We start from the raw sequence: 64,609 nt of genomic DNA on the forward strand, positions 1-64,609 counted from the left end.
TTGGACAGCTCTATAGGTGACAGAATACTGGGGAAAACTATGATGATGTAAAAAGAAAAGACTTTAAAACACTTGTTTTTTTTTTTTTAAAAAAGTCTATCTTCAACTGAGCTCAGGTTCTTCTCAGAATCCACATGGCCAATTCTCCATCCTTATCCTCTTGAGGAGCTCAACTATCTCCTCAATCAATGTGTTAATGCTCTCTCCCTCCTGACATTACTTTATATTTATTGTCACTGCATGTGCTGTATCTCCCTCCACTCTCCAATAGAAGCTCTTTGAGGACAAAGTCTATATCATTTTTTAATCACCAAGCCCAATTCCTGGCACATAGGAGGTACTTAACAAATGTTTATTATTAAAGTGAATTAGGGCTCCAAATGATCTTTCCAGTGTTATCTTATACTACTCTCCTTCATGTAGTCTATGCTCCAGCTAAATTAGACTACCTACTTTGCCCCTTTCCCATCCACCATCCCAGGGATAATGAGAGTCTTTGCTGTCACTGTCCCCTCAGATGCACTTCCTTTTTTCCCCATCACACCCATCCATTCAATCTTCCATGGCCCAAGGCCTCATATTGTTTTAAAATCATTTCTATTTTTCAAGGTCCATTAAACATTCCTCTTCTTCTAGGAAGCCCTCTTTAAAATCAATCCCCTTTCCTCTAGAGAGAATCTTTTCCTTTTTGAATCTTCCCTAATAATCTATTTTTTCTGTGCTATGCATGTATCACATTCTAACTTATACTAGTTATTTAATACCTTTCCTCTCTCCCAACTAGATCATGAGTTCCTTAAGAGCAAGTGCCATGTTTTATTCATCATTGTATATCCCAAGGGCCTCATACATAGTAGCTACTTAATGCATGTTTGTTGAATTGAATTATTTATTCATTGATATAGAACTTGAAAGTCAACAAATTTTGGCATCAATTTAGCAGGTAATCCTACTATATCACCAACAACATATGCATTATAGGGTTTGAAGTTGGAAGAAATTTGGGCCAATTCCCTCATTTTTAAAATAATGGAATTGAGGCCAAGAAAGTGTCTTGACCAAGATTGCAAGGGTAGAAAGAGATATAGGTCTCTTGACTCAAAATTCAATGCTTTTTTCCACCAAATCACAAAGTGACTAGAATGTATTCCTTCCTTACCTCTACTTTCTAGAATCCACTGCTTCATTTAAAGCACAACTGAGGTGCTTTCTCCAACATGAGGCCTTTCCAGATGCCCCAATTATGAGCATTCTCTCACTCTTACAATTATCTCATATATACAGTTATCCCTTCCACATTTCAACTTTCCCCATCCATTTCAATCTATCTCAGGTGGACATAAATTTTTTCACAGTTTTGCAGAAGCTGCAGATGACATGTGAAGGCCAGCAAACAACACAGAAAAAGTTTAGAAACTCAGAAATGCATAAAATATATGTATAGTATTATATGATATAAACATATTTTATCATTTAATACCATAATAATTCAGATTTTTTTCTCTGGTATGAAGGGAGGGCCAAAAAAGTTTACATAGCTTTTTCAAATTTTAGGGGTGCTATGCCCCTAATCCATCTGTCCTCAAGTAAAAGGGATAACCGTATTTACTTCTCTGCACACTAGCTCCTCAGAGCAGAATGTAAGCTCCCTGAAGGAAGACACTGTTTCATTTTATCTTTGTATACTCAGCACCCAACACAGTGCCTTGTACACAGAAGGTACTTAATAAATGATTGCTGGATTAAGTTAAATCACTTCTGCCCTACCTAAGTCGTAGAGTTGATATGAGGGTCAAGTGGAACAATGTGTGCAATTACTGAACAAAAGTAGGGTATTAGCCTGATTATCAAGGATTGCTATGCTACGGACTCCTTCTCCGTAATAATACCTGAACAAATTAAGACTTAAAGCTTATCTTTATTCACCATACACAACAACAACATGCCTGCTATTGCCAACCATTATGTTCTCCAATCTCAGAGGATCTCAATTCTCACGGAAGCTACATTTAACAAATTCCACACAAAAGAAAAAAAAGTGGCTGGAATAGCCACATGGTATGGCAGAAGGGACTGCTAGATTAGGACCTAGGTTCAAGTCTTGGTTCTGACGCTTGCTACCTGCGTACAAATCACTCAACCGCTCTGGGTGTTATTTTCTTCATCTGTAAAATTGGAAGGAGTGGTGAAAGGGGGGCAGGGAGAAACTAGGTAGTCGATCTCTAAAGTCCCTTCTGGTTCTAACTCTATGCTTTTATGATTTCTATGGCAGCTAGGTGGCACTGTAGACAGAGGAATGGCTTTGGAATCTAGAAGACGTGAGTTCAAATCCAGCCTCAGACATGTACTGGCTGTATAACTGAGGGCAAGTCACTTAATCTCTGGTTGCCTCAGTTTCCTCATCTGTAAAACAAGAATTACAATTGTATTTATTCCACAGGATTGTTGTGAAGATCAAATAACAGTAATGTTTATAAAATGCTTTGCAAATCTTAAGGTACTAATATAAATGCTAGCTACTATTATTACTGAGCACTTTTCACATAAAATCCCATTTGTTCTTCATAACAACCCTGTGAGGTAAAACATATAGGTATTATTATCCCCATTTTACAGACGAGGAAATAATAATAATAGCTAATGAGTCAAGAGCACTTTAAGAGTTGCAAATCTAGGATGATTGGTCTTCAGGACAACCTTATGAAGTAGGTGCTGTCTTTATCCCCATTTTGCAGATGAAGAAACTGAGGCAAGCAGGGATTAAGGGACTTGTCCAGGGTAACACAGCTAATGAGTGTCTGAGGCAAGATTGGAGTCATCCTGACTCCAAGTCCAGAAAAAGAAATTGGAGAGGTTAAGTAATTTGCACTGGGAGCTCATAATACTTAGAGTCAGGATTTGAACATGGGTATCTAGCGATTCAAGGTCAAGCATCAAGTTCCCTGAGGCCTGGGTCTATTTCATATTTTTCTTTCCCTCTTCACAACATCTAGCACAATGGAAGCAATTAATGAATATCTGTTAATTGGTCGATTAATACACCAGTCTGCCTCTTGCTCACATGCCAGCAAAAACAAAGCTGGTTGAATTAAATGGTGTAATTTGAAGGGTTTTTAAGTCTACACAGCACCCCAAAAAATCATCTGCACTGAATTTTTCTAGGTGCAAAACAATACTGTTCCCACCAGCCGAGAGCTAAGAGGAATGAGCTCATGAAAGTGAGTGCCAGACTAAATTACCATCCTGCATGAAGAACAGAAAGAGTGTTTATCTTTGCCTTGGACCGTACCCAAGATAAAACCCTGCTGCACCTCTACTCAGGCTTCTCTGGTTCCTTCTTCAGACTAGAGCAGCCCAGGAAAAAAATAAGAAAAGAAAGAAAGGAGAGAGAGAGAGAGAGAGAGAGAGAGAGAGAGAGAGAGAGAAAGAGAGAGAAAGAGAGAGAAAGAGAGAGAAAGAGAGAAAGAGAGAAAGAAAGAAAGAGAGAGAGAGAGAGAGAGAGAGAAAGAAAGAAAGAAAGAAAGAAAGAAAGAAAGAAAGAAAGAAAGAAAGAAAGAAAGAAAGAAAGGAGGAAGGAAGGAAAGAAAGAAGGAAGGAAGGAAAGAAAGAAGGAAAGAAAGAAAGAAGGAAAGAAAGATGCAAATTCCACTCCATGGTTACTCCTTCGGCAGCCGCCAGAGGTTCCCAAAGCATTAACAAGAGCAGAGAGACACGCCTTCTTCCCACAGATGAAATCGCCATCTCACACATTGGTATGATAGTCTCCCCCAGTTTCCAGCTTGCCAAATCGTCTGGACATGCAGGTGTGTAGCGCTCACTGACATTTTAAGGAGTCCTAACCCCATGAATAAACAGTCAGCATTTCAGTTGGGACTTGGGTTGTCCCCACCTTGTAGAATACATTCCTGTGGGTCAGAGTCCTAAGCTAAAGCATTCCAGCCTCATCCGTCAGGAGGGGAGGAAAGCTCTGTTGGGGACTGGCAAGAAATGACCCAACCTGCTCAGAAAGAGGCTAGTGTTGTCTGCCATGGAACTTTAAGGGAGAAGACAGATCTTTGGATAGGGACGACACCATATGAATCATAGACATATTTAGAGCTCGGAGACCACATCTTCCAACCTCCTCTTTTTACAGATGAAAAAACCCAAGCCAAGGGAAATTGAGTGACTTGCCCAAGGTCACCACCAATTCCAAAGCCCGTGCTCTTTCCATTAGACTTTGCCGGCACCTAGCACAGTGCCACCTACATAGTAGGTGCTTAATAAATGTTTATTGAATGAATGAATGCCAGCTTAATGGCCTTAGTCAATCACCAGTTTTCAAGAGAAAACAAAGGTTCACAGGAGCATAGACTTAGAATTGGAAGGACCTTTTAAAGTCATCCCATTAATGCTCTCCCATTTTACAGATGAAGAAACAGGCCCAGAAAGGTTAAATGATTTGCCTATGGCAACATAAGTAGTAAGTAGCAAAGCCAAGATTCCAATTCAGGTCCTTACCCTGACTCAGAATTCAATAGTCTTCCATTGTACCACCATGTTGACATGTTGGCTTGAGGGACACGAAAGGGAGCCGGAATCCACAGGTTCTTCCTGTCAATCACACAAACATCCAGTATAATCAGCCCTAGAAAAGAATAACTGGTTCTCAATCTTCTTTGTCTGTCTTCGGAGTGTTTACTTTGAGACTAGTCAACGTCAGAAGAGAATCCTACAGCAACCATCGTCCAGGAACCTGCAGAGGCCATTGTCTTACCTTGAAGCTATACTGTCCCTGACACCCGGGGTCATGGGACTTGGGGTCTTAGAGATTGTCTAGTCAAGGAGTTCTTAACTTAGGGTCCACGAACTTGTTTTTCAAATATTGTGTGAAAGGTATAGAACATCCTAAAAGTCTCAGTGCAGTTTTAAGCAGTCAATAAACATTTAGTAAGTACCTACTATGTGCCAGGCACAGTGCTAAGTATTGCATACACAAAGAAAGGCAAAAGACAACTGATTCCAAAATGACTCTTGATGAAAAATGCTATCCACCTCCAGATAGAGAACTGACAGACTCTGAATGCAGATTAAAGCATGTTTTTCTTTTAATAAATATTTCTTGCTTTTTTTTCTTTTCACAGCATGCCTAATGTGGAAATGTTTTGCATGACTTCATAAATATAATGGCTAGTGTATTTCTTGCCTTCTCAATGGGTAGGGGTAGGGCTGGAGGGGAGAGAGAATGTGGAACCGAAAAGTAAAATTAAAATAAAGAAAATTAAGATAATCAAATAGTTCATAATCTAATGGGGAGGAGATGACAAGCAAACAATTGTGTACAATCAAGCTATATATAGGTTAAATTGGAGATAATCAATAATTAAAGGGGAGGAGGAAAGGCTTTTTACAGAAGCTAGGATTTTGGCTGGGACTTGAGAGAAGCCAGGGAAGCCAGGAAGTGGTAATGAGGAAGAAGAGAATCCCAGGCACGGGGAAGAGCAAGAGGGAGTCAGGAGAGGGAGTGTCTTGTTTGAACAACAGCAAGGAAGTTGGTGTCACTGGATCAAGGAGTTTGTGGAGAAGGAGGGGAACATAAGGTATAAGAAGACTAAAAAAAGTGGAAGTATGCCAAAATGGGACTTTTTTAGATTTTTTAAATTCTGAACTTAACAGACAAAATAAAATGGGCATTTCTACAGACAGAGTATTACAGAGGAAGACGGTCATACATTAAATTGTAAGTCTCCATTATATACAGCTTATTTTTCTTTTAAGTGTATAATCAATTCAAAATGTAACTTTCATGATTGCCCTATTTGTCTATCATTCTTTCTAGCCTTCCTTCTATTCTTTTTCCTTTTTTTGTTAATTATCAATAATTGGTTAATTTTTAAAAATCAAATTATCATTTATTTTTCCCTATCACCTCCGAAAGAAAGGTAGAGGGGCAGCTAGGTGGTGCAGTGGATAGAGCACCGGCTCTAAAGTCAGGAGGACCTGAGTTCAAATCTGGCCTCAGACCAGATACTTGACACTTATTAGCTGTGTGACCTTGGGCAAGTCACTTAACCCCAGTTGCCTAAAAAAAGGGGGGGGGGAGGAAGGAAGAGAGAAAGAAGGAGAATTAGGTATCACATAAATATAATCAAGCAATACAAAGGCTATATACAAAAATGTGCTTTTTTCTAATTTTTTAATGTTTTTATTTAAAGTTTTAAGTTCCAAATTTTATCCCTTCCTCCTTTCTATCCCCTCCTGCCTGAGATGGTAAGCAATCAGGTAGAGGTTATACATGTGCAATTATGTAAAACATATCCTTATTAGTCATTTTTTATAAGACTCAAATAAAAGAAAAAATTAAAAGAAAGAAAGGGAAAAATAGCATGCTTCAGTCTGTATTCAGTCAATAGCAGTTCTTTCTCTGGATGCAGATAGTATACTTCATCATTAGTCCTTTGGGATTGTCTTGGATCATTGGATTGCAGAGAATGGCTAAGTCACTCACAGTCCTTCATTGAACAATAGTGTTACTACTGTGTACAATATTCTCCTGATTCTGTTCTCTTCACTATGCATCAGTTTATGTAAGCCTTTCCAGGTTTTTCTGAAATCATTCTGCTCGTCATTTCTTATACCACAATAATATTTCATTACAATTACATATGACAGCTTGTTTATCCATTCCCCAATTGATGAGCATCCCTTTGGTTTCCAATACTTAGCCAGCACAAAAAGAGTTGTTATAAATATCTTTGTACAAATAGGTTCTTTTCCATTTTTTGGATGTTTTTGGGATATAGACCTAGCAGTAGTATTTGTGGATCAAAGGATATGCCCAGTTTTATAGCCCTTTGGGCATAGATCCAAATTGCTCTCCAGAACAGTTGCATCAGTTCACAACTCCACCCACAGTGCATTAGTGTCCCAGTTTTCCCACATTCCCCTCCAATATCCAAAGTTTTCCTTTTTTTGTCATATTAGCCACTCTGATAGATGTGATGTGGTACCTCAGGGTTGTTTTAATTTGCATTTCTCTGATCAATAGTGATTTAGAGCATTTTTTTCACATGACAATAGATTGCTTTGATTTCTTTGTCTGAAAACTGCCTGTTCGTAGCCTTTGACCATTTAGCAACTGGGTAATAACTTGTATTTTTATAAATTTAACTCAGTTCTCTATATATTTGAGAAATGAGCCTTTATCAGATATGCTTGTTACAATTTTTCCCCAGTTTTTTGCTTTCCTTATAATTGTGGTTGCCTTGGTTTTGTTTGTGAAAAAATTTATTAATTTTATAAAATCAAAATTATGTATTTTACGTATTATATTGCTCTCTCTATATCTTCTTTGATCCTAAATTCTTTCCTTATCAATAAATCTGACAGATAAACTATTCCATGCTCTCTTAATTTGCTTATGGTATCATCCTTTATGTGTAAATCATGTATCCATTTTGACCTTATCTTGGTATACAGTGTGAGATGTTGGTCCATACCTAATTTCTGCCATACTGTTTTCCAGTTTTCCCAGCAGTTTTTGTCAAATATTGAGTTTTTGTTCCAAAAGCTTGGGTCTTTGGGTTTATCACATACTAAATTACTATGGTCATTTACTGTAATGTCATTTGTACCTAATCTATTCCACTAATCCACCACTTTATTTCTTAGCCAGAACCAGATTGCTTTGATAAGTACCACTTTATAATACATTTTGAGATCTGGTAAGGTAATGCCTCATTATTAGTCCCTTGAGATCTTTCTTTTGCATTTCTTTTTATGATTCCCTTGATATCCTCAAGCTTTTGTTCTTCCAGATGAATTTTGATATTACTTTTTCTAGCTCTATAAAATAATTTTTGATAGCTTGATTGGTATGGCACTGAATAAATAAATCAATTTGGGTAGAATTATCATTTTGTTATATTGGCTTGGCCTACCCATGAGCGATTAATATTTTTCCAATTGTTTAGATTGACTTTATTTATGTGAAAAGTGTTTTATAGTTATATTCACATAGTTCCTGGGTTTGTCTTGACAGGTAGACTCCCAAGTATCATATATGGAATTTCTCTTTCTACCTCTTGCTGCTGAATTTTGTTGGTAATATATAGGAATGCTGATGACTTATGCGAGTTTATTTTGTATCCTGAAATTTTGCTAAAGTTCTTAATAATTTCAATTTCTAGTTGGCTCTCCAGGATTCTCTAAGTATACCATCATATCATCTGCAAAAAGTGATAGCTTTGTTTCTTCTTTGCCTATTCTAATTCCTTCAATTTCTTTTTCTTCTCTCATTGCTAAAGCTCACATCTGTAGTACAATAGTACAATACACTAAATAATAGGGGTTATAATGGACATCCTTGTTTCACCCTGATTTTATTGGAAATGCGTCTAGCTTATCCCCATTACATATAATGCTTGCTGATGGTTTTAGATAGATGCTACCTATCTCTTTTTTTTTTTTTTTTGGTGAGGCAGTTGGGGTTAAATGACTTGCCCAGAGTCACACAGCTAGTGAGTGTTATGTGTCTGAGGCCGAATTTGAACTCAGGTACTCCTGACTTCAGGGCCAGTGCTCTATCCATTGTGCCACCTAGCTGCCCCTGCTACCTATCATTTTAAGGAAGACTCCATTTATTCCTATGCTCTCTAGTATTCTTAATAGGAATGGGTGCTGTATTCCGTCAAAGGCTTTTTCTGCATTTATTGAGATAATCATATGATTTCTGTTGGTTTTGTTATTGATGTGGTCAATTATGCTGATAGTTTTCCTATTATTGAATCAGCCCTGCATTATTGCTATAAATCCCACCTGGTCATAGTGTATGATCCACGTGATATATTTCTGCAATCCCTTTGCTAGTACTTTGCTTAAAATTTTTGCATCAATATTCCTAAGGGACGTTGGTCTATAATTTTCTTTCTCTGTTTCGGCTCTTCCTTGTTTGGGTATCAGCACCATATTTGTGCCATAAAAGGTATTTGGTAGGATTCCTTCTCCTATTGTCTTAAATAGTTTATATAGTATTGGGATTCATTGTTCTTTAAATGTTTATTAGAATTTACTTGTGAATCCATCTGATCCTGGAGATTTTTCTTAGGAAGTTCATTAATGGCTTGTTCAATTTCTTTTTCTGAGATTGGGTTATTTAAGTATTTTATTTCTTCTTCTGTTAATTTAGGTAATTTATATTTTTGTAGATATTCATCCATTTCATTTAGATTGTCAAATTTATTGGCATATACTTGGGCAAAATAGCTTCTAACAATTTTCTTAATTTCCTCTTCATTGGTGGTGAATTCACTCCTTTCATTTTTGATACTAATAATTTGGTTTTCTTTCCTTTTTTAATCAAATTAACCAATGGTTTGTCTATTTTATTGGTTTTTTCATAAAACTTGCTTTTAGTTTTATTTATTAGCTTTATTTTTGTTTATGCTTTGTCTGAGATCATGATTGCTATCCCTGCTTTCTTTGCTTCAGCTGAAGAATAATAGATTTCACTCCTGCCTCTTACTTCATCCTGTGTGTATCCCTCTGCTTCAAATGTGTTTCTTGTAAAAAAAACATATTGTAGGATTCTGGCTTTTAATCCATCCTGCTATCTGCTTCTGCTTTATGAATGAGTTTATCCCCCCCCCTTTCTTCCAGCACAATTTTCTTTCTCACCCCTTTGTTTTGTTTTTGGGGATATCATCCCATCAAAGTCATGTTACATCCACACCCTCTATCTACACATACTCTTTTTAATTGCTTTTATAGTAATAAAGTTAAGAGTTACAAATATTATCTTACCGTATAGAAATATAAGTAATTTAACCTTATTGAACTTCTTAATTTTTCTCTTTCTTGGTTTTTGTTTGTTTGTTTGTTTTTACCTTTTTATGTTTCCCTTGACTCTTGTATTTGGAGATCAAGCTTTTTATTCAGCTCTGGTCTTTTGATTAGAAATGCTTGAAAGTCCTCTATTTCATTAAATATCCATTTCCCCCCTGAAAGATTATATTCAATTTTGCTGGATAGATGATTCTTGGTTGTAATCCTAACTTCTTTGCCTTCCAGTTTATCACATTCTAAGCCCTCTGGTTCTTTAATGTAGAAGCTGCCAAATCCTGTGTAATCCTGACTGTACCTCCATGATATTTGTCTCTTTTTGGTGGCTTACAACACTTTCTCCTTGACCTGTGAGCTCTGAAATTTGACTATGATGTTCCTGGGAGTTTTCATTTGGGGATCTCTTTCAGGCAGTGATTGGTGGATTGTTTCCATTTCTATTTTGCCCTCTGGTTCTAATATATTGGGACAGTTTTCTTTGATAATTTCTTGAAAGATGTTTTCCAGGTGTATTTTGGTTTTTTTTTTCCCGTGGCTTTCAGGTAGTCCAATAATTCTTATATTATCTCTCCTGGATCTATTTTCTAGTTCAGTTGTTTTTCCAGTGAGAAATTTCACATTTTCTTCTACTTTTTACTTTTTGGTTTTGTTTTATCATATTTTTATGTCTCACAGAGTCACTAGTTTTCCCTTGCTCAATTTTAATTTTTAAGGAATTATTTTCTTCAGTGAGCTTTTATATTTCCTTTCCCATTTAGCCAATTCTATTTTTTAGGGATTTATCTTTTTTCATGATTCTCTTATATTACTCCTACTTATTTTCCCAGTTTTTCTTCTGCTTCTCTAATTTACTTTTTAAAAATCCTTTTTAAGTTCTCCCAGAAATTCTTTTTGGGCCTCAGATAAAATTACATTTTTCTTTGAGGCTTCACATGTAGCCATTTTGATGCCATTGTCCTCTCCTAAGTTTATGCCTTAATCCTCCCTATCACCATAGTAACTTTCTATAGTCAAGCTCTTTTTTGTTTCTTAGTTTTTTTATTCATTTTTTTCTGCCTTTTTTTTGTGTGTGTGTGACTTCATATTTTTATATGAGAGTTGGGCTCTGGTCCTGCACTGTCTCAAGCTTGTTGTGCTGGGGCTCTGGGTCTTACTGCTGGCTTTCACTGGGCTTCAGGACTTAGCTTCTTGCTTTCTCTGGAGGTAGGCTTCCCTTCTGGCTTGTACTAGGGGGTGGGGTATCCTGTTGGCCTCCCCTAGGTGTGGGGTTTACCTGCTGGCCTGCTCCAGAGGAAGGGCCTTGCTGGTGGGTTGCTATGATAATAGGTCTTTCTTGTGGCTGGCCTGGAGGAGGGATCTTGCTGCTGGTCTGCCCCAGGGATAGGACCCTGCTTCTAGGTTGCTATGAAAACAGGGTCTCTCTGCTGGTAGGCTCCAGGGGCTGGATCTCTGTTGATCAGTCCCAGGGCAGGGCTGGTCAGAAATGGGGCCAAAGCCTCGGTAGCTTGTGCTGGGGTTGAAATCACTGGGGTGGGGCCTTGCTTCACTGAACCAACTGCTCACTTGCCTAGAGGGCTGCTGCTTTGCAAGAGGGCAGGGCCTGGGGGATTGCCCCAGGCTTGGAGCCTAGCTGCAGGTCCCCTGCTGTGAACCTGGCTGCTTCTGCCCCTGCTCTTAGATCTTAGCTCCCCTCCCACCCCAGTGAGATGGACCTTTCCTGCTGGGATGGTAAACTGCTTCCCTGCTCCTAGATCAATTCTGAGGCAGGTTTCTAGTTGTTTGGACAAAAATTTGGGAGGGCTTCAGGTGGTTCCTTCCTCACTCCACCATCTTTGCACCAGCAGTTCTCAAAAATGTGTTTCTTATTTTGCATATCAGTCTGTCAACTGCCTGTCATGAAGTGGGCATCATTCTTCTTTCTCAGTCCATGGAAGAACTTTATCAGTCCTTTGAAGTCATTTAGTTGATCAAAGGTGTTAGGTCTTTCAGAATTGTTTGTTTTTACAATATTAATGTCATAGCATAAATTGTTCTTCTGGTTCTGGTCATTTACTTTTATATCAGTTCAAATAAGTCTTCCTCAATCACTTTGCAAATGTCTTTTTCTTCATTTCTTATAGTATTCTATCACATTCATACACTACAATTTGTTTGGCATTCCCCAACTGAGGGGCATCCCCTTAATTTCCTTTTTTTTTTGCCACCATAAAAAAGAGACACTAAAAAATATTTTTGTAAATATAAGACCTTTTGCTCTTTCTTTGATCTCTTTGGTAGATAGTCTTAACAATGGTAGAGCTGAGTCAAAGGGCATGCACTTCTTAGTAACTTTGAAGGCATAATTCCAAATTGCTTTCCAGAATGCTTCAACCCATTCAGTTTCTCTAATAAAGGTCTCATTTCCAAAAGATATAAGAAACTGATTCAAATTTGTAAGAATAAGATCCATTTCCCAGTAAACAAACGGTCTAAGGATATGAAGAGGCAGTTCTCAAGAGAAGAAATCTAAGCTATCAATAGTTATGTGAAAAAATTCTCCATTGTCACTAGTAATTAGAGAAATGCAAATTAAAATAGTTCCTATGTTTCACCTCATACTCATGAGAGTGGCAAAGCTGACCCCTCCCACACACACACACACACACAAATTACAAATATTAGAGAGGCTGTAGGGAAACTGCCCCATTGATGAGCTGTTTGGTGCAGTGGTCAGTCATCATCTTCATTAGCAATATCATTTTCATCTTTCTTAATAGAGTTCAGATAGAAAGAGTCCTAGGACCAGTTACTATTCTGCTCTTCTCTTATTTTTAATGCTCTGAGGACTTTTGTACAGGTGGACAAAATAATTTGTCATTGAACAAAAACTATTGGGAGATCAGCTCATCTTCTATTCATTCACTGAAAGCATCTTCTGAGCAGCTGAAGTAGCAGACAGGAAAATAATGTTGTTAGGTACCTCCCTGTGTCCATATGGCTTTTATTTTTTCTGCCTTTGAGGTAAAGGGAAGAAAGTGCCATTTCATTACATCAAGTCTCCTGCATGGTCTCCTGCCTTAGGGAAAGGGGAATAACATCATTCCTTCAGCTCACAGAATTTGTTTGGCTACAGCCCAAAGAAAACTTTGGCCTAAGGCCAAAACCCTGTGGAGACAATGAAAATCTACCTGAACTCAATCCCCAATCATTAACAAAGTCCCCTGTGGTCATATCTTCCCCATCCCAGGGATTTTGAACCCTCAGCTATTATCATTCAAACCACATTGCTTGTCCTTCACTTCCCAATTCTTTTTGCCCATTCCTGCAACCCAACCCCATCAATGTCCTGCTCTAAAGCTCCCCCCTGTGCCCTCTAGAATGCCTGCTCCATAGGTAACAAACCTGCTTTTAACTTAAATCTTTTCCTTTCCCACTACTTCCATCTTCTGGCTCTCACTATGACCTGGCTATCTCCTCCTGACACAATCTCCCTGGTTTCCCTTTCCAGAACTGGCAATTCTTTTGATTCACTGGTTGAGACTGGGGAGTTGGAATCCTCATTGCTCCCCATTACCACTTCCAGATTCTCCCTCTACCACCATTAGTCAGTAACTTCTCTTCCTTTAAGGTTCACTTTATCCATCTCTACCACACAAACAAAATCTGATAGCTGGGAGCTCCCGGACACTCCCCTTCTTTTTTCAATGAGTTCAGTACCCAGTTCAAAGGTTTTCTTTCCTTCGCAACTCCAGCCCTCATATAGGGGGTTTCAACATACTTATTGATACTCCCATAAACACCCTAATCTCCCATTTCTTCAGCTTACTCACTTTCCTCCACCTCACTTCAAGCACATAAAAAGATAATCAATCACACACCTTGGACTCTCAAATGCACCACTTACAAGTTCCTGATCTCTGAAATTCGATAATAGGATCACAATCTATTGTCATTCCACCTCACCCTCTGCCTTATTACCCTAAACCCTATTATTCATCCTTGCCATAACTTTCAATCCTTCTGTTCTTTCCCCTGCCCACCACCTCTGCACTAGCTACACTCTCCTTCATTTCCCTATCTTGACCCCTTAGTGAACTGGTAAAACTCTAAGTTGTCCTTATCTCTTGAGTCCTTTGTACCCATATCTTATAGCTAATCTTGCCTTGCTAAACCTAATCCTTGGGTCACATCTTTTATCCGCTGCCTTCACTCCACACACTTCTGAAAAAAGATAGAGAAAATCACAAAACTGTGCTGACTAGGTCCACTACAAATTTATGTTAGATAATCTCACCTGGTCCCTCACTACTGTAAGGCAATCCTTTTAAATCTCCCTTAGGGACTTTTCCAAACCTTTTCACACCTCCTCAAATTTCCCAAGACTCGTCCTTCCCCCACTCTCTCAGCTAAGAACCTTGGCTCATGTTTTACTGAAAAAAATTAGACCATTTGCTGAGAGCTACCTCTTCTCCCCTTCTCTTCATCTCAAATCACCCAGGTGCCTTAAACCACTCTCCTTTTTTTCATCCCTGTCTCACATGATGAGATGGTCCTTCCCCTTGCCAAGGCAAACCTCCCTATGTGCACAAGTGATTCTATTCCATTCTGTCCGCTCAAGCAGATTGTCCCTGCTGTCATCCCCACTGTCATTTATCTTCAATCTCTCCCTATCTACTGACTACTTCCCTGCTGCCTACAAACATGCCCATGATTTCCTCCTCCTCCAAAAAATGCTCACTTGATCCATCTATCCCTGCTAGCTACTAGCCCAAGTACTTGAGAAAGTCATCTACAACAGATGCCTCCACTTCCTTTAATCTCACTTTCTTCTTAACTCTCTACAATCCGTCTTTGAACCTCATCATTTAACTGAAATGGTTCTCTCCAAAGTTACTAACACTCTCTTAACTGCCAAATCAATCCTCATCATTCTTGACTCCACCAAAGCCTTTAACACTATTGACCATCCTCTTTTCCTTGATACTCTCTTCTCTCCATGTTTTTGTGACACTACTCTTTCCTGGTCCTCCTCCTACCTAAAGAGCCATTCATCCACCTCATTTGCAGAATCTCATCCATGTCATGCCTGCTAAGGGTGGGTATCCCATAGAGCTCTGTCTTGGCCTCTCTTCTCTTCTCTTTCTATACTATTTCATTTGGTGTCATATCTACATTCTCAAATCTGCTTATCTAGCCCTAACCCCTCCACTGACCTCCAGGTGTATATCCAACTATCTGTAGGACATCTTGAACTTGATATCCCATAGACACCTTAAATGCAACATGTCCAAAACAGAACTCATTACTTTTTTCCCCAAACCCTCCCCTCTTCCTAACTTTCCTATTACTATTTAAGTTACCACCATAATTCCAGTCATCCAGACTCCTAACCTAGGTGTCATCCTTGACTACCCTACTCTCTCTCGCCCCCCTCTCCATATCCAATATGTTGCAAAGATCTATTTTATCTCAGACACTGCTCCTACCCTTGTTGTTTCATTTCAGTTGTGTCCAACTTTACGTGACCCTATTTAGGGTTTTCTTGGCAAAGACACTGGAGTGGTTTGCCATTTCCTTCTCCAGCGCATTTGACAGATGAGGAGACTGAAACAGATAGGGTTGAGTGATTTGCCCAGATACCTAGCTTCAGATACCTACTAGCTGTGTGACTCTGGGCAAGTCACTTCACCCTGTTGCCCTCAGTTTCATCTGTATAGTGAACTAGAGAAGGAAATGGAAAACCACTTGAGTATCTTCGCCAAGAAAATTCCAAATGGGGTTGGGGCAACTAGGTGGTGCAGTGGATAGAGCACCGGCCCTGAAGTCAGGAGTACCTGAGTTCAAATCCAGCCTCAGATCAAACACTTGACACTTACTAGATGCATGACCCTGGGCAAGTCATTTAACCCCAACTGCCTAAAAAACAAAACAAAACTCTGAATGGGGACATGAAGAATCAGACGTGACTGAATAACAACAACTTCTCAAGGCTCCCTAAAAGCGTCTCACTTCCAGTAGCAGTCAGGATGATGTACTTTCTCCAGCTCCCAGATGATTTTGATTTCTTCTGCTAGTTTTCTATAGTTCAAAAAGCTTTTCATTCCACATAGCTTGGACATTATAAGTATCTGGTATGGCCACAACTATTAAAAACACTGTTTTTAAATTTTTATGAATTAGTATGTTTTGTTGTTGTTATTTCCAATGTACAACCTCTACGTAAAATTAAGTCTCTTTATAGCTCCTACTCAGTCCATAAGATTGATTGTAAGCCTGGGTTGTATGGCTGGCACAATTCAATTTGTCTCAATTCATTTATTAATCACCTACTATGGGCAGAGCTCTACTGGAGGCATTAAGATATAGAGAGTTTAGACAAGACCCAGCCTCTGCCCTGATGGAGCTTATGGTCTAGTAAGGGGATAAGACACCACCACAAATAACTATAAAACATGGTATTACAATATAAATACTGACTTCCATAGTCCTCCAGGCATAGGACCTCATTGAACATTTGCTGACAAAGACAGGAACACCTAGGCTAAGTATCTGAGAGTCACACCCTGACATGATGTGTGATATGGGTATTAGGAAGATTAGTCCCCTCCAAGGAATGGCAGGATGCCATTGAAAACTAGCTTCTTAGCCTCCTTTGCTTTCTGTTCTAACGTAAGACTGAACTTAGGGAAATATTTGAAGCAAAGGACAGACTCATAAACATCCAGTTTTCAAAGAGGAATCCTCATGAGTGAAGTCAGCATCACTGCTGCAGAGAGGGAATAGAAGGGAGTGCTGAAATCCAAGCAAGACTTTGCTGGCAACAGTCAAGATTAATCACGTGCTGCTACCTCTAGGATATTCCCTGAGTCTGTTCATTCCTTTCTGATCACTCATTTCTTCGGGATGTCCCTTAAGAGAGAAGTTATGTAGGAAAGAAAGCCCCAGGAATTAGGGCTGGGCCGTTTTCCACCAGTACTTACTTGCCTGCAATTTCTGAAGATTCCTGAAGCACAACTAAAATAAACATCTGCCCAAGTACCTTTATGCTGAGGATTATAAGGGCCAGACTGACCTTCCTAATGCACATTTCTGGCTGTATCACATCATGTCACTCCAATTCACTGCTCAGAGACCCGTGATGGCTCCCCGGAGCCCATAGAATCAAGTCCAAACTCAGTCTGGCATTCAAAGCCCTCCAGGATCTCATTTCTCCTACCTTGCGACCTTGAGGGAGGTCATACTGCTGCTCCGAGCCTCTGTTTCCTCACCTGTAAAATCAGGGGGTTGAACTAGATCAATGATCATATATTTAGGGCCAGATGAGATCTTAGAGATCATCTAGTCAAGCCAATCCCTTCTATGGCACCTACTATATACCAGGCTGTGCTAACCACTTTTTTTTTTACAAATATTATCTCAAATATTTTATAAATATTATTCGATTTTACAGGGGAAGAAACTGAGGCCCTAGAAAGCTAAATTCCTGGCCCAAGGTCACACAGATAGTAAGTGGATTAAACCCAGGTCTTCTGACTCCAGATCTAATTCTTTTCCCCCTACACCATGACCTCTGTAACCTGTGACTTCCAATCTACCTTACCAGTCTTGTCACATGACTCCCCTCTACTTACCCTATTGTCTAGGCAAACTCAGATGCTTGTTGTCCCTTCTATATGACCATATTCTCCTGTTTCTGCCTTTGCTTGTGTTGTCCCCTAGGTCTTCTCTCCTTACTATCCCCTTCCATCAGTGTTTATCTAATTGTGACTCATGCTTTAAAGTCAGTGGTATGATGGTAAATGTTTAACAACCTCTCCCCCAAAAGAAATTTGTGTGCAAGGGGCAGCTAGGTGGCATAGTGGATAGAGCACTGGCCCTGGAGTTAGGAGAACCTCAGTTCAAGTCTGGCCTCAGACACATAACACTCACTAGCTGTGTGATTCTGGGCAAGTCACTTAACCCCAATTGCCTCACCAAAACAAAAAAATTTGTGTGCAGGATACACTTTTAAGTTTAAACGTTTTCTCCAACACTTTCTTAAGTCTAGATAATCAGCAAAACAATAAATCAAGCCCTGATTGGTAGGGCTGCCTAGTTTCCAAGGTATAAAATGCTTATACTAAAAATTTAACAGTCGGCTCTTGCTAGTGTATTCAAACTGACTCCAGCATGCCCCTGTTTAAAACTTATTTGAAGTGCCTCCTTAATTATTAGAATTATGGGGATTCAGAACTAGAAGGGACTTCAAGATCAACTAATCCAACTTCATCATGTACAGGTGAAGAAATTGAGGCTAAATGACTTGCTTGAGGCATTTGGGTATTAAGTAGCAGGTTTAGAGAATGAGTAAGTAGCCAGATGACACAGTGGATAGAGTACTGGGCCTGAAATTAGGAAGACTCATCTTCTTGAATTCAAACCTGTCCTCAGACACTTAATAGCTGTGTGACCCTGGGCAAATCACTTAACCCTCTTCAGTTTCCACATCTATCAAAGGAGCAGGAGAAGAAAATGACAAACCACTCCAGTGTCTTGCCAAGAAAACCCCAAATGGAGTCACAACGCGTCAGATATGACTGAAAAACGACTGAACAATTGGAGAAAGGAAGTTTCACATTCATGCCAGCACTTTTTGTCTTAGCAAAGAATTGAAAACAAACATCAGTTGGGGAACGGCTAAACAAATTGTGATATGGGAATATGTTATAAGAAACACAAGACTGTACGCAGTGTTTTGCACAGTCTGCACTTAATGAATGTCTATCACATTGAATTGGATTCAGCAGGGAGTAGCAATGGACTTTCGAAGATGGTAGAGGAGATCAAATAATAGCCTATATTCATCAACTTGCCTTCAATCAACAAATATTTACTTACTTCAACATGCAAAACTATGTACTACGCGCTGTGAACAGCCCAATGCCAGGGTTAGAGGGAACCTCAGAGGTCATTTCATTCAACCCCTATCTGAACCATAAATGCCTATAATGTCTCAGGTAAGTGGTCACCCAACAAAGACATAGTTCCCGTTCTCAAGAAATGTCTAATCTAGGTTGCCCGAGCTCATGGTCCCAGTAAAAATCACCTTGGGGAAAGAAACCTGGGAATAAAGATTTTCTGCATCAGGGAAACAGGTCAGAAAATACTGCTGTGTCCAATTATCCTTCTTATCACCAGGAGGAGTGACTAGAATACCTCAGAAGAGGAGCAATTAGGTTTCCCAGCCAGCCTCTTCTCAGTCCCTCTTTCAAAGATTTCCAGTCTGATAGCTTATCAGCACTTTGAAGTGACTTTATCTGAAACCATTGGCACTAGGAGTCATGATGGTGACACCATATGTGGGTCCACGGACATTTCCCAGGAATAAATGGAGCTGCATTCTTTAGAAAGCCTCCATGCAACCTGTCAAGCCTTGAATACTGACAACAAAATCAGTGCACCTTGACCCGGTATGGTGTAACCATGACCAAGAACCTTTGCTGCTATAATCACCATCAGTGCTGTTACTCACAAGGACTGACACCAAAATTTCCTGAAGGTCAAGGCAGTGAGACTCTGGCATTTTCTGTAGAAAGTATTTGAGATGAGTATTTGAGATAAGAATGAGATTTGTTGACCTTGTTAGACAAGTCATGTTAACATTTCCCGGTTACAGTTTCATAAAATGAACATCATTAGTCTTCGTGATCTCTATGCTCTAAAACTATGAGGCTATAATCTGACTAGTGGCAGCTGGATGGCACAATGGATAGAGTGCTAAGCCTGGAGTCAGGATGACTCATCTTCCTGAGTTTAAATCCAGACATTTACTAGCTATGTGACCCTGGGCAAATCACTTAACCCCAGTTGCCTCAGTTTCCTCATCTGTAAAATGAGCTGGAGAAGGAAATGGCAAACTGTTCCAGGATCTTTGCCAAGAAAATCCCAAATGGGGTCACAAAGAGTTAGACATTACTGAAAAAGAACGTAACCAAAAACGATCTGACTATAAATCAAAAATAATTAAATTTACCAAAATTGATGTAGTGTCCTCTGTATGAGGCTATCTGGCAGAGTGGACTTGGAATTAGAAGACCTGGAAAGTGAAAATAGTGACATTTCCAAGAGTTAACATTGCATAGAGGATAAAGAGCTGGTCTCAGAGTCAGGAAGACTTGGGTTCAAATATTACCGCTGAGATCTAATGGCTACTGATTAAGTAGCCCCCAGACAAATCTTTAAGACTGAAAGTTGAAGAGAAGATATAAATATGCATCGGTAGCAGAAATTCCTCAACAGGACCTCCCTGTACTATAAGCAATGAAATCAGAGGTGTAGCCAAAAAATAAGAGGGCTGTTGTTGGGAAAGGGTCTGCTTAGTTAGACCTTCAAGCGCTATAAAAATGCTAGCTATTATTATTATTATTCTTTATTAAGGCACTGAAGATAGACTCTGTCCCCAGGGGACATGTAGCATCTACACAAATGAGCTTAATAGAAGGTACGACATGATAGGGAGAAAGAAGAAATCATAAGATCTTAGACCGGGAACTGGAAGAGGCCTTAGTAATTCCTCCAGCCTCCTTATTCTACAGCTGTAAGAACTGAAATCCATAAAGGTTAAGGAATCATCCAGAATCACACAAGCAGCAAGTGACAGAATGGATATTTGAACTCAGACCTTTGAACTCTAAGCTCATCACTCTTCAGAACATCATGCTCTATCATGAGAGAGGAGACTTAGCTGGGAGAATCAAGAAAGATTTAGTGCTTCCTTCAAGACTCAGCTCAAATCTCACCTTCTTCAATAAGTTTTTTGTACTCTCCCACACTCCCAGTACCTTCCCTCTGAGACATCCTCTGATTTACTCTGACTATATCTTATATAGGGGCAGCTGGGTAGCGAAGTAGACAGAATGGAAGATAGAGTAGATAGTCATCTTCCCGAGTTCAAATCTGGCCTCAGATACTTACTAGCTGTGTGTGACCCCGGGCAAGTCATTTCACTCTATTGGCCTCAGTTTCCTCATCTGTCAAATGACCTGGAGAAAGAAATGCCAAACTATTCCAGTGTCTTTGCCAAGAAAACCCCCAATGGGATCACAAAGAGTTGGACACAACTAATACAACTCAGCAACAACAAAAATATCTTCTACGTATGCAGCTGTATGTACATTCTAATTCTAAGCTCTTTGAGAACAGAGATTATGTTTCCCTTTCGTCGTTTGGCCAGAACTTAGCAAAGTGCCTGGCAACATAGTACGCCTTACTAAATCCATCTTGTTGTTTTTCATGGAGTAGGGGTTCCCAAGCTGAGACTTAGAAGAAGAGAAAGATTTCAAGGGGAAGAAAAGAAAAGGCCCTATACCGATTTCAATACTTCAACGGTGCTGGGAGGGCTCTTCCCAATGGTGCAAATTGAAACCCATCCACACCTTGTCCTTTGTAACTTTAATCCATGTGTTCACATAAATTCATCAAACATCCCAGGGGTCTTCCTCCCCACCTTTTCTTTTTTTTTTTCCTCCTCCCCATCTCTTCTTGACATCATGTGGCTACTGGGCGACATATGGGCTACTTGTGTGCTATCCTTCACTGCCTACATATGACTAGACTGATTGATTACTTTGTGTGAGTAATTTGTAGTACATGGCAGCCTCTGCTGTGCTTACTGCCACCATTTTTCTTTTCATTGCCTTTTGGGGAACCTGTAATTTTGATTCCTTGGAAATGTTGGTTACTGTGTGAGTTTCAGAATATTGGTATTGCAGTATGGAATTGTGCATCAGGGAGAAGTCTGAGATCGCTAAAAGCACTATGTGATTTCCCAAGTTCAATACCAGCCTCTCTCCCCACTCCCTAGTAAACCCACTGCTTAATGAATTGAATTCAATGCAATCACCTCTCTTTTTCCTATTCAGGTATGGGCTAGACTATTGTCCATTCACACTGTCTGTCCAGGATACAAGTACTAATGGAGCAGCTTTATGGGCTGTCTGTCCAACTACTCTATAGTCTGGACAACAGACATTCGAAGTCCACATAGTAGGCCCTTAACAAATACTTACTGAATTGTTTATTGAATCTAGCTTATTCCAGGCCAAAACCAGAACAAGATCAGGGAATATAGCTAGTGATCCTTTCTAAGGAGATTTTAAAACTCACATTTTTAAAGTATCTATTAAAACTCAAGTTAAGACATCAGCCAATGTAGAAAATTAAACCAACAGTAAAGAAATGGTAAGTCTCCCATTAGGCAAAACACATGTAATGTGTAAGTCAACCAGAGGAAGTAAAAGAAAAAAAAAACTTCAACGCAATCTAGCAATTATTTTATTTATTTTTTTAATACTTGTTTTTAGTTTTCAGCATTCACTTCTACAAGATTTTGAGTTTTTAAATTTTCTCCCCCTCTCTCTCTTCCCCCCTCCTCAAGACAGCCTGCAATCTGATATAGGCTCTACTTATATATTCACATTAAGCATATTTTCACATTAGTCATGATGTAAAGAAGAATTAGAACTAATGGGAGGAACCACGAGAAAGAAGAAATAAAACAAAACAAAAGGAGAGCAAAGAGTATGCCTCCATCTGCATTTCATCTTCCATGGAGCTGCACACAGACTCCGTGGTTCTTTTTCTGGATGTGGATAGCATTAGTAATTATTTTATTAAGTGCTTACACTGTGCTAGGCCCTGGGGATGCAAAGACAAGACAAAAGCAGTTCCTGCCTTCAGGGAGTTTACATTCTCCCTTAACAGCCTCGAGTCACTTTTGCCCCCTTCAGAATCTCTTCTCTGGCTCCCTCTTTAGCCTCTTAAAAGGTTAAGGAAGTAAAATAAGGTGGGCTGCATTCCTTCCTCTCCCTTAAGAGTAATGAGGAAAGCCTCCCCTACGCGGCGACACCCCAGCCAGGCAGGAGCCTCGATTGGCTTTACGATTGTCTTAGCGTACCTTCTTGGCAACCCAAATCTTAACGAGCTCCCAGCTCCCAGACGGTTCCACCTTCTCCCAGCGGAAGCAGCTTGGAAGACAAGTCTTGCAGAAAACAATTGCTAGATCAGGATAATACCAGGGTGCCTGTTAAAATTGGCTCTGCGCCAAATGGCCCAGCCCACAGACTGCTGGATGCTTTTGTTTCCACCATCATCTACACACTCGCAGAGCGCGAGAGTACACGCCCCTACCTCCCCCCACGTCCCTGCCTCCCCCCATTTCCACACACACCCTACACTCTAAAAGTAAATCAAGTGGGAAGTGCGCTGTTCTTGTTCAGGGATGTCCTGAAGCTTTCCAAGGGGAAGCACATTCCTGCCTAGAGAACACACGCGTGCACACTACTGGAGGAGGGAGGGGACTAGAAAAAGTTAAAACCTGGGCCCTAGAGGTGGGAGGACGGACAGAAAAAGGAGGGAGGGGGAAAGGGGTGGGGCAAGAGGAGGCACTGTGCAATCAAAGCCTACTCCAGTCTCCCCTGCCCAGCCCCCTGATCCTCCCTCTCCCCCACCCACCCCTAGAAACTCTAAGGCTAATAGTGCTTGCTGCAGTCTTCTTTCGTCCCGCTCAGCTGCTGCTTGCTTAGGCAAGGTGAGTTCCTCTCTCTGGGTCTCTATCTCTCTTGTGGTTATTTTGGCCGCTTTGTCGCTTCCTCCCACCAAGGTGCAGATGGAGGGAGGCACGAGCTAAATCCAGCAGCCTCTGGGGGGACCGGCAGAGCCGGCTGAGCTACTCCAGGACCCCCAGGGCTAAAGAGCGCTCACTCGCCGCTCCTCCTGTCTGGAGCTCCCACCCCCGCCTGCAGACAGGCTGCTCAGGACCAGTCCCGAGATCGGGCTGCGCTTCCCAGCGAGGTTAGGGTTTGAGGGTATCCTGACCAGGAGGCGCCCGAAGCCACTTGCGGGAAGCTGTGCACTCAGGAACCGCTGTTCCCGAATGACTGTGACCACACCCAGGGGCGAGCCGTGGCGCACCCCTTCCCGAGCCAGGGCTAAGTGGGTGCTAGGCAGGGCAGGAGGTGCGGCGCGGGAAGGGAGGGTGTCAGGGCACCTGGGACACCTGGGGGCTGGACTGCTGAGAATATGCCTGCAAGGATCCGGGCCGGAGCAGTGCCCCAAGATCTCTGGAGGAACAAAGGCTTCCGACTGACGTTAAGCTGCCTTCCTTCTCCTCTCTAACAGCACCCTGCTCCCCGCCTCCATCTCCCATTCTCTCTCTGCTTTTTGCTGTCCTGCTGTCTATTTACATTCTCCAGTCGCTCTACCCCTTACCCTGGCTGATCCTCTACACGCTGGGAGCCATCTTTCTGGCAGTCAGCCTTCAGCCAAGGGTGGCCAAACTCTGGCCTGGTGTTCCTCCAACATTTAGTCCCAGTAACGTGCCAGGTGAGGCTGCCTTAGGAAATCCTCCCAGGAATAGGCAGGCGTGACCTTTGCCTACCAATTCGGGCAGAGAAGGTAGGACATTGAGCTGAATTTAATGTGGGTCACTCCCTGGGGTACTAGAACGCAGCTAGCTGGGTCACCGCCTGGCTTCCCGCTCTGGATTTGCACTCCGGAGGCGTTTTCTCTTTCCTAGATGCTTTGGGCTGGGTTTCCTGTTGTTTGTACGCTTGACTAGAAGGTGGCTGGCTGACCCTTTCCCAGAGGGGAGGAAGGGAGACAAGAAAAAGGAAAATGAGAGAAGAGGAGAGGGAGGGGGGAAGATAAAAGAGATGGGACAGGAATCAAAAACAATCTTCAAACCACCTTCAGAGCTGTTTGTAGAGTAAGAGGAAGCTACAACTAAAAGCATTTCTTCTCCCCAGGGGAAACAAAAAATAAAGTTTCAATTTCACCCTGACCAGGTTAGAAAGTTAAATGTGAGAGAAGGGTAAAGAAAAATTACCTAAATTCCTAAATGTGAAGTTGATTTTGCCCAGTGGGAAGGAGACAAATAGACCCTAACACGCAACTTCACTGAGTCATATGGGTATCATTAACTATAATAACCTAAAGGAATAGGGAGGGGGTGATAACTCCAGACCTTATTTATTACTGCACTATCTAAATTTTAATTAGGCAGCTGGGGGAGTGAACAGCCACCTTGGGGGTATGGGAGTAGAAGGAACAGTTGGCCTATTTGGGGTTGTGAGAAGAAAAGTGGAGGAAAGAGATGGGAAGGGGGGCTAGATTCAGAGTGCTTTGGAATGAGTGGCCCTTATCACCTCACTCTTCACTCTGGGCCTAATGGCTTCCAGGGGCATATGTGAAGCACACGTTGTTACTGGATTCACCTAGTGGTGGAAGAAAGGCTGAGTGATTCAGCAGCCAGCATCGTGTGGGTGTGGCCCTGGATCCCCACAGGTCTCTCTGATAGTTAAGGCAGAACAGTCCCTAAAGGAAAAGGGAAATTGCAATTTTAGAGGGCATTCCCCAAGAGGAAGTCAGTGAATGCCAAATTTGAACAGTGATTTGAAAGAAGGTCGGTTTGCTTGAATGGGGGCTTTGTAGTTGAGGACAGTGACAAAACAGATAGAGATCATGGCAGGGCTGCTAGGTTATCTTTCATTCATTCATCTGGCATCTACTTAGTGAGTAGTTACTGTATTAGGGACTGTGCTGGATGGGGAAGAATATAGTTCCTGCCCTCACTTGTATCTAGTGTAGTGTTTCGTAACTGATTTTGCATCATGGACCCCTTTGGCAGTTTGGCAAAGCCTTTTGGACCTCCTTTTCAGAATAATGCTTTTAAATACATACAAAGGAAACAAATTCTATTATAATATAGTTTCAGTATTTTTTAAACATGCTTATGATACCCAGGTCTAGTGGGAGGTACACATACAAAAATGAATGTCAAGTCAGCAGCAGCATGGTATGATGGAAAGATTGTTGATTTGGTGTTTCATTCCAAGCCTTGCCCTGTGTCCCTTCAGACAAATCACTCAACTTCTCCGGAAAGCGTTGTTGGGCCAGATGACCCATAAGGTCCCCTCCATATAAGCTAGGATCCTATTAAAGAGTAGTATGTAATTGGCATGTAAGAGAGAAATAAAGACCCTTAGGGGTGCAGAGGAGGGAGAGATGACTTCTAATCTAGGAAAATAGGGGAAGGAAGACTTCCTGAAGGGGAGGAATTGGAGTTTGGCTTTGAAACATGGCTAAGATCTTAGCAGGCAATGATGAGGAGAGAGTATTCCAGGAGCAAAGGGCACATATGTGTGTGAAAACACTAGGTAAGTTTGGGGAACCAGAGGAGTCTGGCTTTATAACTACTTGTCGGAGAGATACACTGTCAGATACTTTTTCTGCTTAGAAAAGAGGCCAGTGGTGGCCGCGGATTTATTTTCCCTGCAGCTTGAATTTCAATCTTTAAATGCAAGACTCGGTATCCTGGGCTTGGGGGTGAGGCCACGCCCATGGAAACACTGGCAGTAATAACCTGATCTTTGCCTCCAACGTGTTTCAGCAAATTGCGAAAGATACATACTACTGTGGGTGGGGGAGAGGAATGAGTTCATAATTCATTTCAGATTTCTTCCTCAGCCCCACCCCTGCAAACTGCTATCCAATTTTTATCCTCTTCTAAGAAATAGATACTTTTCATTTGCAAGAAGCCAGTTTCTTACGGCATAAATCTGCAGTGTATAGATGTCTTCGGGGGAAGGTCTGAGATTAGCCCTGATAGCCGGCTGGAGTGAGCTAATATATATTTGGGCAAGAGAAATCCTATTAGATGATATTTTTTGCGGGATGTTTCAATTAATGAGGCAACCTCTTGCCAACTATCTTGTATGGTCTCTCAAACCCTGGGTTGGGTGGGGCTGAGATTGGGTGTGCCCTTGCTCAGCTAAAAAAAAAAAAAGGCAGCTCTCTTAGAGTACACTTGGATCCCGAGTGAACACAGTCCCATTGTTTCCATGGTATTCTGCATATGTTAGCATTTTGAGCTCAGTGAAATGCCAGGGTATTCAATGATATATACCATAGGCCATAGCCACCCCTCTAACAAAGGTTTCCCAGTACTTAACATCCCTTTGCTAAGTAGCTCCCACCTGTCAGCCCCTAAGTAGATTGAATATCAGAGGATGGTAGGAATCAGAATGCAGATACATAACATCTTTGGAGAAATACGTAGGCTGATGAATAACTGATATTTTTTATTTAGCTTAAAAAGCATCTGAATAAATTCCTCTTATTGAAATTTCCACTTAAGCATTTCCTCTGATTTCCTTTTCAGATGTTTCCTCTGCTGCTTAAGGTTTTGACAACCTGCTTTGTGCAGAGGGGCAGGAGGTAGATTGTACTCAGACTAACAAAAATCAACCCAATTTTTCTGAACCCCTAATAGGCCTCCCTGTTAAAGACCAAACTCTAGAATTCCTTCTAGTTTCAGCTCTGGAACCATTACTTTATGACTTCCCGATGGCAAAAGCAAGAAAACCTCAAACATGTTAAATGGCTCTTTGTTTTTGCTGAAAGTTTTCACTGAAATGTTGCCAACCTCAGGCTGGGCTGGGTGGGCTACAGGAAAAGAGGGACAGATGAGATGAAAAATGGTGATGTTCATATGACTTTGATTTAAAATTAGATCCTTAAGAAGGGCCCAAAGTTTTTTGGGTTGGTTTTGGTTTTGGGGGGGGGGTTGTATTTTCGTTTTGTTTTTGTTTTGAACTTTTCAGAAGTACCTTCCAAAAGAAGCCCCCAGTACCTTTTAATTCCCAATTTCCAAGAAGTAGGCGCTCATCCATTTCATTTGCATGAAAGGAATATATTAAATATAGTAATGATAACCTAAAAAGAAAAATACTCAGGACTGTGCCCCTCCTGGAGCTCACAGTCTAAGAGAGACAGGGTTGGCTACAACAAATGATATCCAAGGATCTGGGTTAGTATCCTGGTTATTAGCTGTGTGACCTTGGTCAAGTCACTTCTCTTTTCCATGGCCTCACTTTCCTCACCATTAAAAAGAGGAGGGTGAACAAGATCATCTCTGAGACTTCTTCCAGCTCCAGATATATAGAACAGACTGGCGACAGCAACCAAGGAACATTAAACAGATGCAGAATGGACAGTAGACATACAAAGGTTATAATTAATGCAAACAATGAATCCTCTGAAGTGTTCTCAAGCATTGAAATTCTCAGCATTTGAGGTTATAATCATGTAAAATATGGTCTTTGTTCCAGCCCAGTGGAAATATGCTCTGTGAATATGACCATTTCCTGGGTAGGGAGTCATTATTCCCACTCATTGGGACCTAACTCTATAGAACAGAGGAGTTGAACATATATGGATTCCTATAAAGGTTAAAAAAAAAGTCCTCAAGGAGAAAGAACTGTGAGAAAATTTAAAGCGAGTGGAAAAACAAGATTAAAAGGAGGAAAAAGTCATATCAAGGGTCTAATCAGACCTGTTTTGCAGGATTCATATTTTCCTTCATTTCTGGAATGTGTTTTCTCTGCCTGCCATCCTAGGGCCCTTCCTTTCCCAGACCCTCCCTTCTGTTACATCTGGTTCAAGATAGTTATGGTACCTTAAGCTCCATCTAGTGGTCTTCCTCATTTCCCAGTCTTGACTAAGGGGCTTATTATACATGCTCCTTTCCTCTTGGGTTCTGTAGCAACATTTTAAGAGGCCCTTTTAGATTTGGAGCCAGAAGCTCTGGGTTCAAATCCTAGCCTTTCTGCTGTGTCACTTAATCTCTCTGGGGCCTCAGTTTCCTCCTCTGAAAAATAAGAAGACAAGCTGATGAGCCCAGGCTGGCACAGTGGAAAGAGGGCTGGATTAAGAATCAACCACACTTTTAAACTCAAAAGCATATGGAAGTGATTGTTGATAAATCAAAATAAATTAATAAGAAATAAATAAAAGAATCAACTGCACTATGAATCCTGGCTCAGCTGTTTACTATGTGTGTGATGTTGGACAAGTCACAGGATATTCTGGGGCCTCAGTGTCCTAATTTGTAAAATGGAAATGGAGTGAGCTTCCTTCAAATTCCATACTTCTAAGCCACTCGAGGGCCCTTCTTCAATTCCTGTGACCTTTTTCTATCAGCTGCCCTTAGAGTCTGCTTCTGGGTAGGCTTTGAGTTTTCAATATGAGATGGAGGAGCCCCACCCTATCTTCCATCCAGAGTAGCTCAGCCTGGGAGGATGGCTGTTCAAATGGAGACAGAAGGCTCACTTGTGACCTCTGAAGTGCTGCCACCAAACTGAGCAGAATTGGAAAGGGTCAGTTTGCCTGAGCCCCGCCCAAATGGAAAGGTTTTAATCAAGCTGATTCAGACTTTGCAGCTGCCAGAGAGGGAAGCAAGGGGGCCCCCAGCAAGAACTGCAACATTTTGGTGATTCATCCACTAGTCAGGAGGGCAGCTTAAGGCACAAATTTCCTCCACTTCTTTATTGGTTTTGGAGTTGGCCAACCCCCTTCTAAATAACACAATTCCCCAACTGTAGTCCTTAGTCAACTCCCACTGAAGTCAGGGTGAATGATTGTATTCAAAATGCAGGCCTTTTGTCTCAAGAGTTCTTTTTTCATTTCATCACCATAAATCTGACTTTTCTGCTTTTTCATATGAGGCGGGGGAAGGGAAAGCAATCTGCAAATTGCTAAAATCTCAATGCATTTGCTGAATTAAAAAGCTACAGGAAAGAAGATGGGCAAATTCTACTTCAAATATTTACTTGGCTCTGTGACAAAGTCACTTTCACCGCTCTGTGCCTCAATTTCCCTTAAAATCCCTTCCAGCTCTAAACCTATGCTACTATAAGCAAGATGCAATGGTCTAGTGTCAAAGTCTATCAATGAACTGAATTTAATTAAGAACCTATTATGTGCCAGGCACTGTGCTAAGTGCTTCAGATACAATGAAAGACAAAATATTCCCTGTTCTCAAGGAGCTCAGTCTCAAGAGGGAAGAACCCCTTACAGAGCCAGAGTTCAGATTGTGGATCTGCCACTTCGTGTGACCTTAGATGAGTCACTTCTCTCATAGAGATCAATTTCCTCTTCTTTAGAATGAGGGAGTCACCATAAATCCGTGAAAAGAGGACTTAAGAGCCCTCATGACAAGCCAGGTTATGTCAGATCTCTTCCATCTTAGAAAAGACATTCATACGGTCACATTATTTCAAAGACCACAGCAACCACAAATAAATCCTTTCTACAATATAACTGACTAGTAGCCATCCAGTCTCTGCCGGAAGATCTCCAATAAGGGAGCGCACCACCTCAGAAGGCAACTTGGAACAGCTCTGATTGGTAGAAAGTTATTTTTCCTCCCTACCACCAGGCCTCAGTTTGTTTCCTTGCAACTTCTTCCCCTTGTTCCTGATTCTACTTACCCTCTGGGACCAAATGAAATGATTACAATCCCTCTTCCATCTAACAGCCCTTGGAAAGCTTGAATTTAGTTACTGTGTTCCCCTTCTGTTCCCCAGGCCAAACATTCCCATTTTATTGGATCATGGGTCTAGAGCTCCAAGGAACCTTCAGAAACCATTTTCTCTAACCGCTTCTTTTTACAGATTAGGCAACTGAGGCCCAAGAAGGTTAAGTGACATGTCCAAGGTCACCCATACCAATAATATGCCATAACTAAAAAGTGAACCTCTGGAAACAAAGTTTACAGAAAGCTGCACCTGCAGAAAAGTCAAACAGGGTTAATTTATGTACTACTTTATGGAGAACATTTTCCAAAGAAAGTATTTTGCCATATCTCATATGAATAAATGGGTGGCAACATTGAGTTCATCTTTGTGGTGCAGTCTTCATGATCTTGCTGAAGCAACAGAGGTGGAATGATATCCCAAGGCCTCTGACTCCAGAGTCAGTGCTCTTTCCTCTATACCATTTATTTAAGCCAAGTCATCTATGGCATGATCTCAAGGCCAGCCTCACCATCCTTCACTGGAGGCTCTTCAGTTTTGCAGTGTTTTTGGAGCCCAGAACTGAACACAACTCAGAGATGACCATGTTCTCTCACTTAATGAGACCTAAAGGTTGTTTAAAAAAAAACTATTCTCTGGGAATATTCTACTTTTATCTATGATAAAGTGGAACGAGAGGAATTTATACAGTAGATTGAAATTTCTAGGAGTCTTTAGAGATTAACAGGGATGAGACAGCAGATCTGGTTTCAGGGGATGCCTAGGACTTTGAAATAAAGGGTTGTTGGGTTTTTTTTTTTAAATCTCTGTGGTATGCCTATTTCATTTCCTGAATTCAAGCTATTTTAGATTTAGGGTGGAGTAGCAGGACCTCCTCTGATAGGTGACTCATTCTCATTTTAATTCTCTTAGAGAAGACAGATGGTCAAAAGCCCTCTGGAGACTTTAACAGAGACAGAACCACTGTCACCCAAAGCAGATCCCTTCTATTAATTCAGTTGTCTCATTCTGTCCTACTCTTGGTGACCTCATTGGCATTTTCTTGGCACAGATATTGGAGTGCTCATTTTACAGATAAGGAAAGTGAGGCAAACAGAGTTATGTGACTTGCCCAGTGTCACACAGCTAGTAAGTGTGCAGCCAGATTTGAACTCAGGAAGATGAATCTTCCTATCTCTGGCCCAGTGCTCTATCTCCTGTGCCACCTGCCTGCCCTCAAAACCCCTGCCAGTACCTCTCAAGTCTAGACTCAGATGTTCTAGCTCTGGGTTGTACTCTGTCTATTTTTGAAGGATAGGAGGGAGGGTCCAGGAGAGGGATCTCCAGGATATTTCACTCCACTGTAGTTCTTACTATTCTTTCGAGTGAAGTACCTTCCTAATTAGACCTTCTTGGTTCTGGTTTATAACATTCTGGATCAAAAGGCCAAACATGGCACGCTGGCTTCTGCATCTCTCTGGGCATAAAAAAGGGGGAGGGGGGAACTGGCTGTCCTTAAGTGGAATCGATGCTCTTGTTCACCAACTTCACCTTGAGCTCTATAAAGGAGATTCTAGAAGGGATCCGTCGTTGTTGAATGTGTATCAGCTAGTTAATGCCAAGCAAAAACCACAACTTTTTGTGGTTTTTAAGTGGTCCTTTGAATGTCTTTCTTAAAACCTGCCATCTGTTCCGTATCCAGTGAATAATTTGGCAAGGAGGCTTTGGTCAATGTCTCCCTTTGTTTCTGCCAAAGCATTCTTTCTGAGTCTCAATGAGACTCCTCCTCCCCATTCATTATGCTCAACTAGTTAAAAGTCATTTCAACCCAGCATTTTAACTGTTACCATTCCTAGAAACATGTTCATTCATCTTATCCAGCAAGCATTTATTAAATGGCTATTATGTGTCAAACATTATACAAGTACTAGGAATCTAAGAACAAAATAGTCCCTGCCCTCAAGGAGCTTACATTCTACTGGGGGAATATGCTCAAAGAGTCATACTTCAGTGGATCTGTGATTATATCAATGAGGATGTTCCTTCCACTGATGCAAATTGCAACCCATCCACTCCTGCTCAACCTTGTGACTCTTTGTCCATGTGCCCCCCACCCAAGTTCACCACAGAGGACCCACCCAAATTGGCCTGCCTTCTCTTGGCTCACTAGGATTCCATTGGAACACATAGGCTGTCCTACACCCCACTCTCAGCATATGGCCAATTCATTTCTTTCCACCATCCATTCCTTTGATGCCATCCTTCATTCCTGTTCTTCCTAGCTCCTAATTTTTAATGTGTTGAAACCTTCCTCACACCTACCATACAACATGCACCCAGATAAAAATGTCAGAGTTCTTTTTCTAGTGCTACCAAAAAACGATTTCTCCTGTAGGAACTCTGATCAGCAACAATCCAGCTCAATTCCAGAGGACTGATGATGAAGCCTGTTACACCTCTCCCACAGAGAGGTGATGGACTTAGAGTTCAGACTGAGATATAAACTTTTGGGACATGGCTAATGCAGGAATTTATTTGCTTAAGTATACGTATTTATTACAAGGGTTTTGCCTTTATTTTTTTTCCCTCAGGGGATGGGAAGGAGAGGGGGACAAAATAAATTTCTATTCACTGAAAAAAAATTTAATTAAAAAAATAGTAAAGCCCGAGGGGAAAAAAACTTATCTCTTCCCACAGCATGTTAAAGTAAATGCTTACCCATAACCTACCATAGAACCTAGGCAATACAGCTGCAACTCTTTTATTTGGATAAGGCATGTTACTTCATTGTAAAATATGGAAATTTATTGTAGTAGCAAGTTACAGCCACCATATAAATAAGTGCCCAAGGATCTCAGCAAACTATAGTCATTTGCAGGCAAGTATTCCCCCCACTGCTGTTAGATATAACTAGATTACAAAGACAGGCATAAAGGGTTGAATTTTCATATCTGTTAACAGCATGGCTATGTGGGTTTTTGGTATTTTAGTCACAGATAAAAGCTTGATTAACAGACACCAAGGAATATGATGCTTTCCTTTCAGTAAATTTTTTGCCAGCTAAAGGGGGATGGGAGGGTTAGGAGACACATACAGGAAAACCAGGAAGAACACTGATCCTCCTTTTCCTAATAATTATAGTTAGACCTAGCTGAATTAGATGGGGAAATGGTGGTGGCCCATTCAGAGCTGTAAAAACACATAGTGTTTGTGTCTGACCTCATTAGAACCAGAGGTTGGTACTGTAGAGACACTTGTCTTGAGAAAAACTAGCATATAGGTTATATAGTCTTACACCTACTGGGCTTAAACCTGGAAATGAACTCTGTGTGTTGGGCATCTTTGAACAGGTTTCGGAAGACACTGCCAAGATGCCGTCTCAAATGGAACATGCCATGGAAACTATGATGTTTACATTTCATAAGTTTGCTGGAGACAAAGGCTACTTAACAAAAGAAGATCTGAGAGTTCTCATGGAAAAAGAGTTCCCCGGATTCTTGGAAGTAAGTACTGAAGAAACTTTTAAAGGATAGAAGGAAAGAGCTTAGCCTGTCTAGACTCTCATGTTTTGGGGGGGTTATTTTGGGCTAGGCAATGGAGTTAAGTGAGTTGCTCAGGGTCATACAGCTAGTAAATGGCAAGTGTCTGAGGCCGGATTTGAACTCAGGTCCTCCTGACTCCAGGGCAGGTGCTCTCTCCACTGTGCCACCTAGCTGACCTTCATGTTCTTCTTTTCCTATTCCATCACTCCCTTCTAGCAGTGACTCTGGCACAGGCCTTTCCATTCATTCAACAATGTCTTGATGAGTGCCTGATGTATGTAAGAGTAGGTGGGGGGAAGGCGGTGCAAAAAGGAAGACAGGATTCCTATCTTCAAAGGGCTTATACTCTGATAACAGTAGCAATAATAGCTGAGTTTATATAGTACTTGGAGGTTTGCAAAATGCTCTACATGTATGATCTGCTTTGGTTCTCACAAGTAGCAGTGAGGTAGGTGCAATTATGATGATGCCTATTTTACAGGTTAAGTGATTTGCCCAAGTCTACACATAGAGATAGGATTAGAACCTAGTCCTTTTCTGATATTATATCCAATATTCTTTCCACTAAAATCTGTAACACAATATGCGCTTCAGCCAATGGTATAAGAAGAATCAAAACAAATAGCATTCAAGGGTGTAGAGTCACCAAAGGGATAGTATATTGAGAGAAGGCAGTAAATGAGTGAATTGATTCACCCCATTTCTCCTCAAAATCAGGGTTGTAGTCCCCACATCCTGGCCAGACTCCACAACTTAAATTGTCCCCCTGAAATCCCTCTAAGCAGATAAGATCTTTCTTCTTTCCCCAGTTCTATAATAACGCTGAACTTCTCTTTAGTGGAAGCCAAGCTTCATTCCATAAGGAATAGCTTTTCCGTGGAAAATGGAAGACCCCTTTACCTGAAAATGCAATGAGATTAGAGAGCCATAATTTAAGATAATGGAGATTTAGAGCTGGTAGGGACTTCCTCTCTCCTGACATTTCCATAGTGCTGTTTCTTTTTTCACAGTCAGACCTGGCTTTGGGAGCTCTGTTTGGGTGGAAGTCTCTGTTCTTCAGATGTTGATTGGATCAACCTGTCTCAGGACATAAGGCTGATCAGCAGATGGAAATGAGCACAGTGAAGTATTAGAGCCTAAAGTGGGCCTTCCTTCTCTGGACCAGTCATGATCACTGGAAAAGATCATTACTGTGCTTGATGTTGAATAATTTAATAGCTTCTAAAGGATGAAAAGACAGAAAGTTAAAGGGCTCCCGGCTGCCTCTTAGCATTTGTCCCCAGGAAGTGGTACATTGGTAAAGCAGATGACTCCTCTTTTATAGGCAGAGTGAAATCATAGGGTATTTTGACTGGCATTTTGTTTAAAACAATATTCTGATTGGTCTCAGAGATTATGAAATTGCCCATTTTATTGTATCTATTATTGATTACTTGGATATTATAACAGATGTCCCCAGGCTGATGAAAATGAACATGGAATAAAGAAAACAAATCAATCCACTGATAAGCATTTATTTAGCACCTACTATATGCCTGGCTCCAAGAACAGGATGAGCATAGGGAACAGGGCTTGTGATTTCGGTAATACAGAGAACTCTTGGACAAGGAAATTCTTCTACCTGTGCAGGTTTGCACTTTCTTTACAAATTACAGTCTTAAAAAGTTGCCTAGAGCACTGACTGGTTAAGTCAAATAGTCCAGAGTCAAATAGCTAGTATGTCTCGAACACAGAGCTCGAGCCTAGGACTTCCTGACTCCCAGGCCAGCTCCCTATCCTCTTATATCAAGGCTGCCTTTCAGGACTAGAGAAAGAAAAGAATTAAAAAATGAAATTATCCTTGTCTTCAAGGAACTTACAAGCTTGAATCTATTCTCTGAACCCAAATTCCCTTCCAATCTGGCGTGGTATCTGGAGAGATGCTAGATTTGGAGTCAGGAGGACGTGGGTTCAAATCTTCCCTCAGCCACTTCCCAGCTGAGTGATACTAAGAAAATTACTTAACCTCTCTGAACCTCAGTTTCAGAATCTGTAAAATGGGGACAATCATAACAATGACCTCACAGGATAGTCACAAGGATCAAATAAGATAGTGGCAACATAGTGTTTTGCTAACCCTGAAGTGCTATATAAATATGAACTGTCATTATCCTACTTGGAAAAACCTAAGCAAATCCCTTCTGGGCCTGTTCAAGTCTAGACTCAGATTCCCAGAGATGGTCTAGATCTGGATTGCCTTTTGTGTGTAGTTTGGGGAGTGAGGAAAGAGAAAGGGAGGAGTTTTCCCTGGGGTATTTCACCTCCTTCTGGATATTGTAATATGAACTTGCTGTTTTCCTCAAGCCTAAGGCCTTCCAAATCAGTCCTTCCTGTCTCTTCAAAAGCCAGCCTGTGACAGACAGCTAGCCAAGGGCCCTCGGGCTGCCCTGTAGCCTAGGTCCTGAAAAATAAGGTGGCTTCTAACATGGAAGCTGCACAAGATAGAAAGAGACATTTGAGGCACAGATATTTACTACTAAAGGCTGACAGGTCCGGAAAGGATTTATTGACATTATGAGGTCATGATTCCAATCTACACCTTTCCCCTCCTTCCTATACTGCATGCCCTTTTGTTTCTACAAGTTGGTTCCTTACATCATCTAAATCTCACCCACCAGTCTCTGCCCGAAACGAGAAAGTGCGAGCGTGGCCAGAATTTGTGAAACTTCTCCCCAAAAGCAGTCAGCTTCTCAGAGAGATGGAGGCAGACATCAGACTTCATTTCGTTGCTCAGGGTTTGAGATTCAGGCTCTTGAGGGGAAAAAAAGCCACATCTTTGACTTTCTGGATTTCTCAATGAAAGTCAGAAACACTCAGCAAATCAACTAAGGGTTTTAGGAAAATGTGGGGAACACTTGTTTCCATATACGCTCAAGTGAAATTCAATACAATTTCGTTAGTGTTTCTGTGGAAAGTCTAGAGCAGGAATCTTCACGCCTCTTTTGTATCATGGACCCCCTCTGGCAGTCTGACAAAGCCTGTGAACCCCTTTTCACAATCATGTTTTTAAATGTATAACATAAAGTGCATTGGATTTAAAAGAAAAGTTATTGAAATACAGTTAGCAGAATATTTGTTAAAAGTTCTTGGATGTCAGGATTAAGAAGCCCGATCCAGAGGCTTCCATAGTTAATGATGAAACCCCATGAGATCATAGCATCAAAGATCTTGAGCTGAAAGGTGTCTTTCAAGACCAACATCCCCATTTGATAAATGAGGGAACTGAGTCACAAAGAGGTTTAAGTGACTTGCCCAGGATCACAAGAAGTAGCAATTGTCAGAGTTAGGAGTCAAACCCAGGTCCTCTGACTCCATAGCTAGGATTCTTTCCCCAGCTCCATGACAATGCCCACATGTAACACTTTGAACTGATAGCAAACTACAGAAAAAAGCAAACAAATCACCATGAAACCAGGAAGCACAAAGTGCTGCCTTTCTAACCTCTGCCAGAGGTCGTCTTTTTACAGGGGAAGAAACTGAGGCCCAGAGAGGTGAAACAGTTTGCCTGAGACTACACAGATAGGAAGTAGCAAAATTAAGATTTAACCCAGGTTCTCTAACTGCAAACTGAGCCCTCTTTTCTTTTTTTTAATATAAAAAAGATATAAATAAAAATTTATTTAAAAAAAAAAAGAATATTATAGTCACAACCTGTTAAGGAGAGAAGAAAAATTTATTGTAAAAAAAATGCAGTTATACAAAATGAATTCCTCCTATGGCCATACATAAAAATGCCTCATTCTGGACCCCACATCCATCTCCTCCCTATAATGGGTGGCATGTTTCACCATGAATCCTCTGGCATCGTGAATGACCATTCCATTGATCACAGTTCTTACAGCTTTCAAAGTTGTTTTTCTAACCCTCTTTCCACTCCACCCTTTCTACTCTTTCCTTCTGTAAACTAGTTGACCTTTATAGGTTCTTTGAAAAGTGAGGATCCAAAAATTCAGGCACTTTCTCTTTAATGGGCAGCTATACAGATTTAATAGCTAAGTCCCTCAGTCTGATAATTGATTCATATGCTTTTGCTTCTTGTGATTCTTTTTTTTTTCCAGAACCAGAAAGACCCTTTAGCTGTAGACAAGATTATGAAAGACCTGGACCAGTGCCGAGATGGAAAAGTGGTCTTCCAGAGCTTCTTTTCACTAATTGCCGGGCTGACCATCGCATGTAATGACTATTTTGTCGTACACATGAAGCAGAAGGGGAAAAAATGAACCCAAGCCAAGGAAATCCCCCTGATCCTTATGCATTGCAGTATTCTGAGTGGCCATTTTCAAGATATCCCCATATAGCTTCCCCTAGGATGAGGCAGTTGCATGAGCAGACCCAGGCCCTTAGAATGTACAAACGAACTCCAGGCTTACAATTTGACAGCTAGGGAAAGAAAATATAAATATATGTCAGATAAGCTTTTGATTTTTTTTATATTATATGCACCCTCTACCCCACAATAAAAAAAAACGCCATCCTTTTTTAATGTCTAATTTGGGTCAGCTTGTTTCTTCAGAAATTTTGTTTTGCTCCCTTACTCATCCCACAGAGCTCAGAGAGGCGTTTTGCCCTTGGCTCATTTCCCATCCACCCCTGGCCAGCTGGCTTGAGCGATGCTCTGTCACCATATTCCACAGAAGAAGGGTGAGTTATTTTTCCAAGTTCTGCCTGATTGCTCAGCAACAGAATGGAGCCTGCAGCTATGTCCATACCAATCACCCAGGGAATAGGGAACATCCCTACACAGGGGGATCCCAAATGTTAGGCTCATGAATGTAGCCTACCCTAGTTAGATGGAAAAAAACCTCAAAACGTGCCCTTCAATCCTGCTTTTTATAAGCGTGCCTGAGAGACACTTGGTTGTACTTTTCATACCAAACAATATCAATTGAAAATATATACAGTACCTCAAAGTTTATACGTGTTATAAATAATTAACATCTACATAGAACTTCTAGGTTTATGAAGCACTCATTTGATCCTCATAACCCTGTGAGATAGCTTCTATTATGATCTTCATTTTACGGTTTGAGAAACCGAGGCTGAGTGAGTATGAAGTGCCTTAACCAATTTCATATAGCAGGTAGGAATAAGGCAGAATGTAAACTCAGGTCTTCCTGACTATAAGTCCCACACTGTATTCCCTGTGCCACCTAGCTGCCTCTGTGCTATCTAATTAGATTTTTAAAAACCATTTGAGGCATTATTCTCATTTTACAGAGCAGGAAGCTGAGGCCCCAAGAGGTTAAACAACTCCCTATGATTATATAGGCAGCTAGGTGGCACAGTGGATAGACTAGATCAGTGGGCTTGGAATCAGGAAGACTCATCTTCATGACACAAGCTGTATGGCTCTGTTTGCCTCAGTTTTCTCATCTATAAAATGAGTTGAAGAAGAAAATGACAAGCCATTCCAGCATCTCTGCCAAGAAAACTCCAAATAGAGTCATGAAGGGTTGGACACAGCTGAAACTACTTAACAACCACAAAATTATTACATAGCAAATATCAACAGCAGAAATTGAACCCAGGTCTTCTCCTGACTCCAATTTCAGTGCCCTTTCTACTATACACAATGATTCACAAAATAATCTAAAACATTTTTTCAGTAAAGATCCCTAAGACAATGGACAAATGTATTCAAGTCCTAGGACAGAGAACTGGCCAGTGGGAGGAATAGAATCCCTCAGCAAAATGCCCATTAACATTCACTGAGTGCCTACTGTGTGCAAGGCATTATGCCACATACTACGGAAATAACCGGGCACAGCCCAACACAAATTTTGTAGAAAGGATAAGAGAATCCCTTTTCTTAGCTAGTGGATTTGAGTAAAACTATGAAAATTCAACAAGAGGTTCTATGTGATATTTTTCAATTTCATGCCAGGTTTTGTTTTGGTTTTTTTCTGTAAGAATAGACAGTAAAGCTCCCAGGAAAGGAGGAGGAAGGCAGGGATTGTCTTTTTTTTTTTGCTTGTATTTATATGTCCAACACTTAGCACAGTGCCTGACACACTTTAAACACTTCATAAATGCCTCTTGACCTGACTTGCACAGGTAGGAACTGGGCAGAGTCAGAATTTGAATGCATGTCTGGCCACTCCAATTTGGGCACCCTTCCTACTAAACCATGCAGCTTTCCTCAAGGCTGATGGTGGGAGGATTGGTAACTCCATGGCTACCCAATTTTGTAAGAAATGTCATAATTCTACAAGTAGGAATTAATCCAGGGGAGGTTACTCCATGGCAGGGGTGGGAAGAGGCTCAAAGGAAGGATAAGACCTCTTCTCCAGGTGAAGGACCATACAGATAACCTCTAGGCCCAAAGGAAATACATCCCAGGTTACTGAATGAACTAGCAAATAAAAATTAGTGGTACTTCAGGATTGGAGAGCGGCAAGTGAACTAATTTTCAAAGTTGGCGGTGGGGGGGATTGGAGAAAGAATAGAGTCTGCAAACTATAGGTCAGAGAGACGTTGACATCAATTCCTTACAGAATTCTAGGAGGTATTGGTTGCTGTCTGTTGTTCTAGAAGACGACCACAATGACATCACTATGCTAGAGTCAAGTTTCAGTCTGTCCGATTGGCTGATCAGACCAATACGAGTTTAAGAGATGGCTAACAAATGTCATTCATTCAATCATTCAATAAACATTTATAAAGCACCTGCTGTGTGCTAAGCACTAAGGATACAAAAAGAGGAAAAGGATAGTCCCTGGCCTTTACAAGCTTACAATCTAATGTCAGGAAAAGAAAGAAGTGATTACAAAGAGTCAGCATAGCATCAGCTGGACTAATCCCATTTTCTTTTCTTTTTTTTTGTGAGGCTATTAGACTAGGAGTTGGGGGAATGGAGAATGGAATAAATATTTCTATAGCTCCTACAATATGCCAGACATAGTGCTAAGCACTCTACAAATATTTATCTCATTTGATTTTCACAACAACCCTGTGAGAGGGGTGCTGTTATTGTCTGCATTTTACATTTAAGGAAACTGAGGTCTTCTTGACTCCAGGCAAAACACTTTATCCACTGCAATGCCTAGCTAGGTAGTACATGGATTAGAGTGTTGGACTTAGAGTCAGGAAGATCAAAATTCAAATCCTGTCCCAGGCACTTACTCTTTGATTGAGTGACTGGGCAAGACACTCTGTCTGCCTCGGTCTTCTCGTCTATTAAATGGGGTTAAAACAGCACCTACATCCCAGGATTGTTATGAGGATAAAATGAGATTGTGATAGGTTGTGCTGAGATGACAAGAAAGGGCAAACTAGTGATTTCCTTTCCTAACCCCACACACATCTATACTTCCACCCCCAAATCAAGTTTATTGGGTTAACCCAGGGACCAACAAAATAAATCAACTCCTCTAAGATCTTCCCTTAGCACCTGGGTATACACACACACATGTGTGTGTATATATCCATATATACACATACAGATATACACACATGTGTACTATATACATGTGTATATGTTCATATATATTCTATCCTGTATCTCCTTGGAACACATGTAGTTATTGGCATGTTGTCTCTGCCATTTGATTGTGATCTCCATGAGAGCAAGGGCTGTTTTTTGCTTTTCTTTTTATCCCCAGTGCTTAGCACAGTGCCTGGCACAGAATAAGCACTTAACACACACCTGTTGACCAACTGACTATATGTAAGTGTTTTTCTAATCTTAAAGTACTATATAAATGTTAGCTATTATTAACATAAAGTATGAGTTAACAGTGGAATATGGCAGTCAAAAATATAATACAATCTTTAAGCTATATTCAGAAGGCTTAGTATGTAGGGCTATGGTGCTGGCAGGTGTACTGGATTCTGCCCCAGTAAGACCTCAGTTCCCATTTTATGAGCATCCCATTTTGGGAAGGGCATTGATGATCTAGAAAGAGCTCAGAGGAAGGTGAGCAGGATGGTGAAGGGTTGTAAGATGCGTGAGGACTGGTTCTCCAGCCAGAAAAGACAAACAAGAGAGAACAGTCAGAGGAGACATACAGCATACTAGCTTGCCTTCAAGAGTATGAAGGGCTGTCATGTTGAAGAGGAATCTGACTTTGCTGCTTGGCCCAAGAGGCAAAACTGAAAGTGATTAGTGGAAATTGCAGAGAAAGTGGGTTTGGGCTTAATAGCTGGGAAAGCTTGGGAACCATTAGAACTCTCCTGAAGTGGGCTGGGTTGCCTTAGGTTGCAGCGTCCCCTCTACCCGGAGGTCTTTAAATAAAGGCTGAATGATTATTTGTCACATGAATTCTTGAATTCTTGATCTGGTACTGTTCAACTCTATGCCTTCCAACTCTGAGATTCGATAACTCTGGGATTCCACTGTTTTACTTCAGTAATGTACTCAGTATGAAGCTATCATAAGGAAAATATACCTGTTATGGCATTTTTTAAAATCCCCTAAGTTCACACATAAAACAGAGACCTACAACATGTCCTGGTGAAACATAAGTCAGTCTTCCTAGGCCATACCCCAAAGGTTTCAAAAGGACACTTAAGACGGCAAGCTTTGGCAAAAGATACTGCTGCGTATTTAGAGGTGGCCAAGGGCCAGTGCTGTGCCTAGAGATGGTCACCAGCCACCATGGTGAGCCCTCTGGAAAATTCCAAAAAATGTTGCTGTGCAGCTACACAGGGTTATAGGGGCAGTTCTCACCTCTCCACACCCAAATAGGACAGGAAAAGAGAACAGCAGTGCAGAGAAACAATCTGAAGCAGGCTCCAGGACTAACAGAGAAAAATACCTAACTCTCCTCTCTTTCCTTCTTAGTCCTGATTCCCTGATAAGACAAGACAAGACAAAGATATTCTGGGCCCAGACCTATCCACCCACCCAATTCATTGTGTGAAGCTGGGCTCCTCATTACCCTTCTGTCTCAGTGTGACTGACTGGAAAGTGGTTATTACAAAAACCTTTCCCATCCCAGAAAGCCCAGAAAGATGGTAATAAATATGCATGTACTTTTCCAATCAATGATACCACTCAGTAAGATATTATGAGAGATATAAGGAAGGATAAGGCCTCAGGTAGCTTACAACTTAGCTGGGAAGATGAGACAAACACACCAGAAAAATGAAATAGCAATATATGAAAACAGCATAAGAGATATTACCAGGTGGTGTATTGTTGTTGAATCATTTCATTCATGTCTGACTCTCTGTGACCCCATTTGGGTTGGTTTGTTTGTTTCTGTAAAGATGCTAAGATGATTTGCCATTTCCTTCTCCAATGCATTTTACGGATGAGGAACTGAGGCAAACAGAATTAAGTGACTTGCCCATGGTCACACAGCTAATAAGTGTCTGAGACTAGATTTGAACTCAGGTCTTCCTGACTCCAGGCCTGGCACTGGGCCACCTCGCTGCCCAATCAACAAGCACTTATTAAGCACCTACTATGTGCCAGGCACCATGCTAGTTGCTGGTGATTCATACAAAAAATAAAACTATCTCTGCTCTCAAGGAATGGTACAAACATTGGCTTGTGAGCTGCTCCAGGGACAGCTTTTACCTCTCTTTGAATCTCCTGCACTTCGTGCAGTGCCTACCATGTAGTAGGCACTTAATAAATGTTTATTGACTAGCAGATGAGTTCAGGGGAGGGAGAGATCATTGAAGGCTGGAGTGGTCAAAGAAGCTGTCATGGAAGAGGTAGGACCTGAAATGGGCCTGAAAAAAATGGGCAGGGTCTAGATCAAGAGAGAAAGAACTGGCAGGAAAGGGAAGACTAGAGTAGACAAAAAAAGAAGAAAACAAGTATTTATGTAGCACATACTATGTGCCAGGCCCTGTGCTAAGAACTTTACAAATATCATCTCATTTGATCCTCACAGCCTGGGAGATAGATATTATTATTATTATTATCCCCACTTTACAGGTGAGGAAACTGAGGCAGACAGGATAAATGACTTGCCCAGAATCATATAGCCAATAAACATCTAAGGCCGGATTTAAATTCTGGTCTTCCTTCAGACCCAGCTATCCACTAGCTAACACCTAGATGGGATTCCAGGAGGCAGTAAGAATAGAAGCAAAGCCTCAGTCATATACTAGATACCAGGTATTCAAAGCCAGTGAGCAGACCCTTGTAGCCAGGATAGAGTGATCAAGCAGAGATTAGGTAGGAACAGATAAAGGGGACTGCATATAGAAGGGCTTTGTGGTTCCTGGGAAACATGCATTCTAGGAGCTCAAAGTTCTGGTAAAGGTCTTTTTCATTATTGCTGTTATTGTGAGAATTTGAGGAGCAGAGACCACTCCCATGTTTCAAGGGCAAGCTCCCGGATATTTGACATACTTCCACTTAGGAAGTCAGCAGAGACCATGTTCTGCTCACATTCTTTCCTGTAATGCTCATATTCCACTCACATTCCTGCTACAAAAGAGAGAACAGGGTGGGGATTCATGCACATCTTTCAGAAAACCCTCCAAAAGTGGGGGGAGGGGAGAAGAATGGAAGAAAAACCACATTCCTTAGGGGTTGTCAGTGGCAGTCTGAGGCAATCACAGCCTCTGCCCAGATGGGTCTGCAAAAGATTAGAGAGTTTCCACGAATTCAATTCAAGCCAGAATAATGGGGAGCAAGGTCAGTGAGGAAAAGATTCCACCCTCCCCCCCCCGGGATGCTGGCCCTTCTCATTTCCCAACAAGATTTCCCTGAATCTCATCTCCCTGACCCACAAATATTGCACATAGTTCAGCTCCAAATGGAAGTCTGGTCCTAATCCAAAAATCGATCTGTAGGTCTGGCTGTTGCCCATAAGGCCCATGAGTGCCCAGGCTGTTCTTTCAACCTCTCCAAGGCTTGTTTGTCAACCAGGCTGACAAGTATTTGCTGGCACTTGGCAGCAAATCAGAAGGGGGTGTTATTTATTTGTTTTTGTTTGTTTTTTGAGGAGAAGAGGAAGGATTTGACTTTGGCCTTGGCAATGAGGGTTCTGCCCTCCTCAGTCATATCAGTTATGCTAGTACTCAGAGCCTGGTGAATATGAGTCAGTTATCTGAGCTCTATTTCTTAGTCTTTGGGCCAGAGGAATTTCTAAATGTCACAGTACAGGGTTTTTGGAGAAGCAGTGTGGCTTAATAGACAGAAAACTAGAGTTAGAGGCAGGAAAAACTGGGTAGCTATGTGAATATAGCTGTGTCATTTACCTTTCAGTTTCTAAATATATAAACTACAGATGATGATATCTATTGTGCCTACCTCACAGAGCTCTTCTGAGACTCAAATGAAATAATCGATTTGTGTAAAGTGTTCTGCATGACTTTGAAGTGCTATATAAATGGCAAAGAGGCAGGATGTCTTGAGTTCAAGTCCTTACCTCTGATACATAGACCCTAGGCAAGTCTCGGTGGTCTAGACAAATCTCTAACACTACATATTTCAGAATCCTTAGCCCTGTCAAATGGTTCAACATCAGAAATGGCTGTGGTTTTATCAGTACAAATGACATTAAAGAAGAGCCCCTGTGGGAGCAGCTAGGTGGCACAGTGGATACAGCACCAACCCTGGAGTCAGGAGGAGCTGAGTTCAAATATGGCCTCAGACACTTGCCAATTAGTAGCTGTGTGACCCTGGGCAAGTCACTTGACCTCATTGCCTAGCAAATTTTAAAAAGAAGAAGAAGAAGAAGAAGAAGAAGAAGAAGAAGAAGAGGCCTTACCTTGCTGCTGTACCCTAAGGACCATAGGACCTTTCCATTTGACTTGAAGCTACAATCTCCTGTTTGTGTTACTGTCAACATTAGAACATGAGATTCTCAGAGAGCAGGCTTTGTCTCCAATTTTCTATTTGTATCCCCAGCACCTAGAATAGTGTTTGCACATAGTATGTGATTTTTTTAATTCGTTCATTTATAAAGGGAGTTTAATCACTAAGAATTCCCTATACTAGTGAAATCAGAGGTCTGCTCCAAAAATTAAATATCAATTATTATTTCTTTTTTTTTATAGGAAGAGGGTTGAGAGGGAGCCTTGATATATATGAGAATGCTGATAGTCAATGAAGATGAAAGCACAGGATGCAAAATGAGGAAGTTGTATACATGAGAACATCCAGGTCAGATGAGGGAATTAGGTTAGATAAATGTATAAGTTCTCTTTGAGCATTCTGTTCTAAAATCCCTCCTGGAGCTAACATTCTATGTTCTAATAGTCCTATGTTCCAAGGTCTCTGTTTCTAAAATCATGTTTTGTGCACTCATGTTACTTAATTCTAAGGAAATGACTTATTCTGGAAACCTGACAGTATTTCATGTCCTCACTAAGGTTCCCCGAGTATGCAAGGCCACAACCTGGGATGAATCCAAAGCCTGTTTGTGCTAATTAACAGCTCTGAACCACTTTGGTGCAGTTTAACTGAAAGTCTCTAATCTGGATACCAGTTCATTATTAAAAATACATAAATCACCAATGAGCCATTCAATTAAACTGAAAAGCACATAAAAAGAAATGCTACACGTTTTCAAAAAGTGGTGAGAGGAAGTGGCACTATCTTACCTGCCTTTACCCTCTTCATTGTCACACAGTGGATCCTAGAGGAAGAGGACCTAGGCTCAAATTTGGCTTCTGACATATATGATCTTGCAAAAGTCACTTCACCTCCATAGATCTGTTTCCTGAAGGGGTTGGATTGGGTAGTCTCTAAGGTTCTGTCCAACTTTAGATATATGATCAGGAGAAGCACCTTGAGGAAAAGAATCATGTCATATATTTTCCCTAGGACAGCATTGTCAACAATGAGGTGTAAGGTTGCATTCAGGTGGATGTAGAATGAAGTAATGTCAGAATACTGATTTTTTTAAAGACCTAACCGAGAAGACCTGGGTTTAAAGCCTGACTCTCTTACTAATTGTGTGACCTTGGACAATTCACTTAAATTCACTGAGCCTCAATACCTTCATGTGTAACCCTTGAACTTCCTGCAGAAGTAGGGCTGTATAATAGCAGGCTATTTCCAAGCTAGAGATTCAGAATACAGCTTTGGGCACGGTTTTTACATTCTCTCCCCTTTTCTATTACAATGATTAAAAAGTTTGAGAGACATCATTTCTGGGTAATTTAATCATTTTATTAACAAGGCCAGCAGGTTGTTAATAAAAGGATGGTCATTTGGCCATCTCTCTTGAACCAAAGACTGTCAGCTATATAAAGATTTGGAGAATTGAATTTAAAGTATTTATTAATTCCCATGTGTATACCCCTGCACTCATGTGAAGGGTCCAAAAGACTTCTGAGATCTTAGCTTTAGAGCTGAAAGGGATGATAGAGATCATCTCTTCCAATCCCCTCTTTTTACAGAAGCGGAAATTTGAATCCCAGGGAAGGTCAATGACTTGCCTTTGGTCACATAGATTGTAAGTAACAGAGGCAAGATTTGAACCAACATCCACTAGACTCCAAGTACAGTGCTTTTTCCACTATAACTCACTATCTCTCTCCTCAGTATTATTGAAGAAACAGGCAAAAATAACAATATAAGACTATATATGAATGAGGGTAAAAATCAGAAGTCTCTCCAGGGACTAGCAATGCAAGGTACAGAGATTTCAACAGATTTCATACAAAAAGTTGGACTTGAGGTGGGTCCTAAAGACTGAGGAGTATTTGGTTAGGTGGGGAAGACATTCTGGTAAGAAGATCAGCATGGCTAAAGTCAAGCAGACAGAAATAAACATGGTTTGGGCAGGAGGCAGTGAATTTGTCTTGGCTAGTAGAGAGGATTTCATGATAGGGAATAATCAAAGATAAGATTGAATGAGTGGGATGGGGTTGCATCAGATCTTGAGTGTCAGCTTGAGGAATTTGAACTTTAGGAACTATAATAACTTTATTCCTATCAGCAATGAGGAATTATCAAAGGATTCTGAACTGGGGGAGACTTGATGAAAGTTGTTGTTAAGTCTTTTTTTTTTTTCAGTTGTGTCTAACTCTTTGAGACCCCATTTGGGGGGTTTCTTGGCAAAGACAGTGGTTTTCCATTTCCTTCTCTAGTTCATTTTTATAGATGAGGAAACTGAGACAAACAGGGTTAAGTGACTAGTCCAGGGTCACACAGCTAGCTAGTAAGTGTCTGAGGCCAGATTTGAACTCAGGAAGAAGAGTTTTACCAACTCCAGGCCTAGCAAGCTGCCCTTGAGAGGAGTACTGTTTTAGTAACATGAGATAGTGGATAGAATGCAATGTGTAGAGTCAAGAAGATCTGAGTTAGAGTCCTACTTCTAACAGTTCCTAGCTGTGTGACCCTGGGCATGTCAATTAACCTCTATTTGCTTCAGGCAACTCTCTAAGACATATTTACTATGTTATAGAGAGGTAGGGATCCTCCGTAAATAGTAACACTCATCTAAAAGTCTTATGTACAGGTCAGATGAGGCTAGGAGAGGCCAGGCCAGGTCAAGCCCTGGTATAAAAATCTTGGGAGAACACTACCTCAAGGGTTTAGGGAGGGGACAAGGAATCAATGAAGGAGTCAAAGAAAGAACAGTTAAAGCATCAGGATCAGGAGAGCATCCCACAAAGACCCAGGATCTCAGAATTGGAAGCACAAGCCCTACCTGAACATGATCCCCTCTACAAGTGGTCTAGCAAGTCCACTCTAACAAGGGTCACTTGCTCATTCAACCTTTGCTTAACCTCCATTGAGAAGAAACCCACTACATCCCAGGGCAGCACACGTCAAGTTCCATTGCTTCTGATTTTCCTTTGTCTAGTCTGTGCCATTGATTAATCTATTTCTTAACTAATAACCAGCTGGCTTTCATGACTGCTGCTTTATATTATAGTATGAGATCTGGAAGTCCTATTCCCCCTTCACCCCTATTTCTTTTCATCATTTCCCTTAATAATCTAGATCTTTTTTTCCCAAATGATTTTTTAAATTTATTTTTTCAAGTTCTATAAAGGATCCTCTTAGCAACTTGATTGGTACAGCATTAAAAGTATAAATTAACTTTGGTAGTATTGTCATTTTTTATTATATTGGCATGACCTAGCCATGAACATTGAAATGTTCTCCAGCTATTTAAGTTCTTTATTTCTCTGAGGAACGCTTTTGTAATTGAATCTATACAAGTCTTCTTATGTGCGTTGATCCCCAGATATTTTATGCATTTTGTAATTATTTGGAATGGGATTTCTCTTTCTTCTTGGGTTTTTTTTTATATAAAAATGCTGTTCACTTTTGAGGGTTTATTTTGGAACTCGCAATTTTGCTAACACTGTTGCCTCAATTAGTAACTTGCTGATTCCCTAGGGTTTTCCAAGTATACCATCTTCTCATAAGTAAATAGGGATAGTCTTAACTCCTCTTTACCTATCTTTATGCCTTAAATTGCTTTCTCTTATCTTATTGCTATTCTAAGCATTTCTAGAACTATATCAAATAATAGTGGGGACAGGGGGGATTGTTCCACTTTGGGGCAGCTCTAATTATTGGGAAGTTTTTCCTTAAGTCAAGGCTGAATTTGCTTCTTTTCAACCTCCACCATTCACCCTTACTTCTGCTCTTTGGAGACAAGCAGAATAAATCTAATCCCTCTTCTGTGTGTGATAGCCCTTCAAACTAACAATTTGCCAGCAATTTAGTACAGTGCCTAGGGCACATAGTAGATGCTTTATAAATCCCTGTTGACTTGATTACTTTAAATACTCTAACATAGCTACCACATCCCCACTAGGTCTTTTCTCCAAGCTAAATATCTCCAGTTCTTTCAACAGGTAAAGTACTTGAAGTCAAATTTGGACCCAATTCTCACATGGCATGATTTTAAGGCCCTGCACTATCCTGGTTGTCCTCCTCTGGACATAGTCTGGCTTGTCAACATCCTTCCTAAAATGTTGTGCCCAGAACTGAGCACAACACTAGGGGATCAATAGACTGCCACAAAATATAACCATTCCATTTATTCACTCAGGTGTACCTTAGTTTTTCCTTGGTTTTGAAACCATATCACACTGCTGACTCATATTGAGCTTGCAAATCATGAAGACCTCCACATTTTTTCAAGGGAACTACTGTCTAGGCCGAGCTTCCCCTTGACTTGAAAGCTAAGACAGTAGAGTCTATCCATTAAGAGAGGTGTGGGGTGAGACAAGAGTGTCAGATCGAAGGAGGATGACATTTGCAAGTAAACCATTGGATCTGTGATTAGGAGGTAAGAGCTGTAAGTGATGGAGTCAGATTGTAAGAGGCTGAAGAATGTGGGGAGGAAGTGGACGAAAAACAAAAAGACCATGTTTTCAAGAACTTTGACAGGGAAAGGAAAATAAGAGGAGGGATGGTTATTTGATACCATAGAAGGTCACAGGAACAAATTGATATGAAAACAAACAGGGATGTAGGTGCATTAGAATCACACAATCTATCACAGAAACAGAGATGGAAGAGATCTTAGAAAACATCTAATTCTGCTCCTTCATTTTTAAGATGAGGAAACAGAGCTTCAGTGACTTGCCCATGGTCATACTTATAGTAAAACATAGAACAAAAATAAAATATAGTAAAATATAGAGCAAAAACCCAGGTCTCAACTCCCATTTAGGCTCTAGTCCACAGAAGTAATCTGAGGGAAGGTAAAGTTCTAGATAGCTTCATGCACTCATTAGTCATCTCCAATGGAAACTGAGTCAAAGAGGACCTTGTACCTTACTGGACTTTAGAATCTTGACTCAGACCACTCTCATAATGTTGTTAGAAGCTGACAGGCATTCAGAAGATTTTAGAGGTAGCAAAGTTGGATGAATTTCGGAGCAGTGTGTAGAAGGGAAATTCTTGGGAAACCAGTCTGTCTTCGGACTCAATTTGAAACTCAAAAGCCATCTTCTCTGATTTGTTGACCTTGCATATGCAAATATGTAAGCCTGCTGGAATGTGGAAAACTGATGCAAGCAATTCAATTATGTTATATCCTGGAGGGGTTAACTTTCAATGACTGGAATCAACCATACTGAGATTGTATCTGACCACTCTATACAATCATTTACAATTGAAGATTCAATAAATGCACATAAAACGTTTAAATGTCAGTTTCAGCAAAGATTTCTTAAGCACCCACTGCATAAAGACCACTGTAATATGTAGGGGAAAAATTTAGATAAAATGCAATCCCTTTACAATGGAGTAGGGACCAGAATACTGGAGCTAACTACAATACACAATAGTATTTGATCACGCATGCAGATATGCAAAACAAAAAGCTATGTGAAGTTCCAGGGGAAGGGTCATCTCTTACAGTCAAAATCGTTAACGGCTTTCTGGAGCACCTGATGCCACTTGCTCTGGGCATTTAAAAAAAAAGGCAAGAATTTCATGAGTGAATAGAGAGTAGAGGGGTTTACATTCCAGCTATTGGGAACAGTGTGAACAAAGGTTCAGATACAACACAGGGTATGTTCAGCAGGCTAAAAGTTCAATTTGGCTGAAATGTAGAATTCATGATAGGAATTAATCCGAGATAAGGCTGGAAAAATAAGGTTGTACCCTATTGTGGAGGGCCTTAAGTGCCAAGTAAAACAGTTTAAATTTCATAGAATTTATGTTTATTTTGTATGATAATGTAATTTTAAAATATTTTAATTTAAAAATAATTTTTTTCAAAATACTGTTGTATTTTAAACTATTTTATTTTAAAAAGCAAATTTAATACTTTTATTTATAAGGAAATATTTTAATATTTGTAAATATTTTAATTTATATTTCATAGGTTTATAGCTCGAAAGGGCTTTAAAAGCCCCTCATAAAATAGAAGAGGAACTAAGACGCTGAGAAATGAAATGATTTGCCACAAGTCACCCAGCTAATAAGCACCTGAGTTCAAGGTTGAACCCACATTTTCCCTGACTCCAAGCCTGGCACTCCTTCTGCTACATCAATAGGAAACCAAGAAAGAATTTCAAACAGAGGAATGGAATGGTTAGGTGCATATGGGAGATCAATACTGCAGGGTTAGAAAGAATATTTTGCAGAGAGTAGATGCAAAAAGACCTGTTAAGAAGCTTCAATTAAGAAGCTGAAATAATAGTCCAGGTAAGTGGAAATGACAATCTGTACGATGCAGCTCCAGACAGAAAGCAACAGATATGATAGATGTTGCGGAAGTCAGACCACCAGAACTTGGTGAGCGAATGGCTATGAGAGATAGGGAGAAGGAAGATCCTCAGATAATGGCAGGGTTTCGAACCTGGGTAGTGGAGGTGCCACAGTCAGAAGAGAGAAAGTAAGAAACCAAAAATTTCAGTTGGGGACAGGTGGCATTTAAGGTGTGAAGGCAGTCAGAGGAGTCTGTAAAGCTCAGAACTGAGGGCAGTGGAAGCTAAAGGATGGATGTCTGGGGCAATTGATCTCTCCGAACCTGAGAGTTCAAACAAAGTCCTTTTATTAGAAACATATTGCCATACCCTCAGGTAAAAGCAATTCCCAAGGTGGTTAAAAAGCAGCTCGGGAAAATATAAACAGATAAAAGGCACAGGAAGCCAGCAAGATTGTTAAAAGCAAGTCAGCAAGGAAGCTCTCCAGGAATCTCGGGAGCTCTCCTCCAATCGCCTGAAAACTGCCTTTATAACTCTTCTGTTAGGTCCAAGATCAATTCAGCCGGGGATGAAGTGAACCTGAATCGGCTCAGGCCTGCATCAACCTGTCCTTGCTCCCAATATCTTACCAGCTGGTGTGGGAACGTGGAAGGAATTAACTCACGCTGTCCCCGTTTCACCAGTATCCTGGCTCACAACTGTAGGATTTCCTTTCTAACAAGTTTTATAACATAAACTACCTAAATATACTGTTGTTTTATAACAAAACACTTTTTTGGGGGGGGAAGTTGCATTTCCCCCACTTGCTATTATCATTGGCGATCAAAATCACAGGTTTTCTGGAAATCAACAGACTGCCACAAACTAAAACCAGATGTATTCAAATTTGATATTTTTAATAGCTTTAAACACAATACTTTCTGTCTAAATGTGTGCTGTCTGAGTGTGATATACTTCCTAGTCCTCCAGAATCCTATTAAATGCAAGATCTGCAGCCAATATTCCCTTCAAACTGCAGAAAATCAGAATGTTTTTAAGTTATGTTTAGAGAGTGACACACATTTTTTAAAAAGTAGAAATACTGCTGCAGTTATTTTTTCCCCAACTAAACTTCACAAGTTTTGCTTGTCAAAATCAGTTACCAGAATGCAAAACACTAAATGCAACATTTTCCTACTCTTTAATAAACCTGCTTTCTTTGTCCACTAGAAAATCACAGGCTTTCATAGAAAATTGATCAAAACTGCAGAGGGAAAAGTCAGCTGACAAAGTCTCGTTTTCTTCAGCTACAAAGCTAGAATAATGATACGAATAGTTACAGGATTGAAGGAAACTAATCCAAGGGAGTCTCAGGTTCTTGCCTTATTGTTTAAACAATTGGGAGAGGTGAACTGAATGTCAAAATGACAAAGACCAGAAAGAACTTCAGTTTGGAACATGGTGTATTTTGACTGCAGTTTCAATTAGAATGATTCTCTGTCTTCTTTTGGGGTTATATGAACTATTAGGTCTTACTTTAATGTTTCTTCTATTGAGTTAAAGTCCATCCAATCTACCACCCAGATCTTAGCTATATATCATCTGAAAAAATGGCATAGAGTGGTGACTTAAAAGTTTCTGAAGTTCTGGAATTTCTGCTTTGTTTTCATAGCCCAAATCCCATCCCCAGGCAGGACTGGAGTAAAAGACAAATGAATTACATGTGCCTGGCTAACTTGTTTGCTTGCATTCTCTCAGTCCAAATCAAACTGATTTATAGTCTGAAATTTTCTTTTAATTCTCATCAGACTCCAAAGTCAGGAGCCCAAATCTCTTCAAATTATCCAGGGAGTATCACTTAATAAAACTAAAAAGGATAGATCCCTTTAAAATAAACTAAATAAAAGCTAGATTTATGATGAGGAGACACTTTCAACCACAGTCATGTCCTAAGTGACCATGCAAATCAAGACGCATTACAGAAAAGGGGTAGGTGGAGGTAGTAGAGCTAATGATCTTGGCCCTGCTCCCTCCCCAGCAACCAAATCATTGCACTCCCTTCTCTATTTCTTTATTTTCTCTTTATTTCCCTGTCCTTCTTTCCTTCCATAACAGGGATTTAGAGTTCTTACTACTCCTATGTAACCTACATGAAAGGGTTACCTCTCAGTCTGCTACTTGACTCATAACCATTTTCATCCTTATTAACCCAAATTCTAAGATAATTAAGGGGTATGTTGGCATATTTCTTTATTAATTGCTAAAATAAAAACATCTCTTTTATTAATTGCCTCCAAGCCCCCCCGGCTTATTAAATGATAAACATTTTTAGCTATAAACATTTAAATGGAAAATCTATTTTCCCCTGAGTAGCTTCTCATCTCATATAGAGATAGATAGATGGATAGATAGATAGATAGATAGATAGATAGATAGATAGATAGGTAGATAGATAGATAGAGTGTATGGGGTGCTCAGGGAGGACTAGTAGTATCTCTGGTGTGAAGGCTTGCCACGCCCTTTTCAAGGCTGCTCAACTTGGTGTTCACCTTCACCCAACTCTCATCTGCAGCTCCAAGAAGCATGCTAAGGTGTACAACAGCCACATTCCCATAAAACCGTCTAGCAGACAGACTAAACCAGGGTGAGGATAACTGGTAGGTTTCCAACCTTTTGGTGAGGTAGGGCAATGTCTACCCCAAACATGTGAAGACTTCCCCCAGAGGAATGGGCAAATGAGAACCATTTGTTCCACCCACCATGAAGGTGACTGAAGCAAGCACCGTGGAGTGCTTCGAGCTTGGCAAGACAACGAAGATGCCAAGATCATCCACTGCATCCCAGGCCATCGCCAGTTATCTCGATTTTTGTCTTGCCGCTGGACTGTGATGACTCGGGAAGAGAAACTTTGTGCAACTCTGCCTCACTTAAACCCAGTTCACACACAAGTCAAGATATCACCCTGTGATGTCATTGGTCCTCTTTGAAAATGAAGGACAAACGACCACAGATAGCTATACCTGAACACATACGTACATATATACACATATATATGTGTGTAGTTACATATACCCATATATACATAGCTATAGCCACACAGACACATGTATATACATACACACTTTTAAAATATATATATACACACACACACACTATATGTTGTGTATGTATATCCATTCGTTCATTCCCTGTCCAGAAGTTCCTTGAGGGCAAGGCATAAAAGTCTTTCTGTCTGTATTTGTATTCCCACAACTTTAGTATTCCCACAGTGCCTGTCATATGTGTGTATGTATACACATATATGCATAATACACACGTGTATACATGTGTTTGTGTATGTGTGTATGTGTGTACACACATATAGCCAATAACTGTGATGTTTATTTAAGCTTAGGATATTTAGTGATATGTTTGTGTGTATGCATGTATATATATATATGGATATGTGTATATAAATATACATATGTATATCTATACATACATGTGTGTGTGGTATATATGTTTATACATGCATATATACATACTCCAAAATGTCTGAGGTTTAATTAAGCATCATAGTTACTGGCTATATAATTTATTCATAACTAATAAAGCAAAGGAATAAATCACAATTTACGATATTTCAGCTGTGAGAAAGGTCACATTCACCCCTAACTGCTTCTTTGGCCTTCTCACATCTGGAAGGAGTCCAGCATTCAGGTGTAAGGACAGCTGCCAAGGTCTTTCTGTAATTCTCTTTATTATAGGGTTTCACAAGATAAAAGTTCAAGGTGTTCCATCATGCAAAAAGTCCTCTTCATTCTCTTTCTCTCTATACCTCATCCAATCTATCTTAAGCCATGACAGTACACTGTCTCTCCAGAATGCAGTTAGACCAGACCGTCTTGGGACTGTGATGAAAGAGAGACAGACAGAGATAGAGACAGAGTCACAGAGACAGACGGACAGAGAGAGACAGAGAGACAAAGACAAAGACAGAAAGAAAGTCTTTGGGACTGACTTCAGAGAGAAAAAGAAGACTTTAAGAGATCAAAATATGAAGAGGAAACCAGCTCCTCACCGTGTCTTGGATTTCTAGCTTGCTGCTGCGCAGCCTTTTATCAACTGATTAGGAATCAACTGATTAGGAAACATCATTTGTGCTTCCTTCCTTCCTCCATTGCTTTCATCTTTCATCTTTCCTTTTCCCTTTCCTCCCTTTCTTCCTTCCTTCTGTTCTATCCCCACATCGCCCCTAGAATATTTCACTTGTCATTGTATCCCTAGAGTTTAGTATACAGTAGGAGAGTAACAAAATGCTTTTTTATTAATTGATTGATTGATCTTCTAAAAAGTAAACATGGTGTAGTAGAAAGATTATGCTTTTAGTCAGGAGAAACCAAGGTTTGAATCCCACCTCAGACACTTATTAGCTATGTAACCATCTACAACTCACTTGACTATTCTAAACCTTAATTCTTTCATCTGTAAAATGAAGATAATAACACCTATAGTAGCTGCTGCACAGGATTTGTCATGAGGCTCACGTGAGATAATTTTTGTAAAGCAATGTATAAATGTCAGCTATCATTTCTTTCAAAAGAATCCTAGAATGCCTAAGGTTCTATGGGATGTGGTTTGAAAGAATCAGCCAGCACAGAAATAGTTTCTTGTCCTTGTCAACAAAGGCTTCAGAGCCCCAACACTGAATCATGTAGACTGAAAGGATTGAGGGTGTCCCCTCCCTGCTCATCTGCTTGACTACAGTCTTGCTTAGAAAGCCCAGGGCCTCTGAGGGAAGCCAAATGTCAACAGCCTGGCTAAAAAAATGCTGGCCTAGGAGGCAGGAGTCCTCATCTCTTCTGACCCTAATTCTGGACCTCTTTTCTCCTCCATAAACAACAAGGTTGGACAAAGTGGTCTCTAGGGTGTCTTCTAACTTCACAGCCCCATGACAGGGAGATGTGGATTGGGTGCACAACTGGTGAGTGTCCCCAGCGCTGCCCACAGCTAGCTCATTACCCACACCTATATAAAAGCAGGCTGTCACTTTATTAATTCGTTATCCAGGGAAAGAGTATGTTATATATGACCACCACATGGTGCTACCTTCAAGCCAGCCACCGATCACATGGCCTTCCAGGGGTTATTCAAGATACTTGTGTTGACTCTCCCTAATGACACAGTATGACCACAACTCACCAGAAGACTCTTAGATGATACATTCTAACAAATCTCCTCGCCTTGCCACTTTGAACTTCCAAAGTGCAGACTTGATTCAAAATTGACTTATGAATGTGTATAGAAACAAGAAAATGGAACATTTCTCAGAAATATAAGAATGATAGGAATCTAAATTTGGTTCTCAGTCTCTGTCCCACATTTGGACTTTATTATGCCACAGAAGACTCATCTTGAATGTTCACTCTGTCCCTGGCTTTCTCACACTGGAAGTCCTTTCTGCCTCTGCAGCCCTTTCCTCTGATTGGCTGTTCCTCCCAGAATCTCCATTTTAAGGAAAATGCCAAGGTCAGCCATGTCCCATGCCTTCATTCTTCTCCAAGCTCTATTTCCTGACTATGGGCTTTTTCTACTATGTCCCTGTGGGTTCTTTATCCAGCCTACACTCACTCCCCGCCCCCCACCTCCCATCCCCACTTCAGCTTCCTTTTGTGGGTTGTTCCCCCCCCCCTTTAGACTGTAAGCTCCTTGAGGGCAGGGAATGAATATCTTTCTTTCTGCCTGTATTTCCCAGAATGTTAGCAGTGTTTGGTATACATTAAGTGCTTAATAAATGCTTGTTGATTTGGAGAATCTCCTGTTCTTTCAACTAACCTCATTCATAAGATCTAGACAATTGATTTTTTAGTGGCAACATGATTTATTAAAACACAATAAAGTGATTAATAGTGTAAAGTGTGTCTTTTATCCATAAAGGGTAGGTTTGTTCCAAGGATTTGTATAAATGTGACTCCTGGGGAAGAGTGAATCTCTAGAAAGTCTTGTCTGCTCCTCTCCAAGCAATACTTGGATTCCAACCAGAAGGGGAGCAAGAAATGGGGGCCACAAGGCTTTAATACCTCTTTTAGACCTCTCCTCAAAAGCAGCTTTCTATATGAAACAACTACTTTAGCACTTAGTTATCAAGAATAGTTCGTTAAAACAGAAAGCTATTCAATCATCAAAACTACTTGGTACTGGATGAGAAGCAGAGTAATGAATCAGTGGAATAGGTTAGGTACTCAAGAAACAACAGTCAAGACTATAGTAATCTACTGTTTGATAAAACTCAAAGACTCCAGCTTCTGTGATAAGAACTCACTATTTAACAAAAACTGCTAGGAAAACTAGAAAATAGTACAGCAGAAACTAGGCATAGACCAACATGTTACACCCTATACCAAGATAAAGCCAAAAATGGGTACACGATTTAGATATAAAGACTGATACTATAAGCAAACTAGGAGAGCAAGGAATAGCTTATCTGTCAGATCTACAGAGAAGGGAAGAATTTATGACCAAACAAGAGATAGAGAACATTACGAAATGCAAAATGGATAATTCTGATTACATTAAATTGACAAGTTTTTGCACAAACAAAACTAATGCAACCAAGATTAGAAGGGAAGCAGAAAAATGGGAAAGAATTTTTATAGCCAATGTCTCTGATAAAGGCCTCATTTCTAAAACATATAGAAAGCTGAGTTAAATATATAAGAATATAAGTCATTCTCCAATTGATAAGTGCTCAAAGGATACGAACAGGCAGTTTTCAGAGAAAGAAATTAAAGCTATCTATAGTCATATGAAAAAAATGCTCTAAATCACTATTGATTAGAGAAATGCAAATGAAAACAACTCTGAGGTACCACATCATACCTATCATTATCTAACATGACAAAACAGGAAAATGATAAATGTTGGAGAAGATGTAGGAAAATTGGAATACTAATGCATTGTTGGTGGAGTTGTGAGCTGATTAACCATTCTGGAGAACGGTTTGGAACTATGTCCAAAGGGCTATAAAATTGTGCATATCCTCTGACCCAACAATAACACTTCTAGGTCTGTATCCCAAAGAGACCATAAAAATGAAGAAAGGACCCACATGTACAAAAATATTTATAGCAGCTCTTTTGTGGTGACAAAAAATTAGAAATTGAGGGGATACCGATAAATGGGGGAATGGCGGAACAAGTTGTGGTACATGAATGTAATGGAATACTATTGTGCTTTTAAGAAATGATGAGCAGATGGACTTTAGAAAAACCTGGAAAGACTTATATGAATGCTGAGTGAAGTGACAGAACCAGGAGAACATTGTACACAGTAACAGCCACAAGGTACAATGTATAACCTCCATAGACTTGGCTCTTCTCAGCAATGCAAGGATCTAAGACAACTCCAAAAGGTTCACGGTGAAAAATGCTATCCACATCCGCAGAAAGAACCATGGAATCGGAATGCAGATGGAAGCATACTATTTGTTCTCTTTTGTTGTTGTGATTTGGTTTGGTTTCTTCTTTCTCGTGGTTCCTCCCATTGGTTCTAATTCTTCTTCACAACATGACTAATGTGGAAATATGTTTAATATGAATGTATAAGTAAAGCCTATATCAGATTGCTCACCATCTTGGGGAGGGGGAGGGAAGGGAGGTGAAGAAAATTTAAAACTCAAAAGGTGAATGTCAAAATTAAAATAAGTAAATAATTTTTTAAAAAATAAATTAATTAAAATAAAATAAAATAGAAAGCTATTAAATAGGGAGTGAGGGGAGCCGTTGAGGTTGGGAGTGGGATAGCAGCCTCTCTAGCAGCAGCTTCATGGTTTCCTGGGGTCTCCACTCATGAGAACTACTACCCCTGGGTCTCTGTTTCCCCTAGGCCAGGTTCTTTCTGTTTACATTAGGTATGGTTTGTGATACTTGACTCAGGTACAAAAATTCTTAGTTATGACTCTGCTGGATACACATCACCATTGCTTTGCTGATCATTGTGCAGTGATTCAGAAAACAAGACGGTGCCCTACCCAGCTTCTCCACATGCCTATTCAAGTTCCTGATCTCCTAAAACTTCTTCAACCTGAGGCCTGTGCAAATCTCAATATGATCTTTCATTGCTTCTTTCTGTTCAAACTCACTTTATAAACAAACCTAGTAAGTCAGAGTTATTCTATAACAAGGGTTCTTTTTTCAGATCATGGGCCCTGTTGGCAACAGCCCTTCTCAGAATAATATTTTTAAATGCATAAAATAAAACACGTAGGATTCCCAAGTAAATCAGTTATATTGAAACACAATTATCAGAATACTTTTTAAAACAGGTTCTCAGACCCCCTAGGTTAAAGAATGACTTTCTATTAAAAACACCCAATGGAAGTAGTCCTGGCTTTCTTGTCGTTTGCAATCCACTTTGCATCTGCAACCCTGCTAGGTTTCAATTCCATGGAAGAAGATGACCCCAAACCTTGGTGCCCTCCATCCTGCTTGCTAGACTCCTTTCGTGTTGTCTTCCCCAATTAGATTGTAAGCTCCTCTAGGGCAGAAACTATCTTTCTTTTTCTTATTTGTATTACCAGAACTTAGCACAGAGCCTGGAACATAGTAGGTGCTTGATACATTTTAATGAATTGAATTTGTATCAACAACTATCTATGAAAGTTCTGCCAGAAGGGGATATAAATGAACAGAGTAACTTAATTATTACCATTTTATATTTACTATACACTTTTAAAAAATCAAATTGTACATGACAGAACTTCACAGTTTCATATAAAATTCTCTTTTTTGTTCTTGTTTGTATATTGAAATATTCATTTTTGTGATTGTTGAGTTCAAAATAAAATATCAGATTAAAAGGAAAAAATCCTGCCCAAGTTCTCTGTAGACTGGCATTTCTCTTATTCTTCTCAATGTGAAATTCCTAAAGGATCATAGGGGCAAAGAGGGTGTGGTTATAAGGAAGTCGATTTATCTGTTCTAATAAAGAAGATAGTGTCTTGTTTATGGGTTCTCCCAGTGCCCAGTACATTGAGTTCTTAATAAATGTCCAATCATAACCATGATTTTTTTGCTTCTATTTGCTGTACTATGCTACAAAGTATTAACAAATGGACTAAATGCTGGACATGAAAGTGTTTGTGGTTTTTCACATTCTGAACAAAGGTGTTTTGGTTTTCTCTGCCTTCTCATCTGGTGAGAAAGTTACTCCTTTAAAAATAACCATTTTTGAAATCTGACTAAATTTGGAGAACTATTTAATTTTTTATTTCTAAAATTTTCTTTCCGTTAATCTTATAATTTTTATCCTCAGAATGCCACCACAGGCATAAGGATCTTCCCTTCTTTTCCCTAAATATCATAGCATCATAGATAGAAGGGATCTTAGAGGTCATCAAGTCTAACCCTCTTTCACAGAATGGTTAAATGACTTGCCTAGGATCATGTGACTAGTAAATGTCTGAGGCAGGATTTGAATCCCAGTGCTAAGGATCATGCCCTATGTGTGATACCATGCTGTTTCTCAACTACCAAATCCTGTAAACTTTATTCAGATCCCCAAACTGGCATTTGATATTTCATTACCCTCCATTTCTGTTCCATAAAGTTTTTCCATATGGCCCTTGATATACATTTATGCTTGTAATGGGCATGCCATTCAACATTGGAGTCATACTGCTACTTCCTTTCAATGTGGAGAGTAATATTAGGCTCATGAAATACATTCTCTACAGACAAACTAAGCAGGAACCATTAATCAAATAGAATAGTCTTTAATTAAGACTTAATAGCAAAGTATTTGAAAAAAGAAAATCAAGAGAAGGAATCATTCCAATTTCTCCTTACACAAATGGGTTGCTGTTTGTCCTTCATTCTCTGAGGACTATGACTTCAGGGAGGTGATGTCATGACATGGAAGCGAATTGGATTTAAGTGAGGCAGGGCTGTGCAAAGTCACCAGCTTCACGTTCTCCTCTGGAGCCATCTAGGTCCAGTGGCCAGATATGGATCAGGACAACTGGAGATGGCCCAGGATGCAGTGGGGGACATTGACCTTTTCAAGCTAAGATCTTTAAGAATCTCAGTTTGACTGATGGGTACAATCTCCCACAGACTCACATTCCTGATAGGGAAAAGAACAGATTTTGGAAAACTCATATTATGAGGGTAGGAAGGGTTTGGACATTCATCTTTCCCAAATCCACATAGCACTATTTCCCTCAGCTTTCTGGCATAGTCTAGGAACTCCACTTCTTCTTGCCTCCATCTTTCATCTACTTCCATCAAGGCTGAGAAGTTCACCTCAACTCCCTATCCTAGCTGTTGTCTGCTGATCCCACCCCACTGGTGATGCTTTCTGTCCTTTTCCATCAGTCTTCCTCTGGTCTTTGGGCTCCTTCACTTCCAACACGTGAGGCTTTGATCCACAGAAATGTTACCATTCTTTCAGAGTGTGACTGCAACATGCCCCAAGCTAGTTGACATATCTTCAGCTCTGCTGTTAAACAACACCATAGTCATCACCCAATGTCCAATAAGAGACATATATATCTGTTTTGTCACATTTTAGTCTGAGTCACAATTAGCATAGGGTGAACGAGACTTTGTCCCCCAGACATATACCAAAAGATGACTGGCAGATCCCAAGAGTGAGAAATGGATGCTAAAGAGATGATCAGACATCAGGTTTGGGATCTGGGGAAAGCGTACATGTTGTGATAGTTGAGAAGCAGCACAGTATCGTGTGTAAGAGAGCTGGTGAGATAGCTGTTAGATTGCTTTGACTCATCCCTATGAGATGGGCTAAGTGAGCTTAATTCAGGTAGCGTGTCCTGCCCCCTACATGGCTGCACACTAGGTCCCTCTGAGACTGGATAAACAGCCATTCATTTGTCACTCTTATCATGCTCCCTGGTAACTAGCACCCAACCATGCAAATGATCCAGAAATTCTAACAAACTTCCATAATACATGAGAAAAGGAGGTTGGAGAAAAAGAGGGAGACAGAGGGGAAAAGAATGAGGGGCAACCTAGCAGTCTGCCAGCTTCTGGCACCATAGCAAAGGTCCCAATTTCCCTGAGAGAGAGAGAGAGAGAGAGAGAGAAGAGAGAGAGAGAGAGAGAGAGAGATCCAAACACACTACCTTCCTTCTCACTAGCAACATGTTTCAAACCCAAAGAAAAAACTAGCTACAACTGAATATAGGTTCAACCATGGAGTGGTAGTACAGAGGGCAGTCTAACTGAGAGGAAGGTGCAATAGTGCAGAGGACAGTCCATCTAGGGAGGGTACAGAGTCCAGAACACCATGAATGCAGCTGCCCCTTCCCTACCAGAAAGTATGTCCTTCTGTTCCTCACCTCTAGAAAAGGGGTGCCCCAGCAAGGGATCCTCTTGCATTTGACCAGAGGACTGTGAGAAATGCCAGTCACCCTCTCCAAGACATTATTTGAACCCAGGTCCTCCTGATCCCAAGTCTAGTGTCCCATACACGATACTGTGCTGCTTCTCAACTATCACAACATGTACGCTTTCCCCAGATCCCAAACCTGATGTCTGATCATCTTTTTAGCATCCATTTCTCACTCTTGGCATCTGCCAGTCATCTTTTGGTATATGTCTGGGGGACAAAGTCTCATTCACCCTATGCTAATTGTGACTCAGACTAAAATGTGACAAAACAGATATATTACATTCCATTTCCTCCCCACAAAAAAAAAAAAAACAGGTCCCCACACCACTAGGGAATGGTGGAGCTATGTATCCAGGTTCAAAAACAACGTCATTTTTAGTTACTACTTCTTCCATCCTTCATAATCTGTTTTTTCTTTTAAAAAAATTTTATTGATATCTTTTGTTTTTACATCATCTTAATTTCCTAATATATTCTCCAATGCAAAAAGCCATCCTTTATAACAAACACTTTTTTTAAAGTGGGAGGGGGAAGCAGTTCAGCAAAACTAACCAACCCATCAACCAAACCAGACAGGTTATGCAATGTTCCGTCCCCATAGTCCCCCACCTCTTCAAAGAAGGCTCTGTCCCTTCATATCTGATCAATCACGAACTCTTTTAGATTCTGCCTTCATAATGTTTTTCCAGTATCTTTTCCTTTCCATCACCACTTCTATCACCCTAGTTTAGTCTTTTTAATTTAGATAATATCCCGTTCGTTGCTTTCCCAGCCTCCAGTCTCTTCCCAATGCAATCAATCCCGCTGCATGCTGCCAGAGGTTTAATATTCTATAAAATCTTCATCATGCCACTCCATTGCTCAAAACCTTCAATGGATCTGCACTGATTATAGGGTAAAGGCCCAACTATTTAGCCTGGCATTCAAAACCTTTCACAATCTGCTGCCACATCACCTTTTTCACTTCACCTCCCACTATACTACCACAGACCCTCCCTCAGCCAGCTTGGCCTCCATACTATCCCTTGAATAAGTCTTAACTTGTCCTACGTCTTTATCTTTGCTCATACCATTCACCCAACCTACAATGCCCTCTCTACTCCAAGTGTATCTGTTAATCCAGATCCTACCATCTTCCAAAAGTCAGCTCAAATCCTATTTCTTCTATGAAGCCTCAATCAATTCAACTCAGTTTTATAAACATCCATAGCATCTATCATCTGTATTTCCCCATTAGCCACTTACCATATACTACTCTGCATTACAGTTCAATTTAAATGCATATGTCATTAGGTTGTAAGCTCCTTGAGGCAGTGACCTTTGCCATGGTGCCAGAAGCTGGCAGACCGCTAGCTTGTCCCTCATTATTTCCCCCTCTCTCTCCTCTTTTTCCAACCTCTTTTTTTTCATATATTATGGAAGTTTGTTAGAATTTCAGGATCATTTGCATGGTTGGGTGCTAGTTACCAGGCAGCAAGATAGAGTTGAAAG

At 40.5% G+C, this 64,609-nt stretch overlaps 1 protein-coding gene across 1 annotated transcript; it reads left to right on the forward strand.

Moving 5' to 3' along the window:
* Positions 1–23,259: 23,259 nt before the first annotated feature.
* On the forward strand, positions 23,260–38,199 carry S100A10 (S100 calcium binding protein A10). Its single transcript, XM_021005539.2, has 3 exons — positions 23,260–23,365; positions 33,479–33,631; positions 37,768–38,199. Exons 2-3 carry the CDS (start codon positions 33,500–33,502, stop codon positions 37,927–37,929), a joined length of 294 nt encoding a protein of 97 aa, XP_020861198.1. The 5' UTR covers positions 23,260–23,365; positions 33,479–33,499; the 3' UTR covers positions 37,930–38,199.
* The last annotated feature ends 26,410 nt before the right edge of the window (positions 38,200–64,609 follow it).

This window comes from Phascolarctos cinereus, unplaced genomic scaffold, assembly GCF_003287225.1.
Source record: "Phascolarctos cinereus isolate Bilbo 61053 unplaced genomic scaffold, phaCin_HiC Scaffold_5;HRSCAF=322, whole genome shotgun sequence".
Taxonomy (NCBI): Eukaryota; Metazoa; Chordata; class Mammalia; order Diprotodontia; family Phascolarctidae; genus Phascolarctos; species Phascolarctos cinereus.

Coding starts and splice junctions, on each gene's coding strand:
- S100A10 (XM_021005539.2), top strand. CDS start 33,500: ATGCCGTCTCAAATGGAACATGCCATGGAAACTATGATGTTTACATTT. Junction 33,632..37,767: donor AGTTCCCCGGATTCTTGGAA/GTAAGTACTGAA, acceptor TTTTTTTTCCAG/AACCAGAAAGACCCTTTAGC.